The sequence below is a fragment of the Nyctibius grandis genome, chromosome 7, assembly GCF_013368605.1.
Source record: "Nyctibius grandis isolate bNycGra1 chromosome 7, bNycGra1.pri, whole genome shotgun sequence".
Classification (NCBI taxonomy): Eukaryota; Metazoa; Chordata; class Aves; order Nyctibiiformes; family Nyctibiidae; genus Nyctibius; species Nyctibius grandis.
Genome location: NC_090664.1, coordinates 28662526 through 28734614, shown reverse-complemented (window position 1 = coordinate 28734614; position 72089 = coordinate 28662526).

Sequence of the window (72089 nt, the reverse complement as noted above, 5' to 3'; positions counted from 1 at the left end):
TGTTGCTCTACAAGTCTGTATGCAGTTTGCTTTTAAATGCTTTCAATTAAAGCACCTTGACAGGTATTTGAAAACTTGGTGCAAAAAACCCCAGAAAGTAAATTGCAAAGATTACTGTTGATGAAAAAAAAAAAAAAAAAGCAGCAGGTTTTACCTCTGTTTTCTCTCTTCTGTCAGTCCATTTTCACTCCTGCTCTCCTGCTCATTAATATTTTGGTATTTAGCATGTTGGTTACAGTAACTAAGTGTTAATTTGTTCTTTGGCATGTTACACAGAGATGAACCCGATTAATTAAAACAGGAAGCACCATCCCTGAAGCACCACGACTGGCGCATTGGTGTTGATGCCTCGGGTTCAGTATATAATGAGACTCCTAGCTGCAGGCAAAGGGAGCCTGCATGCTTTCCCAGCTCCGGCGTGGAACAGAATTAAGCATTAACTCTGTAGCAGAGCCCTGCTTATCAGCAACCTTGCTATTACTACATCGACCCTGATGTGCATAAGCAATATTTTCATCCACTTCCCAAGAGATTTATCTAGCTGTTGAAGTAGAAAATGAATATTTTACAGTTCACTTGTCTGATCAATTACCTACAAGCTGCTGCAGTATTTTATAGCCAGTGGGAGAGCTGGGTAGGTGATGATAGAGAAATCTGGAGGGAATCTGTTAGCCAGCTACAAAAGGGGGACTAAAACTGTGAATGAGCCATCAGTAACAGTCCTTTTGTTCATAAGGGTCTAGCCAGAAATTACAGTGTAACCAATTGAAGTACATAAATGATAATCAGCAGAATGTGAATTCCAGAGGTGAAGAAATTTGTTTTCTTGATTGGAGGATAATGAAGTGCAGAGATGATTCAAAGCCAACCCCTTCTCAGTGAAACATCTCTCTCAGTACTTTATTTGCCATTTTTTTCTTTTAGATAATTGGAAGAAACTCTTTCCTAGAGACACTTTGGCAATTAAATGAACTCAAAGTTAAATTGTGTACACTTTCTAGACAAGGCATTAGTGATCATAATACAGAAAGTTTCAACAACCTAAGTTCCCAGAGGTTTATTTTAATAGAAAATTTTGTGTTGGCAATTCATCTTAAGAACGTTATGCATGATATCTTGAACAAGTTAGTGAAATCTCTCCTAACTGTTTGCATATGAATTATTTTTTCTCTCTAAAAAACTGTAAGGAATGTTATTCTGTTATTTACAGAATGAACAGTGACAAGTTCAAATTCTTATTTAAAAATGGTGAAAGCATAAAGAAGCAACCTGGAAGATTCACAAGGTAGTTTGTGTTTGCTTGTTTAAAATTTCTCCAGTTTGGCCCAAGAGCTTTAAACATATCTTCATTCTTTAATTTACAAACAACCCTGTGAGAGAGATAAGATTGTATTTGTAATGGGAAAATCAAATCTGATTTGTTTAGTGACAACAACAAATATCACTTAGATTAAAATGAGTTTCAGACCTTCAAATCTAAAGCAGAAATAAATCTGAGTTCAGTTAAAATTCAGATATAGCATTGAATGTCTGGCCTTTTTTTACTTATTGTACAACATCATCAAGAAGTAAACACTGTAAATATATGTTGCTGCCTGCGTACAGAATATTGGCCTCTTATTACACACTTGATTAACTGCAGCTACTTTAGGTTATACTGTGCTTTTGTGTTTTAGGAGAATGTGTCTTCCCCATTGAAAGCTTTTGATAAAGCTCTTCTTTATTGAGCCTTTATCAGTATTTATCAAATATGGAAAACCAGACTGAGGAATGAATTTGATTTTTCTATAATAAGTTCCTTTTTTAACAACCTTTGAACTGGAAGTATTCAAAATAAAGAAAAATAATAACTTTTTATATATATTAAATAATTTAATGTATGAAGAGATAAATTTGTTAATACTATCTTTCACTATTTTTTATTCCCAAAAATGTACTTATATTACTTCAATAACACAGATTTTATTCAAAGGGAAGCACAAAATCATCTTCTACTTCTATTATATGTCCATTATTAAAATGTCTTATAACCATTTTATCAAGTCTCCAAAGCCTCATGCTTCAAAGATGAATGTTACTATGTTGGCCCAAGCACACATGATAATCCACCACAGCAGAAGTTTAAAACCTCTTTCGAAGGCACATCATTACCTCTATTTATGAAGCAGAGCATCTGAGACAGGACAGGACATTCTCCATGCACTACTTATGTTTTCTGGCAGAACAACTAATCCCTTAATATTTTACTTGCATTAAGTGTTTTAGTATATCTAAATACCAACAACAATCCAAGAGTAGCAATTATTTAAACAATTGTTAAAAACTTGTCTTGATACTCAATTTTAATGCAAGTTATTTGAATCTTTAATTGCATTAGTGGTATAACCATTAGTTATCTAGATAGAGGCTTGCAATAGTCAACAGAAATGCAGTTGCCTTGTTAAATTTATAGTGCTCCTTAACTGATTTAACATTGAATTCTTATTCCACAGCTCTGTTTTGTGACTGTCTTTCTTGAAAGACTGTGACATTGTATAAATTAACTTCCCTGTGGGATTTAGTCTACCTAAGTCCACCTTCAGCTGCAAGGTGTGCACCAAAACTTAGTAGTGTCACAGATGACTCTTCCAGTCTGTCTGCTTTCCAGAACTGTTCAGCTCTGAGTTGTGTAAATTCATTGGGCTTCAATCATATCTTGAAAATTCTCTTGCTCCTTTAAATATGTTTTCTTGTGTATGTTCTGAAAATGTGGAGTTTGAGCAGCTATACTTATGCCTCCTGCCCAAACCTCCCCATATTTATGAAAAAAATCTGCTTAAAGATCTTGGAAGAGTTAGTCGCAGTCACTGGAAAAACGGCGCTCATCTGACATGATAGACAAGGTTTTTGTAATGGCCATAGAGCTGAGTAAACTCCATGCTGGTGTAATGGAACATGACCAAGAGGCATGGTCCCAAACAACAGTGAATGCATAGTAGGGAAATATATCCCCAAACTCCTCCTCCAGCTGACCCAGGAAGCAGCCAGGAGCTCAGGGCTGGGCAGGCCAGGCAGGCTGTGGGAAGGAGGGACCATTGATCCATCTTGCTGCTTGGAGCAGACCGTTAGAAGGTTGATAGCAGGAGGTCTAAATTTATGACTCCTCTCACCAGGCCTGTTTCTGCTTTTTTTGCAGCAAGATCTGAATGTGAAATGCACAGAAAGTCCAACAAGGAGCACAAGGCCAGGCCTGCCTAGACGACCAGTTCTAGATGAAATAGACATCTAAATTTGGGGTGGGGATTCTAGTCTCAGGTTTCAGCTTTTATCATCCAGCCATAGTGTTTTAGGAAGCTACTATGCTAGCCAAAAAATAGTTAACACTATCCTATTTGGCCAAAACCAGAGAAATCTCATATCTGGGAAAAAACAAGATGAAAGGACATACTGTTATGTGGGGTACTCAGCATCATAGAGGAAGTCAGTGGAATAGGACAATGAAATAAATTTTAAAAGACAGAGAGAGAGAGATATTTCTTAGAACCAACCAACAATATTTCTTACCTGATAAGCAAAATAAAATAGGGGAAAAAATAATGTCTTTCAGGATTGGATGAAGATTGAAAGTTATAACCTTTACATAGGTTTTAAGAATGCTTTGCTTATTTTAATGTTTCAGTCCAATAAATATCTGAAGCCATATTTTGGTCTTGGAAAATGTTTCAGTTAAAGGTACAGCACAATATAGAACTTGACTGTGTTATTGTGCTGCTAATGTGATATTGCTACTTTCTGTTCATTTTTCAGACTAGCAGTAGTCTAGACTAGCAGTTAAACTACACCATGAAACTGCGTGGTTCTACAGACAGGCCACACACTGCAATTTGAGATGATTCTGTCATTCTCAGGGTCCACTTGCCTGATTCCTTTGTGTGTAATCTTCCAAAGCAGCTGCTTCTGGACTGCATATTACAAATGGAAACAATGGCAAAAGCCCTGAACTTTGCAGTTTCTCCCACTTTTGAGAGAACGTGGGGCTCAGGATTTCACAGAATATGACTTTTCCTGGTGACAAATCCATGTCCACACAAACAGTGAAGGAAAAGTCTGTTTACCTTCTTTACCAGAAGAAAAACTTACCACACACAGATCTGCAAATGATTTAGGAAAAAAATGAAGTAGGCAACTGTACAGAGATCTATGAGCACATAAACAGCATAACTGAACATTGTTTATCCACTATTATAATAAAGGAACAAGGAGAACACAGTGGAACAAGCAGCAATTTAAAAAGAACAAATATAAACACCTTTTTCTCATGACACCTAATGAAATTGTGGAACTTATCGCTACAGGCTGTTTAGAGGCCAAAAGATTAAAGACAAATTAGACAAATTCATGCAGGATAGATGGTATTAATAGCTATTAAACACAATGACCAGAATGCAAGTAATGGCCCAGGAAATCCTTAAACTACAAATATATTGAATAATATCCTGTGGAAAGGATCCTTCTCTACCCCTATCCTGCTTCTTTAGCATCCCCTATTGGCCACCACTAAAGATGAGATGCTGGGAAAGAGGCCTTTGATGTAACTCATTCTAGCAGTTCTTAAAAATAAGTGATATGTAATGATAAAAATCTATTTGTTCTTTAGGCTATTGCCAGAACTGCTGCTCTGAGCACACCTTTTTTTCAGTATAGCTCTGCACCTGTAGTAGCAGAGCCAGTTTTAAAATTAATCCAATACGTGTTCCTTTTGAGACTAAAAAAATGCTTATATAATATTTGCTTGACCTATAAAACAGAAAATAGAAATACTCTGCAGTTGTGATGCAGTAAAAATGTATTTCCAGGCAGTTTTTTCTATTTCACTGTAGATAGTCTTTGGACCAAAGATATTACATACTGATATTTTCCAGAGATATTCCAGCTATAGCTAAAGCACTATTATGGGAAATTGGGTTCCAATTTTATGCTTGTTGGACTCCCCACCTCCTGCCTTTCTCCACCTGCACCATTCTCAGGACTTCCAGGGTTCTTATTTCTGCAGTAGAAAGCTTAATATTATGATAATAAGAATAATATTTGTTTTGCAACTGGCATTAAGACAGTGGCAGATGAGGTATAATTACTTTATCTAGGGAAATTGTTGTTACAGCAATTGCCATTGTTGTGTGCATTCACCATACAAGATCCACTCTGGTTAATTCATACAAAGAAACCTCCAGAATTCCTTTACCTATCCTAGCATCCAAAGAATCACAAGAAGAGGAGTGCCAAGGTTAGTCCTGCATCCTGTCCAGAACAATACCAAATGCTTAAGAAATAAGCAAAAAAATAGTAATGGGAACTCATTTATTCTAATTTCTGATAATTCATTATTTTGCTTATACTGTAACAGAGGAAAATTACTAAAAATAAAATAATATATAAAATAAAGACAGTAAACCTGTATTTTTCTGTGTCTTTGTGGATTCATCGGATGGTGGGCTTTTGTCATACTTACAGATACATCTACACTGCAATCTTACTTGAAAGCAGTGGTGCAGTTTGGAAGCAAGTGCCCTCAGCATGCCTACTGTTTAGGCTTTTGTTTGACAAGTGGTTTTAGTGAGCACGAAGATTTCTGTTGGTGGAAACTTAACAGGAAACTCAAGTCTAGATTTATACCAAGAGCACATCAAACACTGCCCAAAACATAGAAGAGGTGTAAAGGTGGAAAAAGTGATTGGCCATTTGAATAGCTTCAAACCAGGAGTGTGGTCCAGTAAATCAGGCAAAAATTTAGTACAAATTAACCTTTTTTCACCATACTGCATGTAATGTAGGGGTCTGTGCAGCCACTGGTGTACTGATTTGCTTCTAATAACCAGCTATTGTAGTGTAATTATTTGGGATAATTTGATTAAAACTTAACACCATACATTCTTATGCTTTCATTATCACTATCATTTTTACAAATACAATATAAAAATGTTTTTGCAATCAACATAGTATTATTACTGAAAGCTTTACACCAGAATATTGAACAGTACACTGCAGGAGAGATGATAGTGTTGACTCTCAGCTCAGCTCATCTCCAGTCATACTCTCACTGAAGCTTTGTCTGAGTTCAGTATCACAGAATTTAACAGTGCTGCCTCCAAGTCTAAGGGCTGAATCCAGCTGCTGAGATGCAAGTGCCCGGTGAAACTTCGGACTCCCTGACATATCTTTCTTAGTTTCCAGCTCCCATTCAGAAGGCCAGTTCCATGCCATGTCTGATTGCACATATCTACTGGGTGCATGCAGCTGGTTTAGATACCTCAAAGCATCTCAGAGTGCCCTTAGATACTAACCTTTTAAGGCAATTCAATTAATGTTACACTTCCATGAGGCAGTCAACGTGGATTTAGAGTAACTAAATGCTGTGTGCCGTAAGTATATGACATGCAGCAGTAACTGAGTTCAACTCTCTCTGCCATTTCATAGTCACTCAAGAAAAAAATGTACAGAGGTCCTAGCACACTCTACTTCAGATCAGATATGATCCAGTCACTACAGATTTATGCCAAAACAGATATTACCTGTCTTCTCATAAACACAAATCTTGCATAAATATTACTGTGTCTATTCTGGCTAATTTAACAGCAGTGAGATCACATGCTCATACCTGTTCTGGATTAGCTGGGCATGGATTTTTATTTTGTAGTCCACACAGTCAGCATTAAAAATGATGGAACGTCGTGTTCAGTTTCACCATCACAGAACCTTATTTTCAAGCAAAATAAATCCATTTTGACCATACTTGTTTCAATAAAAAGATAACATTCCTCATTGACTCAAACTATCCTGGTATAGTTGCAATTTTGACAAGATATCAGTCATTAATTTCTGCACTGCTGCCAAAGAAGGAGGCAAAGGCTGATACGGCACAGCCCTCCCTGGTCTGGTAGCTACAACAAATCTTTTTACAACCTTTTTTTCACTCTAAATTCATACATACAACACTCTCTCCCACATTTGATAAGTATTAATGCCAAAAGTTTCCCACCTGTGCGTCCCAGATATATGCAGCAATATCTCCTCAGAAGCAATCATGTTTCAAGTATCACATGCAAATCTTCTGAGAAGAATTTCAGCTCCCAGAGAGGTATGAAACCAGTGATGTTGCTTTCATTCACCAAGAGTTACATCACATAGAACAAGTATTTTTAAGCATTGACTTTTCAACCTGTTAGATGCTCCTTGGAATATACTCAGAACAACCTTCCTACAGCTCAACATTACCCAAAAAATATCTTTTATTAAGTGAATTCAGATGCTTTCTCTAATTGTGAAATATCTGTAAATAGGCTGCTATATTATCCAAATTATTGGAAAGGGGAATGCTCTGGGGTTTGCTTGTTTGTTATTTTTTTATAATAACATGTATAAATATTTTAGCTCAGTAGTTTGACCTGTATATTTGCCTAGATACTGCCACGTTATTTGCAATTATTTGCGGAAGACAAATGTTATACAGCTAAGCTTACCTGAGATGCTGAAAGTATGGAAGCTTTCAATGGAAGAACACCCACAGCAATTTACAATCAAATTTTCAGATATATTTTCACACAACAAAAATCTACTGCTACAAGCCTATCTGTGAAAATTCATGTAAAATGAGCCAAAAAAGGTATTGATATGGCAGCATCCAGTTTATTTGGAAAACCAAAGTCATATGCAGTGTAAAGTGATCCAAGAAGCAAGTTATTAACCTTAGAATAAGTCAGGGTAGATTCTGGCACTGTTTCTAAGAAGACTGCCTATTGAACCTGACAGCTATGTAAAGTTTGTCTTATTGCTTGATTTTTCTCTTTCTTATTCTACTCTCTGTCTATCTTTTCTACTTAAACTGTAAGCAATTCATAGCTGGTACTTTCTTCCACAATACATTTTGCACATTTCCTTTCACAGTGAGGCCTTCATCTCTGTAGGCACTCTGTGAGATAGTCTAACATATCTAAGAAGACTAGAGAAGCCCAAAATTTTTTGTCAGACAAATATATCTCTAGAACCCCAATGTTTAACCAAACCGAGTTCTTTCACAGCTTCTGAAGCTCACAATAGTCAGGAAAAAGTCTTGAACCTTTGAAGGATTAAATATAGGCACAGTTCCATGCATACATTTTCTTCATTACAGAAAATATGATTTTTTTTATTGTCTGGCTCTGTCCACACTCCAAAATTGCACCTAATACAAGAATTCATAAAGTTTCACCTTGCTCATTACTTCCAGAACTGTTTTTTTCTTCTCAAAAGTCTTTTGCATTATGAATGAATGTCCTTTGGACTGAATTCATCCCCTGGTTTCTGTCTGGAATTATTACCTCCATCCTGGCTGTTATCCCAGGTGCAGTGCTTGACCACATTGCTGTTCATGCCTTCTCTATCAGTCTGAGCTTTTGCTCTCACAGTTGTTTCAACAACTTTTATGGCAATCGCTGCAACAATCAGTTAAAGCTGTTGAGACACCTCCCACCCCCAATGGACTCTGACGGTTTCAGTGTCTTAGGGCAAAGCCTCTGCACTATAATTTCCACTGACGTCTGATCTTTGAGACACCATTAACTACTTATTTTCTAAAGAGGAAAGGATACATCAGAACTTCGTCTTACAATTTGGTATGGATCATAATCTCCCGTTTGTGATGATGCACCTATGCATGGTGTTTCAGGGCACACCTTAGTTGTCTTCAAGTCCAAAGCTTAGATGGTACCAGAGAAAAGAGGTTAGACAAGCAGATGTCTTGTTGAGCTGAGGCATTCTGGCTCTGAGTGTGTCCCTAGGCTCGGACAGCGTGACACAGAAGGGTGAAGCAGACTAGCATCTTCCTGAAAGGAAAAAAAATAACGGGGAATGTTATCACAGAATCACAGAATGTTAGGGATTGGAAGGGACCTCGAAAGATCATCTAGTCCAATCCCCCTGCCGGGGCAGGATTGCCTAGACCATATCACACAGGAACGCGTCCAGGCGGGTTTTGAATGTCTCCAGAGAAGGAGACTCCACAACCTCTCTGGGCAGCCTGTTCCAGTGTTCAGTCACCCTTACAGTAAAGAAGTTTTTCCTCAAATTTAAGTGGAACCTCCTGTGCTCCAGCTTGCACCCATTGCCCCTTGTCCTGTCAAGGGATGTCACTGAGAAGAGCCTGGCTCCATCCTCTTGACACTTGCCCTTTACATATTTATAAACATTAATGAGGTCACCCCTCAGTCTCCTCTTCTCCAAGCTAAAGAGACCCAGCTCCCTCAGCCTCTCCTCATAAGGGAGATGTTCCACTCCCTTAATCATCTTCGTGGCTCTGCGCTGGACTCTCTCTAGCAGTTCCCTGTCCTTCTTGAACTGAGGGGCCCAGAACTGGACACAATACTCCAGATGCGGCCTCACCAGGGCAGAGTAGAGGGGGAGGAGAACCTCTCTCGACCTGCTGACCACACCCCTTCTAATACAGCCCAGGATGCCATTGGCCTTCTTGGCCACAAGGGCACACTGCTGGCTCATGGTCATCCTGCTGTCCACTAGGACCCCCAGGTCCCTTTCTCCTACGCTGGTCTCCAACAGCTCTGTCCCCAACTTGTACTGGTACATGGGGTTGTTCTTGCCCAGATGCAGGACTCTACACTTGCCCTTGTTATATTTCATTAAATTTCTCCCCGCCCAACTCTCCAGCCTGTCCAGGTCTCTCTGAATGGCTGCGCAGCCTTCCGGCATCTCAGCCACTCCTCCCAGTTTTGTGTCATCAGCGAACTTGCTGACAGCACACTCTAATCCCTCATCCAAGTCATTAATGAATATATTGAATAGAACTGGTCCCAGAACCGACCCTTGTGGAACTCCGCTAGACACAGACCTCCAACTGGACTCTGTCCCATTGACCACTACTCTCTGGCTTCTTTCCTTCAGCCAGTTTACAATCCACCTCACTACCCGATCATCCAGACCACACTTCCCCAGTTTAGCTGCGAGGATGCTGTGGGAGACCGTGTCAAACGCTTTACTGAAATCGAGATAGACCACATCCACAGCTTTACCATCATCTATCCACCGCGTAACATCCTCATAAAAGGCTATCAAGTTGGTTGAGCAAGACTTCCATGACAGAAGTCTATAAAATCACAGCAGTTATAGGAAGGGGAAAGAAGGAATGATTGTTCAATATTTCAAGAACTAGACAGCATAAAATGGTAAAGGTGGCAAGTTCAAAAGAAAAAGAAGGAAGCTTTTCACGGAAGAAAAGCTTTTCACAGCTTCGCAATTAGGCTTTGAAATTTTTTTCTACAGAACAATATTAGTGTTAACGTAAACAAAATGTGTTCTGAAAGCAACCAAATTCATGCAATAAAAATCACTAAAAAAGTTATGAAAAATCCCCCAACACTTCCGCAAGATTGTGGAGGCTGGGAATTTCATGGTAAAGCATACTTACTCTGCTGTACACCTTTTCTAAAATGTTCTTTCTGGGTCCCTCTTGGAGATATAATTCTTGACTAGATAGACCTTTGACGTACAGGAGCGTATCCACTTTTAGGTAGAGAGTGATAGCTTTTAGGAACCTCACAAAGCTGACCTTCCATCACTCAGCGCCTGTAGAGCAAGAACTCCATTTTTGCCATTAGTGCAAAGTACATTATGGTTTGTGACAGATCGGGTGGAAAGATAATGACTCAGGACTGGAGTGCTAATACATCCTATAACCCCTCCACTGTGCTCCTGATATTCACCCTCTATTATCACAGACTGTCAGATAGATCAGTACTAGATGATTTCCTCAGTCTTTTTCTTTTTGCAGTGTAATCAGTTTGATTATAGAAAATCAGTGGAGGAATCTCCAACAGTTTGGCTCACCCCAAGAAGTGATATGTAGGCCAATCATCTATTGACCCACAAATGAAATACCTTGAAAGACTGATTGTAGCAATGGAAGCTGGGACATTCTTGGCCGTATCTGTTCATCAGGACTAAAAACAGCTAGAAAGAAAGGGGAAAGAGAGCAATAAGATGGCGAAATAATCATGAAAGAAATCATACAGGCTATGTAACCGCATTTACTGCAGGGTCAGGTTTCAAAATTATTAACAATGCCCCATGATAGGTGAACCTATGATATTCAGAGAATAATATAATCATAGAAGGTTATCAGGTTGGTCAACCATGACTTCCCCTCAGTGAATCCATGCTGACTACTCCCATTCACCACCTTGTCTTTCATGTGCCTGGAAATGGTTTCCAGGATTAGTTGTTCCATCAGCTTCGCAGGGACTGAGGTGAGACTGAGCCGCTCATGGTTCTCTGGGTCCTCCTTCTTGCACTTTTTAAAGATGGGAGTGACATTTGCTTTCTTCCAGTCCTGAGGCACCTATCCCAGTCACCAAGATTGTTCAAAGATTATTGAGAGTGGCCACAAAATGACCTCAGCCAGCTCCCTCAGTACTCATGAATTACCTTTGTTCCTGCTTTTCCATGAAGGACATGCAAACCACCTTACCTCACAGTAACTTGTTCATGCAGCCTGTCAGGAAGCCATCTTCTACGCTCTTGAAAATTATAAAAATCACTCTGCATCCTTCGTTACCCTAACAACATATAGTGATGTTGTAACTGGAGCTATACATGTTCTGAAACTGCATAAACTAATTCACTCTGACTTAGGAGCTCATTGAAAAGCTTGAGATTCTTGATCAATATTTGCTGGTGGGTTTTGGGAAGGATGACATTTACTTAGCAGCAGTAGAGTCTTTATACTGTATACTTTACCTATTGAAAGTACTTGTAACTGTATAATGGTGTTTGCCCTTACAATAATTTTAATATAATGTTGACCATAGAAAATGAGAAAAGCAAGTAGAGAAGATAGTCATACAGTCATAATTCCAGTGCATCACACTCACAGTATGAGAGTGAAAACAGACTATTTCTGTAGCACCCTTATTTAACTTCGCAGTCTATTCCCTGTGTTTGTACTGCTTCATTTCTTTTGTAGTCTGATGACTTATGAATTTTATTTAAAAATGTAAAAGAACACAGGTTTAAAAAGACAAATTTCTGGAGTACATGGTCTTAAAAATGCATATGTTGCTTGTAACTTCCATTATCATTAATGGGAATTACAGGACAGAGTGTAAAATACATAAACCCCTTTCTCTATAAAATTTGTGATACATACGAATGTAATTCTGAATTTTCTACCCAGCTTTGAAATGCTTCTCAAATATCCAGTTATTAAAACCTGCTGCACTTAATTGTGAATGAGAATAAAAATGGAGTTTTATCTCAGTTATTCCTCTTTTCTTTAACAAAGTTTGTGAACCAGAAATTTAATAATCTTAGCACTACTATAGCAGCAATATTCTTGAAGGAGGACTGCCTTACCTATGAAAACTTCTTATGTGACCATATTCCTCCCATAGGGTTGTGAACACTTTGAAGAAGAGACATTCTCCTTGAAGTGTATCAAGGCATAACTCGTATGTCTGTTGGTGGCCCTTGTTTGGTCCATCATAGATAACCTTTTTCAAAAGCTTATTGCTCTTTAATATATTTGTCTTTACAAGAAGAATTTGTGGGTTAGAGAGGTGATATCATCCCATATTGTCAGGGATATTCAACTGCAGAGAAATGAAATTCCTGACCCAGAAAAGGGATTGAGCCATACTTAGATTAGTTAGGCACTGTAAGACCCAACAATTCCAAGTCTACATTTAAGGCTTGTGAGTGAAATGCCTAGTTTTCTTACAGACAACAGAGAAAAATTCGCATCTCTGTACCTGAAGGAAAACTCTGAGTGTTCTCTAGAGATGCCTTGCTCTCTGTCTTCAATATGTTATTGAGTAGTGTGTTTAAGCATGTGTCTAACTTAAAGTTTCACCCCAGCAGTCACTTGCTGAGTACCAAACTCTGTTCCGAAAGGCAACGCTGAAGAGAGGACAAGGACCATGTTTTGCACACTAATCTTGCGGTTCAGGTATTCACTCAAGACAAGAGAGTCCTGAACTAACTTCTTTTTCTTTGGGATTTTTCAAACATATTGCTCTTCATCCCAGAAGCTAGTCCTCATCAAGCATCATTATAACTTATTTTAGAGTTTAAAGGCATAGCACAGAGCAGCCCAGGTTCGAAGGGACCTCAACAGATCATCTGGTCCAAACTTTTGTGGGAAAGGGAGCCTAGATGAGATTATCTAGCACCCTGTCCAAGTCCACATCTTGAAAACCTCCAGTAATGAGGACTCCACCATGTCACTGGGAAAGGTTGTTCCAGTGCTTGATTATTCTTAACGTAAAAAATGTCTTTGTTATATCAAGATAAAACCTTTCCCAGTGCAACTTGCACCTGTTGCCCCTTGTCCTCTCCATTTGGCTCCTTGTGAAGAGACACCCTCTGTACTCTTTGTAGCTGGACTGTAAGTCCTGGAAAACTGTGATGGGGTACCCCCTGAGCTTTCTCTTCCCCAGGGTAAAATGACCTAACTCCTTCAGTCTTTCCTTATAGGGCAGGTTCTGCGCACTTTGATCATCTTTGTACAACTTTCTCTGGACCCTTTCCAGTCTGTCCATGTCTTTTACGAATTGTGGAGACTAGAACTGGACACAGTACTCTGGGTGCAGCCTGATATTCCCATCTCCATCTGTTCAAATAATTGATTTTCACAAAGAACTAAATATTAACTCTCCAGCCAAGTGGTTAGGTCTCCCATTTGAAAGACAGAGATGGGAAACAGCTGTCCCTGTTCCCTAGTGAAGGCTCTGATCAGTAGACCATGTTCTTACTTAGCAGAAGGCCAAGGAATATTTTTCTTGGTTTTTTTTTTTTTTTTGATGCAACAGCATCAAGAGAAGTTAAAAGCCTTCTTTCTTTTCTTACACACCCTTTCACAAGAATGGGATACATGGGTAGGAGTGCCTTAAGCAAATGAAGACCCTGAACTAGAATCTCCTCTTCTTTGTACAAAGTGCAAAGTGGAAAGGGTGGAGGAAGTAACCTTTTAACAGAAAGGAGAAACCTTTTCATCCTTTGATAGAAATATTCAAGAAAAAGGCGAGGACAGCACATCTCAAGCACAGATCAAGGCCACTTTCCAAGTAAGCTGGGCACCTTTTTGCCTGGAAGACATGGTATTTGAAATCAGTCCGTTTCTTCCCTGATGTGCCCTTCAGTTGATCCACATGCAGCCGTGACGCTCATTTTGGAGTGATAAATTTGCCCGTAGCATTACAATGGGGCGCAGGATGTTCATTCTACTCTCTGGGCTGCAGACCTTAAAGATAAGTGTTGGAAAATGCACTGCAACTATTAAATCCCTTCATGAATTTGTCTCAGGAGACAAAAAAAAGAGTTGTCAGAATGCTTGTATTCCATTGTGAATCCAACAGAGTGATATGCTTGCACTAACTTTGGAGTAAGAAACTGAACTGAGATTCCTATTATCTAAAACCATTGATCTAGCCAAAATATTTTTCCACAGAATTGATTTTGTTCTCCTGCATTCTCAAGTCTCATTTTGAAAATTTGAAAAGAAAGAAAACCAAACTTTTTAGGAGGATTATATTTACAACATTATGTTTTGAACATCAAGGCACTCAGTTCTGAGAGTTGATAGTTTCTTACAACCTCCCAGAACAAATTGGGTTCACTCATCCTTGATACACACCTACACACAAAGTACACTTACAAAATATGCCTTTTATCTTATCTATAATCAAGCCACTGTTATTACAGATAGTTACATCGATATTGTCTTGAGGAATGAATAAGTTTATGATCATTCACCAACACTTTTCAAACTGTACTTCCACCAGCTCCAAATTATCTTCACTGATGGACTTCTTTTTACACTGATGTTTTTTCCTGTCTACCATTAGTCACTGAAAATTGTCCTTTTCTATGCCTGGAAAATGTTTTATACTCCAGCCGTACTTCTTTTTCCTTGCTAGAGAAAATCCTTCAACTTGATGAAATCTTAGTAACCTAATGAAACAGAAGCCCATTCAGGATCATCCATGACGACTATTCCTCTTAAAAAAAAAAACAACTATAATTGAGGCACACCAGCCAAATTTTTTTTTTTCTTTTATGCGCAAAGGCATCTTCAAAAGCAAGGAATAGCCAGCAAGTTGAAAAATGTGTGCTCATGCAATTTTACTAACAACTCAGTTGTCATAAATAGAATGCAATAATTTATTTTAATAAGTATTTCTAGCTCATATGCAGTTGTAAAACTAACAAACTACAAAGCATGATAAAATCAAAGATAACCATCTGAAAAACGTTTACAGTCACATTGCTGCTCATTTCTGGCAGCTGGTCCAGTTAATCTGTTAATGTTTGGTCTTTCAAACTTAAGAGAAAATGCTGAGTCAGTTTTACATAATTTCAAAGGATAGCAGAATTTATTTTACTTATGTGAAGCCATAAAACGGCTAGATGTAAAAGCCATAAAACCAAAATTGTTCAAATCATCTTCTCATCTTTGATTTTTGTTTTTTCTTGTGACTTCTTAGAAGTTGTCTAGCACAGGCTGGACTTTGTCAATACTGTCAACTCTCACTGAACTTGAGAGGCCACAGTAGACCCATATTTTGTTTCTCTTTCCTGAAGAGCTTTGCAGGAAGGCCATAGCACAGAAAACAGTGGCAAAGCTGATGAAGAAGAGTAAGTTGCACAAGGTGATACACTGTACAATGGGAGAGAGAAGAAAAAAATCACATCATCCAGTGCTTTATTCACAGATATCTATATGTATTTTTTCCTGATGTTCATTCTTTACATTTGCTTACTAGAAATTTGATTTTACTCATATTATTCCTCTAATACTTTATAAAAAAAAGCTGAATATTTAGCAAGTAAAGAAAGTAATCTCTTAATTTAAGCATAAATATATATCAAGAAGAATGTTTAAGTGACCCATATTTTGACTTTTTCTGTTACCACCTTGTTAAAATTCAGAACTACAATTTTACTTGGAAATCAAAAAACAAGGAGAATGGAATCCTAAGCTCTCAAGAGCTTCCTCAATAATTGTCTTGTAAATATTTTATGGATAGCCTTTATTGTAATGGTTTACAGGACAGTTTACAAAAGGCTTTATGGGTCAGAAGCCATCTAGGCAAAGGCTGGTAAAATGAGTGATAAAAAAGGTGGTTACATTTGACTTGAAACTGTGCATTTGCTCACATCACTAAACAGCTACTTACAAAAATAAGAAAAGAAAATAAAATTCAAAAGATCAGGGAAGATAGAGCTGGATTTTATTCTTGAAGTTATAAACTGAACCTTAATTTTACAAAGTTAGTAGAAAACCTAGGTAAGCTGGGGTGGCTACATGACACAGCACAGTGGAGCAGCAGTTCCGGTTCCAATGGCCATGTGACTTCAGTAACTGAGAAGCGTGTTATACCAAGCTGCACTATTTCTAGTTCTCAACCCAGCTCACTAAGAGCGAGTTCAGCTGTGTTCATCCAGCTCTTTTCGAGCCTGATTTCTCTGATGGACAGTTCTCAGAAGTTAAGGTAATTAACTGGGGACATAGATTGTGCCAGTGCAGGCATATCAGGAGTCATCAAATATTACTTTTAGCAAATCAGTTTATACCTTTTCAGCCTCTCACTTTGAGGGTCACAGACAAAGTATGTCCTTTAAAAACAAAGCTGGAGAAGAGACAAGAAATACAGGGAGAATGAAATAAATTTCCCAGAGTAATTTATTATTGTCCAGGATCAGTATGATGTGCTTTCCTAGTGCTAACAACCCAACCTCTACCATTACAGGAATGAATCCAAACAGCCCTGTAACAGGGACCCAGAGGCATTTCTCTATATAAAGACTGTAAGAAATGAAGTGACAATTCTAGACAGCCAGCTTCTCATCTAAGTACCTTCTCAGGACTCAAACCTCCCAGGCACTTGAATTGTATCAGTTTAAATGCTTTAAAGTTTTATTGCCATATTGGTTAATTATTGTTGTTTATAGTAGCAAGGACAAAAGAAAACAGAACTTATCACATGAATTCAGCTGAGTCAGACACTTAACATGGAAATTTAAGGCCAGATGTTTGTTTCACAAAACAGAAGGAGAAACCTGGGCAAGAGTCACCTTGATGTATCTTTAGCTGCATTTTACATGCCAGTTTGCTAAGTGCTTTAATTGCATGAACGTTTGAAAAGATGCGGGCAACAGCCTATTGGCTTATGTGTTTTGGGGAGTAAGTCTGCTATGTTGAAAGGACAAATGTAGCAACAGTAGAGATATGCAGAGATTGCATCATGAGTGATGCAGAATGGTTAAATAATGAAGCAGCTCTCGATAAAAACAAAGACAAAGCTAGGAAGAATGCTGAGAGAGCACGGCAAACACACAAAAGCTGCTAAAACTATCCTGACTAATCTAAAAGAAGTGGCAGAGTGGCACTTGTGTTTACAGGAGGAACCGTGGAGCAGAGAGAAGCTGACTTGGCTGACCAGAAAGAACATCTTCACATAGCCTGTGTCAGAGTTGCTCACCTTCAGCACCAGAATGGCAAAGAAAGTGTAGTTCAATGTCATATCTGCAAAGGCAAGGTCTATTTGCAAGACTTCATATGCCTCCTGTTGTGTTTCCCCACTGCTGCTGTGCTTCATTCAAATATTCAGAGCTTATACAGAATGGGTAAAAATCCTACTGCAGACACCATCATTATTATGTACCACGGGACTCAGCAAATCCATATACCAATCTACTTAAAACATTGTTTTTAAATTCAGCTTTTAGAAAAACCTTCACTACTTCCTATCCCATGCCAGTTTTGCAAAAGTAGCTATGTTGCTGCTGATTTTTCTTGATAATGTGCTATTTCTTCTTTTCTTGACAAGAATACAAATGCAGTTAATTCACTATTCCATATAAGAAAAATAACAAGTTTTAAAAAGCAAAAGATTCTGTTCTTCAAGTTTAGTTTCCAGTGGCAAAACACAGGCTTCTCCGACAATAAATATGGCTTACCGGTAAACTTATTAGTACATATGGCATTTTTTACGTTGAGTTTGGTAAGTTGGCACGGGGTTGCACAGAATTTATGACACATTTTGTCTGTGCCAAGACATCTTTTTGGTGAGGATATATATTAAATGGTCAGACATGGCCCAGTAGCTAATAAGGTACAAAACCAACTTCACTCCCATTGACTTCACTGACATCAACAAGGACAAATACACTTTTTTCTTGCAGAGAATGAGGTCATTACAACAATCCATTTCTAACTAAGTTAAGCAAATAGTTTATAAATGGTTATGGGAGGAGTAAAAATGGGGTAATTTTTGAGCAACCAAACAGTACCTGTGGCCTATGCAAAGGTAACTCCCTTGATGCAAACAGATCTGTGCCTTCTTGCTGTTTTATTGAGTTTGACAATTTTGCCACCTATGTAACCAATTGAAAATATATGGCAAATCATGTAGTACTCCTGTAGAGTATTTGGCAGTGAAACTCATAGGGCTTTCAATCTCAAATGTATTTTTCAATTTTATGAAATATTCCTAAGCTGATCTTGGGTTTCAGACTACTGAAGGAAAGAAATGAAGGAAGAATAGAACTTAATTTTCCAGGTATGGCAGGAGTGAGGGATTTTTGCCTTTTCTAACAGACATGACATACACTGAGTCATGTTACCATGCTGCTTTATTTAGAGCAAGACTAATTAAAGCAAGACCCATAACTATCTCATCAAGTCAATAGAGTTGGCTTGTTCTTTCACTAAAACAACATGCCATTACTTACAAAGGGCACTACAGTTGCAACAGAAAAAAACTGTCTCAGTCCCAGTATAAGCATGAATAACAAAGTATAATCATTAATAACCTGTGGTCTGTTCTGCAGCAGGCATCTCACACTATTTTTGACCAGAAATTCTACCCTAAAGTGTAAATGTGTAAGAAAAGTAGCAGTGAAGATCTGACAAATCAGTATTATCTGATGAAAAATATTCTGTTGAAGTTCTCTTTGTGCTCTTGTCCTGGGAATAAGTAAACCTTATACTGCCTCAGACATTTAAATACTTTGTCAAGACGCATCAAGAAGATGTTTGTGTAAGTCTTTACCGTCTTTGGTTTTAGTTCTATTAACTGATCCTTTTTGAGGGAACTCAAGAGGGAAAACAACCTAAACAAAGAAATATAATTTATTTTCTCACAAAAGGAATCATTCCTTACTGATGCTGAAAAATCAAGGCTTTCTTTTTTCTTTTTTTTTCCTCATTTCTATTTTTCTTGTGAAATATCTTGTGATTTGAAATGGAGCAGCAAGGAAGCAGAGCCTCCCACAGGTTATTTAAAACATTATTTGGAAGAAGATAGCAAGAAGTTCAGTGAACAGTGAATGTCAATATGTATTTTGGATGCAATCAGAAAATGTTCTGAGTGTTCTGGCTCTGTCTGATCTCATCAATGTGTGTGTATGTAAAACCACACATAGAATAGCAATCATGTTTGCTATGCATGGTGGAATCAAGGAAGGATTTCTCATTTTCTTTTGCGTGCAAGGTTTTAAATCTCCTGCATCCATCCCAACCACTCAACCCCTATCCTGAAGGTAGAAAAGTAAATGCAAAATTTTAAAGTAGTTATTTTAAAGTTTGTTAATGGCACTTTGGTTCTGTCACAGATTTTATTTCATCTCCAAATTGCCCTGATATAGCAATTTACTTGATCTAACAATGTAAAACCAGAATGAATAAGTAAGTTTTAATCACAGTTTGTTCAACCATTCTTAGGACACTAGTTTACTTGGAACACAGCTTATGCTTAATTGTAAATTCAGATCTCAGCTACTTGATTAAGAGAAAACTGTGTTTTGGAGTTTAGACAGGAAAAATAAATATTATCACAAACATAGAGCTACATCTGTGAGGTTTTATGCACTTTAGGTTCCATTGTTAATGTCTCATAACAACAAGCCCCTCATATACAATGATTAAGGGAAACAAACATGACTTCTTGTGGTTCTGAGGTGTCTCTGGCATCGTACCTGCTCAGCTAGCTGTCACATCCCACAGATGCTGTGCCATTGGAGAACTGCAGGAGCTAGCAGGAAGATGAGCTCTCCAAAATCCTGAAGCTGTTTCCCTGAAGCTGAAGAGACAGACGTTTCTGTTCAGAAAGCAATTTAGAGGTGATGTTACACAACCATTAATTAGAATACCCTTCAGACACCCTAGAGAACAGACACGGACCTGTTAATCATCTAGCAATTACCTTCCTCCTACTTGTAAACTAAGAATCAGGTTGTCAGCTGAATGTCAAAAGATTATCTTCAGTCTTTTTCATCTTTTAATCCTATTTTGAATGATACCTGTTGCCTCACTAAACACTAATTCCTATCTCTCCTCTAGAGGCTATTAATCTGCCTCTGTATTACTTTGCTCCACCCAGTCCATAGCCTGATCTGTAACTTCCCTTCTCAGAAATGTCAAATAGATTATAAAGTGGCATTTAAACAATGATATTCCTTTGCTGTTCAGGAACGTCTAGATTTGGGATAAAATGTCAAGCTTACATGCATAAAAATATATACTTTGTCATTTTCTGTAGTTACTAATCTCTAGAAAACCAACACATACTCTATAAAAGAAATGGTTACCCCCGACTGAAATAATGAGAGAATATGCCTCTTAAGCCACTTAGGGTTGCTTTCTTGACAGTGAAAATTTAAGTCTGATGTAACAGGAGAATTTGGACACTGAGTGACATGATTTCCTATTGATTTCTTATTTTTGTATTTGTGTCTTTTAATCCATTCTGAACCGTAAAGGTCAGAATAAAAAAGCTGGTGCGCAGGTTTGAAAGTATGTATGGGCTTCATTTCATATGTGATTGATTTCCTATTAGTACACGATTTTCACATTGTTAGGTAGTTCCTGACCTACAAATTGTATTGAGACTGACTAGCTCTGCGTCTGCTGGAGTGGCATTTTGAATCTCATTTGGGAGACAGCTTGCTCGTTTCCACTGTTTTATATCATGCTCTTACAATGTGCATTTGGGGTTTTTAGTAACTGCTGTTTTCTGAAGAGCTATGAAATTATCCCTCAGTTTTAAATTATGCACCTGTTACTATCGTATAAAATTTTTTCTGCAAGAAGACCTAGCAAGGCCAGAAAGCTGTGCTCCTACTATCTCTTGCTCATAAAATATTCAGATTCAATTAAAAGACAACAGTGATCAAGGTGGAAAGGAGGACATGTGTGTTACTACAGCTCAAGGGTAGTCATAATTGTCACCTATTAAGTTACACAGCATAACACAGTGATATTTCATTTTAAAAATAATGGGATTTCTACAGCAGTTGTCATGAGATTTGAGTTCACTTCTGTTTTTTTTTGTTTTCTTCCACTGAAATGCAGAACATCTGGTCTAAAAAGCTCACACCAATATGTCACATGAAGATTTACAGAATTACAGGGATTAAAAAGGAAAAGTGTTTTACAATAAACTGACACATCTGCCAAGTGTCAATATTTACTTACAGGCAGCTTTTGATGTCTTATAGAAAAACAGATTATTCTTCTTCCCCTGCCTTCTTTTTGACTGAAATCAATCTTGGAAAAATAAAAAGGAGAGAACTTTCATTTGGCTGTTCTCTTTCAAGACATTGCTGCACTGGTTCTAGGTAGTGATAAAGGAAAATGATGACCTTTTATTATTTATTTCAATATTGATCTATCTGCGTTTCATCTGTTCTTTGTATGGTCAGTTTTTATCTGTCAATAAGGTGTTGTCCCCATAACTGCATTTGATTTCTGTGTGTATACAGCTGTGCTTGTTTAAACCATGTTGACATGCACTACATATCTATAGAAATTAGATTTTGCCTTTAAATTAACCAGAAAATCTGTTCCGCCCCTCATTCTATAATCTATGTTTTCAATGGATATAACCACTTACTTTGGCACAAGTATAGAATCTTCCTTCAACACAAATTGCATGAGCAATCTCATTACATCAGATTTTAGGAAGGAAGAAAAATCAGTCGTGAATCTCAATTTTTATTTTGTCTTCTTCCTTTTCTTCAGATAGTGTGCCAGGTTAAAATAAAAACAGACTGAACAATGATAATAGTATTCTTTGGAAGAACATATGTAAATATTCTACTTATTAAAGAGGGGGTTTTTGGTTCCTTTTCCTTTCTCAGAATGGGATATATTCTTAGGTAAAAAAAATGCATATGTTATTGAGTATCTAATTTTAAAGAATTTAATAGATTGGATACTTAAGGTTTCCTAAATTATCTTAAAGTCTACGGTGATCTCTGTTCAAGGTGTGCCTACTGGGGAGCTCCCAGATGATGTGTTAGCAAATAGAATGATACAAATTGCTTGAAAAGCAGGATTGCTGTTTGGTTCTCTTCTAGTTAGACCTTAAGAGAACATTTTATTTTAAAAAAAAAAAAAAAGATAAATTCTAGGGGAAACATTTAATAACTTCAATAGGAAGTACAAAACTTCGATAGGAAGTATAAAAATACATTTACCTATTTACTTGGAATAAATGTGCATAAGACTTGCTAAAGATCATAATATGTGAGCCAGGTTTCGAAGGTGTCACGATTTTGTGTGCCACATCATAAGCCTATCAAACTTCCCTAAAATTCCTGGCAACTTCGAAATCTTCTGTCTCTCTCAGGAGATATGGACATATCTCTCCCCTGTATGCAGTCTCCTATTTTTCATAAAACTTGTAGTAAAATAATCTGGGGGATTTTTACATCTCTTCTTCAGCTGAGGAAGCTGGCCAATAGGTTAAAGGCAAGAGAACAGACAGACCAGCAGACTGACTGACACACAGACAAACAGTGTGATTGGACATTCTTTCTTTCTGCATGAAATCAGGTAAAGGATGCAGTTTCTTTACCAAGAATGTAATTAAGATACTCTGGAGAGAAAACAGTGCTAGAAGACTTTTGGTTCTGAAAACCTCAGAGAAGAATTTATGTGTAAACTTACAAATACGGTCTGGAGAAAAGTGTAGGTAGCACACGGAGAAGAAAAAGCAGAAGAAAAATGCACACAGTTTAACGTAGTGATTGTACTTTTAAAGTTTCCAGGCAGTGATTTGCTGTAGATCCCATTTTAAAAGATTAAATATATTGGCTTACTTAAGAACATCCAATTTAGCCTAAAGAAAAAAAGGTCATAGATTACTGCTTTTCCAGGGATGACTTTGAGAAATATTAATGTAATAGCAGACAGGAGAGGACAGAGTAGCCATCATACAACACTGTTAAATTTTGAACTTGCTGGAAAGATCAGGTAGTTAGTATAGGAAAATCCTAGCAACTTTAATGTACTGAGTACTGTTGCTGCAATAAAAAAGGGCAAGGAGAACATTGGATTGTATTGCTAGAGGGCATATAGTATAAATCAAAGTAGCTGATATTGTATCCATGCAAGCTATAAATTGAACATTACTTAGAATGGTGTATATAGTTCCGTTGCCATATTTTAGCAAGGGTATAACTGTGCCTGACGAGAGACTGTATATTATATTAACATGTAGACTGAAGTAATGTGTTAAAGATTTATGTAATATTTAGAATTGCAGAAATCAACTTTACTAAGCTTCTTTAATTAAAGACTATTCTTTTATAGGCTACTCTTGCAAACGAGCTGTTGGCAGCAACTGTGAAACCTACTGCAAGTTAAATTTGCACTTCTGTTAAATATGAGGACTCCAAGTCTACTATTTACCAGACCATATTAAAAGACAGACTTCAGAGTCTCTGCAGTCTTCAGTTTTATGACTCAGGTCTTGGAGAAGGTAGCCCAGCTCGATAAAAAATAGCACAGTAATCCAGGCAGTGGGTGTGATCAGAGGTCCAAAACAACATCCAAACCCAACCGACAGCAGAGACCTATGCCAAGATTCCTCACAGGATATCTCTGGATAGGATACAATTGATGGAATGGGATATTTAAAATAATTTTACAATATATGCATCTATCCTTCCTAGGGAAATAGAATTAGATTAGATTTGTTATACCTTGAAGGCAAAAAACATTGTTAGTCTTGCTTTCTATATATGAGAAAAAAGAAAAAAAAAAAAAAGAACTGTCTTTTTTACTCTCCCTTGACAATGAACGTCAAACTGTTTTGATGTCTTCTGTTTATTATGTTTTTGCTCTGGGAATTTGAAACTGAAATCCACTTCAATATTATCTTATTTTGTGAAATAAATTGTTTCATTCCCCCATCCATCAAGTAAAGCACACAGCACTGGATTAATTTAGATTAAGGGAAACAACAAGGAAAAAAAAAGACAAAGAGAAAACTTCAATGAGACAATGCTCTGAGTGCCTTTTCTATAGAGGTGATAGCAATTTTTCCATTCAAAATAGTCTGAGAACTCTATCTGGAAGGGAAGCTCTGAAATTTAAGGGTGTAATAGATAAGCAAATGAGTGTCATTTTATAACATGAACTGCACATTTACACTTACCATTTTATTCTTGTTGGCTTGAGTAACAGTGAGCAAACTGCTCCCCATTATCCATGTTTATATTTTTCTTTTCTCTTGAAAATACTTAGATTTGTAGAATTTGTAAGGAGATACAGAAAAAAGGATGGTAGCTTATGTTGCATCCCAATAACATTGACAATGACCTTTTTTCCCTTAAGTCTGTCTCTATCTCAATCTGTTTGTTGTTAGCAGCTTAACATATTACTTTCTTAGTGTGGATCTTCTAATTTTAAGTACGAGACCATTCTGAAGTATCTCACGTCTTCCTTTAGTCTTGGCAACAGGGAAAATAATTGTTTCTATAAGTCATTTGAGCCATATATAAAAATCTAACTGATATGAGAGAAAGTGATAAAGTTAACATTAGAATCATGAGAAACAGTTAAGCATGCACTGTAGAGCTATTTTTTTCCTTTTCTATAGGTTCTTTTACCAGGATATAGTTCTATTAAGCTCCTACAGTATTGCTACTCTCAACTGACATAAAATCTATACTCATAGGAACTTGGCAAATACTATCTCAAAAGACAAGTTCTAATGGCACAGGTATCTTAAAACATGTGTACAAAATGATGACTTTACATAAAGGGCTTCCTGCAGCCTTCCAAAGGACATTAATCTAACATGCTGTTTTCAGTGTGATATTTTAGATGATTGAAATATTCATGTAAGCCATTATAAAGGGTCCCACAACTGGGAGTACCATGATTTTCTGATCCGCATCTTGAATACATTCATTTCTATTTTGTATGAGACTGATGTTGCAGGGTAGATATTTTTCCCAGCATAAGTTAATGCTTAAGAGAAATAAAATTGACAGCAGATATATAGAAAATACATTGTTTTACCAGCTGCAAAATTCATGTACTACAATGATGAGGAAAATAGTCTAATACTAAAGCAGAAACCCTGAATAACTGACTAATAATTACTTCACACAGTTTGCCATGTTAGGTGCTTTTGATTTTCCCTTTTCATTGATGATTTTGAATTGATAGCATATAACACTAATACTTGCACTTTTCTATGGGTTCTTGGTAAATTTTTAGTGGCCTTAAAAAAAAGCATGCTTTTGTGCAATACAATACAGATAGTGTGTGAAAAATGCATAAATGTACTGTTAAGTGTCTGTTTTTTCCACAAGTCTCTCTTTCTTTTAACAACTAAGCTGTTTGCAAAGCTTCAGTGAAGGTCATTGCGACTCTGTTTATCATACCTTTGGTGTACTTGGTGCTCTATTTCTAACTAAGAATTTACAAAGGTATATATTCTGTATCAAAATCCTTCTGTAATCTTCTATATCAAAGAAACAAAGCAAACAACGGAAAAAGGAATGCTCATTGCACTATCCAGAAAAGCAAGACTTGCATCTAAGGAAGGAAAGGAAATGATCATGTGCAACGATCAGTTCCATTTAAGAATGAATATGTCTACCTTATAATAACTATTTGAAAAGCAGCTATCTTTTAACTTACTAGGGAAACTTTAAGAGAAAAATCCTAATCTAAATATCTGAACTTTCATTGTGTCACATTTGAATCCAAAAGAGAAGGAAGATAGGTCTGGGTAAGGAAAAGGTATTTGTCCTTTCTGTGATGAATTTTTCCTTGGCTGTTGGTGTGGTTATTCAAATATTACTATCCTTCATTTTCCACATCTGGAGGTGAAAGGAGTTTCACAGATATAAGTAGGAAAGCTTAGGCAGCCATTCTTGAGTTTTCTGTTATCCAAGAGTTAAGTTTCATTCACAATCAGGCAGAACTGGGAAGGAAAAACTAAACTTAGAAAGTCCTAGTCATGACGACAGAATATAAGTCAGTGAATCACAGAACTAGACAATATTTAACTACCGGGTGTATACAGTTTGAGCCCTCTCCCTTGAAAGTTGTAGCATATAAACCATTTGTGATGCTGTGATATACACTGCATAAATTGGCATTAACCATTAAGCAGCAGCATCTATTATTAAATATTTTTTTCTAATATTATTTTTTTTAAAAGTAAAGGAATTTAATTTTCACGGAAGAACAAACACACATTAAAATTAGAATTTCGAAACTTTATCAGTTACTGTAGCTCTAAGAAACTACAATGAAATATATCTTATCCTTATTTTTTTTAGAAAAAAAACTATAGATATCATGCTTTCACTTTAAGGAAAAATGATGAAACTTGAAACTGAGATGAAGCATGAGTAGCTTCATTTCCACTGTGATCTACTAAAAATAATCAAAATGCCACGTCCACTGTAAGCTTACCTTAATTTAACATTATAATCACCACATCAAAGTTATTGTAAAGCCCAAAATGTTCTATGCACTATGTCGGATAAAAAGGTTTTTGTAGCCAAGATGAGCCATGATTCCTTGTTGCTCTAGGAGATTCTATGGCTTGTATCACGTAGGAGTTTAGATTAGATTATTTTAATGACTCCTTATAGAACACAACTGACAAAATTACCATACAGTCTTCTTTGTCTCAGAAATTTTCTTTTGAATTTACCTTCAGAAAACACCTTTTTGTAAAATCAGCTGATAGCAGAGGTATAATACCTTACTGTCAAACAGCAAAATACCGTACAATAACTTGTGAATATTCACATGCCATTTCCCAGAAAGCACGTAATCCAAAGCACAGAAGTATTATACTATGATTCAATTTTATACTTCATGAGGTTTTTCTGTATTTCTTCTGTGAATGCTTGATGTCACTTCTTTATTGCCTCTTTTTTAAAAGACTCCCTTTATGGCTTTTTTGAATGCATGTGTGGTCTTCAATCCTTAAATCTTATTACCACATTCATTGAAAGAAATCAAATCCAAACAAACTATTAGAAATAGAAGGCAACTGATAGGTTCCTGCCGTATCTGTAGATTTCAGTTCCCCAAACTGTCCTCATTCAAACTTGTAAGATTTTCTTGGATCCGAATTCTACCAACTGGCCCCTTCAAGTCTAACAACACATTTGGGACAAATTAATTTTTATGAAAGCTTCTTTTTCTTTCTTATAAAAAGCATCTGAGACACATAAAAGGCATCTGAGAGCATCTATACACATGATTACCCAAGAGAGCCAGGTACTTTTAGCATATATATCATGAAATATCTGTCTCTCTTGGGTAATTATGTGTATACCAAAATGTTCTCTGGTAATTGGGAAATCTGACCCACCATCTACTTCAAGTGTTGAGTTTTTGTTTGGTACACAAGGAAATTACCTAGAAAAAAATAATTATTGCCAAGGGTTACACAGAATGTTCTTTCATCATCATTCATTGCAGAAGCAGGATGGAGGCAAAACACAGAAATGTAAGAGATGAGATGAAAGGAGGATTGCAAAGGAAGCCAGACTTCTAAACGGAGCTCTGTGATCTCTCTGTCTTTCTCTCTAATGGGTGTCATTCCTGACTAGCCCTATGTTATGTTAAGTAACAGGAATGTGGCATTTTCCGCAGCCAGAACGCAGAGAAAAGCAAAAAAGCACTGTATTATCCATTAGGATAAATCAGCTCATTAAATAAAAATCAAGTCCAACTTTCATCTACATCTTGAAGCAAACCAAACTTTTTTGAGGGCTGTATATATCTACACGCACATGTGTGCATGTTGATATATATATATACACAAATATATTCTCTAGCCCTTACTAATGCTTCTTAAAAACCTGTGGAGGCTAAAGTCACAGTTTTTTATGCTTACCTCGTCAGGTGTCCATTTTCTGTGGATCTGACTAGTTTTAGGACATTTATCACATTTGACAAATGTAACAGCAGTTTTCATGGGAACATTTGAGTTATAAAAGGATGTCTTCAAGCACTCTAGATTCCTTCTGGGATATTTTCACAAAAACACTCATCAGTATTAATGTAGCATTAAGTATGAATGTCTTTACCAGATAACAGCAATGAAAAATTGCCTGAAGGTTTGCCTCTACTCTTCCAGTTGCCTGCCTCCCTTACTCCCTCTGGGCACATCAGACAGAGGTGGATTTAGGCTGGTCACCTTAGAGCCCAAGTGTGAGGGACCTCACCCTTCCCGGACGAGGACAAGGCTGTGGCACAGTGCGGTGACTTTTCTACCTTCCTTGTGACATCCGACATGAGTTGCATGTAGCTACTTATCCTCAGGCCCCACCCCTACCCGTACCAGACAAAGCAAGGTAGTAATAGCCACCATTGCTCAGTTTTCTCAGGGTGCAATATTCGTATTCCTATGAATCTGAAGTGTCTCTTGTATAACTAAATTTTTTGTCTGACATTTTAGTAGCCTGTCTGCTGGTGTGTTAGTTGTGACCGTCAGTATTGCCTAGGACACCCATTTGATGATGGTGAGAATTTTTTTGCCTTTCATGGAGTGATACTTGGCAGGGATTTTAAATATAAGTCCTCCTATAATGTGGCAGTCCACTGAGATCAAAGAGGATAACAGAGAGAAAACTGCCTGGTGGCTAATGATGAAGAATTAAAGTGTCTCTGACCCATCCCACTGCATCTGGCAATGTGAGATATGTCTGAGCTTACCACACTTTCCATTTTACTTCTCTGTGGTTTTATATTGCTGCACATCAGGGTAGTGCCCAGGTGCTTTCCAGATAAAATAAACTGTTGTAGCACAGTCCCAAGGACACTCTTTCTCTTATGTTTTTGCTGTAATCTACAGAGGGCTGGAGTATGGCCTTGAGAAATACTATGTGATTATTAATACTGTCTAATTGTGAACAGACTACCAAGCTCCATGTCAGTCTTGCTAACTTACACTCTGCAGACACTATTTGGACCCATTTCAAGGACTACATAGACCAAAGACTGTTGCAAATAGGCAGCCACCCTCTTTTGGAGAGGAAGGAAGTTTTCCTGTATATCAGGAAGCTGTTCCATTTCACACTTTCCTTCAGAACCAAAGAATGGACTGTTGCCCTTTTCCTTCAGTCCACTCGGCTTCTGAAGTCTCAGGTATTACTTTTTAAATATGCAAGGCAACACAAGTATAAGGCTCATCACCCAAAATATAAGTGGAAAATCTCCATCGCTATTCAAGTGCCAAGGGTTGAGACTGTTGAGCTCAGAGACCTTTGAGCTTTTTAATTAGGTCAGCTTCTGTCTGTGCCTCAGTTTCTGTCTGTGATCATGCACAATGCACTACGTATAAGTTACTCTGAGTCTTTTCTTCATTCTCCAGGCCTGAAAGGAGAAGGACCCAACTCTTTCTAGCACATACGCTTCTTCTCAATACTAAGACATTCAAAATTCTGTGGTGGGTTGAATTGTCTCCACATATTTTCACTGCAAAATTATACATGTACCTTAGTAAAAAATTCCTGGCTCATGGCCATGAACAAAAGTCTATCTTTCTCTAGCCGGACACTGATGCATAAATCCAACTATCTTTCATTCAGTCCTTCACTTAACTTTTCCTCATGTCATTTCTAAAGATCCCAGCTGTGCTAGTTTATTGTATAGGCATTCAGCATCAGAACTAGTGAGCACTATACAAACTGCTGGAGCACCTAGGAATTTACTGCTGTGTTAACCTTAAATGATTGACCAGTGTTGACAAAAACTTTTTAAATTTAATTTTCTCGAAGAGTATTCACAAAGGAAGAAAGGTGAAAAGTAAGAACAGAAGAAACTCCAGTAATCACAAGCCAACACAAACACCCCAAATTTTTTTTTCTTGAATATTTTTTCCTTTTCTAAGGGTGCATATATAAAACAGGAAAAGCAGATATAAATCGAGGCCTCAGAATCTCTCAACTTGTAACTACAGAAGCACAATGGGCATGATTTTTATTTAATTTTTTAAAAAATTCTGTTAGAGGGAAACTCAGAGCCTGATTTTCCAAGATATATCTAGTCGCAATGTGTCTTGCACCTATCAGAAGGCAGAATCAACTCTGTCGGCTTTATTGACTTTAATTTGAGCTTCTTTTTTTTACAACTGAGATAATCTCGCTATCTCTTCCCCATAGACCTGGAAGTAATTTCTTGTTACTTAGTGAATAAAATCGGTGCTTTGATGAAATGAGTATTTCTTATTCTTGCAGTCTCATCAGTGCTGCCTTTATAGTTACAGGAATAATAAATCTTTCAGACCATCAGCAGGAGCATTAGGTTGTACTAATTTTAAATACAGTTAAAGCAAATCTCTCATCTTTGTAACTTCAAGTCCAATTTTTAAGTGTTTGCCAGGAAAATGTATAAGCTATTTTCATAAAGCATCAGGATAAGTTGCAAAATTGAACTAGTTGAAATAAACAGCTTGGAAAAATACTACCAGCTACTTATTATGTAGATGTACTGTGCTGTCATATTCTGAAGTACAGTTTGAGAATTGCTGTACTTGATTCACTGATGGAAAACAATGAAACATATTGTCATAGCTCCATCGATAAAAAAGAGCTGGATTTATGACACTTAGGCACCACTGTGATGAGAACTTTAGCAAAATTTTGATGGATAATAGGAAATAGTTGGAAGGAATATGGATGAGTACAAGACATTTCTTTTTCAAGTCCGTGTTTTCTTTTCAGTGCATGTGTTTCTTGTGGTTTTGGTTGGGGTTTGTTTTTTTTGGGGGAAGGGGCATTCAGGGACATCTATTTAAGGCAAATTATGCAAAAAACCTGCTTCTTCAGAAAGTCAGCAATCAGCTGTATTCAGAGGGAGAGTAGCCAACAGTTCTGTAACACTGTCCCCAGGGCGTTTAAATAAAGGTGGCATGGCTTATAATATTTGTTAGCGAGATATCAAAATATTTATGTGCACAGTATTTCTTTGCTATACTTCTCAAAAGGCTGAGGTTAATAAAAAGGATCCTGTTCCTTGTCTTAAACAAAATCATGTCCCAAGACGCCTGCTCTTTAATCCCCAGAAAGCAATATTGTATTTCCTTACTGGTTGCTTCTCAGCTAATTGATTCAATACCAGAGGCAGTGTTACGCTGCATTAGGATATCTCAGGGTGGGAGAATTCATCCTCGACCATACCTCTTCTGGGCTCTAGTTCTGCAAGGTTTTGAGCATGTGTTCAACCATCTGCACTGGAGTAATTCCTCAGGCCTTAGCAGGATCGTTCATGTGCATCGTAATGCATCAGTTCTTCCACTGAATGAAAGAATTGAGGAGGTAGAGATGAGAAAAGGCTGTGCAGCCACAAACACTTTCTTGTGTTTAACAATAATATTGGGAGCATTCTACGCTTATAATGACTAGTAGCATAATCCTTCAGTGGAAAAATTAAGTATTACTGACAAGGCACAGCCTCATGAAGGACCATCAGCACTGAGAGAGGAGACATTGCTTCCTATAGAAAACAGTTCCTGGGGTTTGGATCCATTTCCTTGTGGTGCTGTGGTATGTTGGTGAGACTGATGGAAAATCAGTGTGGGCCAGAAATCCCTAAGGGTGAAGGCATCAAGCATGGTAATACTCTGACAGCACAATCAGAGAACAAAGGTGCTAACATAGGGAAAAAGCAAAGAGGCTGTGGATCTATGCAAGATGAAAACTTGACACCGTAGCTCTTAAGCAGATTGTTTTCAAAACAATCTTTCCTGGCTATAGACCATGTGAGATTTTGGTTAATAGATATTCCTCCTTTCTCCTTGATAGGTCATGTTTCAGAGTCATTTTAACAACAGGTCCAATTTTCCTAAAAATTCAGTGTGCCAGTCTCTGCAAGCAGCTTGGAGCATGTGAATATTATTACTGATTGCAACACACCCCAACTGAAGATTTAAGGTTCCATGGGTTCATCTCTCACTGAAGGGTCCCAAAGTAAGAATAATTTACCTCAGAAATAGACAGGCAGGTGTAATGAGAGAAATCGTGTTTCACAAATGTGACTGCTTTGGGGATTTTTTAAGTTAACTACTTTTGCAAGCGGACATGCTCATTCACGGAAACATTTTCTCCAGAATAAAATTTATTATCAAAATATATAAAGACAAAAGATAAAGTCACAGAAGTTCAGGTGTCATCTCTGAACAAGTATCAGTAGGATCCTGAACGTGTGTTTCCCGGGATGTATATCATTTTCTATATCACTTTAAATGTAACAGTTTCATTCCAATCCAGACCAAAAATAACTTTCAAAACATCAAAAACTCCCACAAAATGGCAATCTTATTTTCTTGCTATGTCTATTCACAACAGTGTTTATTTTTTTTCACTTCTAAGTTCTTTTTTTAATTAATTCAAAGCATGTAACTAAAATAATCCCCCATAAAATATTGAAATTGCATCTTACTTGCCAAAAAGGCATTTCCTTATCCTCATAGATTATTGTCAATGAATATTTATCACTTTATCTAGAGCCACTAAATTCCTCATATATCATTTTCATACCATGCTTTATCTCAGAGAAGATGTAAAGTCCACACTTTTTCATTCAGTATATAATAAATAATTTTCTTTCCTGACTGCAGTCCAACAATTTTTCTGTCCTGAATTTCCATGAGTGCAACCAGCCCCCTGAGGTGTACACAGTGTGTGCAAAATTGAGTGAGTCCAACATCTGTAAATAAAACTTTTAATGGCATCCACTAAATTCCCCTTAGAGAAACTGCTACATTAGTGGATGTTCCTCATCAAAGGCATATAAAAGATGAGATTTTATGCTCCCCTTTACTCAAGTAATTTGGATATCACTACCTGTTTCTGCTTCTATTTCTGCCTACGTGTTAGTAATCTCCATAATCTAATGAACTCACTATAATTTAGTTGTAGGAAGTGGAAAGGTCACAGAATGATCTTTGTTGAAAATAAATGATTTGTGTAGGCACAACTCATGAATCTATGTTTGTAGAATATCAGACTTAATAAGCCATGTGGAACTGAGTTCTGGGTTTCTTGCTTGAAAAGAAAAAACTGTTGAAGTGATGATAAAATAAAGCAGATTAACTTTTACTTCTTATTGCCTTTTCTGGAGTCAGAATTTTGTCTTGCAACCTAACATCTTTTATCTGATCTGCAAATTGCTGAGTGCTTCAGGTACACTGATGTTCTGTAGATGATCAAGCACTTAGGATTTCACTGGACTGGGGGTTGATATGTGTAAACCAGTGTCCAATTCCATATCTGCAATTGACTTTGGACCCCAAAATACATACATTTAACTACTGCTGTAAAACAACTGGGGAAAAATATAGAAGTTGTCATTTTCATTTGTAATTAATCACACTGACCCTTCTCACTTAAAATTCACACTATGCACTAAACTACAGATAAAATAGATTTATTTTTTAAGTTTTATTTTTTAATTATTCTAACCTGTGTCTTCTGGGCATACACTCTAGAATAGGAAGACAAGATTTAAGTTTTATCATATTTTCTAATAGTGTATATCATTAAAATATAATAAGAAAACAGAGTGCTCACAGTACTTTGGAGAAATTCAGATGATCCAGGCTTTAGGATAATGTTATTTAAATGTTATATCTTAAGCACTGAAACAGCAGTATGTAAATTTCAAGTGATAATGAGAATATGGATGATGGCTTTTTATACTCCTTTTGTATCAAAGAAACTAACCTAGATGTGTTCTTTTCTGCTACACAATCTTAGATTGCCCAAATATTTCATATTACTACTGACCATTGACTGATTTCTTTTAAAATTATTCTGTATGTATCTGATTCTGATATTGAAACATATTCTGCTGTTGAAACTTATCACTTCAGTTATTTCTACATATTTAGAAACTGCACACAGAACTGTAATCTGAAAGAACTTACATTATTTTTAGGGGTTTTGGGTATCTTTATGCCAGTCAGTTTTTTTAAAAACTTGAGACAACCCCTTTATTTTGCAAGTAACTCATTTCATGCAGTCCTGTGTGTGAAATATTAAGTGAAGGAAGCTTGCTTAATATTGGCAGTCTAAAATTAATCTTTTGGCCTTGCTAGGTGTCTGCATTTTCTTGCAGAGTCAAACATCTCCAGATGGTGAATCATTCTCAGTATCTCAGACACATATTTTAGAATGAAACTAATTGCTTTCTGAAATCCATAGCCTTAATGGTATTCAGATGCCTAACACCCAAATAAATCAATGAGAGCTGGGCACTTAGATAACTTCAGGATCTAGATCTGAAGAGCCTTTGACCCTGAAGAAGCTGATAAGATCTAAATATTTTATTTAGGTGCTTTGAGAATTTATTCATATATCGTGATAATAAAGCATACAGACTTCTGAACAATAACTGAAATAGCTAGAAATACATTTATATAGAAAAAAATTCACATAGAGCTAACCTAGAATGTCTGTTTCCTTCATGTTCTGTACAATTTTAAAAGAATCAGCAAGCTTGAACACCTATATATGTTTTTAGAGATATAATAGCCCCCTAAAATCTTTACATAAAAAGCCATCACTTTAAAACACTTACTCTTAATTATTATTTTTTAAAGCATTTGGAGTATGAATTTTTACACTGAAACAGACTTGGGGAACAGAATGTTTGCCAAACTTCACATAGGAAAATTACAGATGCAAAGAATAACACTTTTTAAGAAGTAACTTACAGCAACTGCTGGGAAAATTACTTAAGTAGCTTTTAAGCGGTGGGAAAGTATATATAGGCCTAGTGCATACATGCATGCATATTCATTGTTTGAGTACTCTTGGGTGTAGAGTCTTTTCAAAGGATACACTGGAGCAAATGTCTATATGCAGCCAACCTTTCTCCATGTTTTGGTCACTTTGGACACCTGCCAAATCAGACCTTATCTAACAATTTGCTTTGTAGGGGCAATTCAGTCTGTAAAAGAAAGACAAACTGAACAGGGGTAATTCCTCACCTAAAGAGAAAAGGGTCACTTTTTTAAATGTTAATTTAGATGGCTCATTTATCACAGCTCTATCATCCTTAATAAAATTAGATATAAAGGAAAGCATCTCCAGGGCAAACAGGTTTAAAAGGACTCTCATGTAGGCAAAGAATTACTGTACCCATGAAACTAATGTCATGAACAATGCAAAAACCAATCTAATTTGGTTTTGACTATTTCATCTTTTTTCTAACATAATTATGTGTCTTGTACACAGTTTGTAGATATATTCACCACAAAGACATGTAACTTTTTGGGTTCTTTTGGCCTAAGTCTGCTGTATATCATTAGTAACGACTTTTAGAAGAGAGATGAATTAAGTAAATACTGATTGCAGTGTTTTGTATTTTCTTTTTAAACTATGAAAACGTTATACCAACTTTTTGTAAAACTTCTAGGGCTCATATTCATGTCAATGGTAGTTCTGAATGCATAAAAAAATGGAAGAATAAGCTTCAATTGGATACATGAATAACCTGAAAATACTGACGTCTCATATATTTTAAAGTCTTTCTTGTGAGAGAGCTTTTATCGAATTTGGCCACAGCCTTTTATCCTTAGGCATCTTTTGGGCAGTAGAAAACGGATCTAGATATTTAAAAAAACCCCACTAAATTAAAGACATTAAATATTCATTGAAAAACACATTAAGCGTTCATGAAATAACAATAGAAAGGAAAAGATTTTTTTCTGTGGCTGTTATTGGAAATATTTTCTCATCCATATGTTCACATTTATGGCAATATCAGTCTATGTATTTGTATCATTCTCTGCCACTGTGATACAGTAGAAATGCAGAAGCATTTGGACACTCGTCCAAAATCTGCCTTGTGGTATGCCATGGAAATGCATGAATGACAAATTGTTTAAACCTCCTTTCAGAAGGCACTGCAAAACAGCTGATAAAAAAAGAAGGACGCTGTCTTTCTCTAAAAAAGTGATTTGTAGTCCCTCTAACATTGGGAAAAGTTGTAAACCTGCCTCTCAGCCCAAGGATTTTACCTGAAACACCAGCTTTCCTTGTCTTAATATTACCAGAGTAGAAAGGCAGGGAACTGGGATTTAATTTCAGGAGTTAAAACTAGAAATTTAATCTGTGTCTAATTTTGCTAGCGCTTGGGAACGACTGAACACAGGCATAAAAGATAACCCATTGTACATGACAACTGTGCCTGCCTATGCCTGTGCCATGACAGCCAGGATGTTCACGGACAGATGAACCGTGTTTGTAGCTGCCAGCCTGTTCAGGCACAGGCTTGAGCCTGTGCTACACCCTCAACTGAGCACCAGTTTCTGGGTTCAGGTTCTTGCTTTTAGTTCAGGCCTATCTGTTAACAACATGGGGAGAGGACAGCTCTTTCTTTTAAGCAAGCTTTCATGCATACCCTGAGAGTGCAGATCACAGGAGGGGGCAACAGTTTAAATACACACACCCACACACAGCACACAAAGAAAGAAAACTTCCTTTCAACATTACTAGCTCTGGTAGACCTGAAGGGTTTTCTCAGGTCCTGGATGGCAGCTAATTGCAGGAAAGAAAGATTTAGGATGCTCTTAATTCCAAATGGCGGAAAATCTGTTTGTTATACAACTTGTCTGAAATATGAGAGCACCACACTAAGCCCCTATTTTAGTTTAGGCTGAACATGAATGGAGTGTGAATTAGTGTCCCACTTGAGTGTCTGATCGTTCTGCTATTGACTGTTTATGTCATAGATTTTTTCCTTATTACACTCTTCCTGAATTTTCTGATGAAACTCAGTTCATCTTTCCCTGAGGAACACTGAGTTATAGCCTTCAAAAAGATCTTCTAGGCACACCACAACTCTTGCCTGGAGTAAGTTTTAGACAGATCCTTTTCATTTAGGTATTAAACCTGCTGAAGAGCACACAGAGCTGGATGAGGTTGCTGTCTGCAGATAGTGAAAAATAAAGCTGGGTGTTATCTTCATAGAGCTGAAACTGGAGTCCATGTCAATTTTTTAATCTTCCCAATTTTAATATACATAGGACTCTACAGGTAAGTAATATCAAGGTAAAGGATTAACTGCCTAGTGGGTCTTTTGCGATTCGTTTGAAGAGAGATGCCAGTATTTATTCAAATCTTCCACTCTGGAAACGTATTTAACAGTACTTTTTTGTTAAGCATGCATATTTAGGGTATTCTATATACATGCAGTCTCAGATTTGGTACACCTAGAGAGCTTTCTATTGATGTGAAATATTATAGCATTGCCTGAAATATAAAGAAAAGGATCTATCTCCAGTCCCTATGTCCAGTATTTCAATTACTTGAGAAATATCAAAGCAGAGCAGTGCAGACATTTGTCCATTGACAACAGAATAAAGGAAAAATGTTCATAAATCAAACAATTTTTATTTCAAAGATAAAATTGCCTTATTAGGACAGCTTAATACCATTACTACCATCCATTCACAGGGTCAGGTTTATTTTGGTCTGCTTTTCTGTACTGATGTGAACATTTTCCCCTACAGTGCTATAAAACACTCATTTCGCCTCTCCCATCAGGAACTTCAGCAGACACTAATTAACCCTCTGGAGAAAATTTTTATAAAAGTAACAAGGAATTATTAGCAATGAAGCAGAGATTTCCCCCCCGTCCCCTTCAAGAAAAAGTCAAATTGAGAGAGCTAACGTATTATTGCTAAATTGTGAAGTTGGTCTTGTGAAGTTGAACTCATTGGTCAAAAATTTTAATGAGCTGACACACTTCACTAGAAAGCTTTTTTGGAAGAGGCAGTGTATCTGTGTGTGTGTGTTCCCACGTGGGAATCTCTCACTTATGCCTAGCAATGTCAGACCATTAGAGAACAGTTTCAGAAATGTACACATTTGCTAAGAAATTTTGAACTTTGGCATTTATGAAGAATAATGTGATTCCTAGAAGGGGCAAGTCTTTTCACTTTTTATTCCTGAAAATATTGCTAGAAATGGACCAATCTTATCTGGGATACTTTTGTAACATGGGGAACTATAGAGTTTTGGCTGTACAGAGACACCACCATCCCAGCAATAGTTCTGACTCAACAGAGTTTTATGATAGCTTATGTGCTTTTGAAAAACCTTTGCCCTAATTTTCTTGTCAGAAAGTAGTACTTATATCTAGATTTTTCTCCTTAATTTCTGTTTTTTCCTTACCTAATAATGGTTTTATATATAAACTATTTACAACACCTCTATAAATGAAAATTTTTCATATGTAAAGTTAGAGTCTTTTTCAAGACTGGGGCTTTATAAAAGCTTTTGTCTATAACATGGCAAATATTTAGACTGTAAAGCTTTTCAGATTTGTTCTGTGCTACCCTCACACCAAATGGATTGGCTTTTAAGTTTCCTCTTATTAGTTCTCAATTTCCTGATCTCTTCTTTTAGTACTTCCTTTTTTCTCTTGTCTCTCTCCTTATAAGAAAAAAGAAATAACTGAATAACATAGCATCTCTGACTTAGAGAAATTAAAAATTGGAAGACATGGTTTTTGAAAGCTATGTGAATTAAACATGTTTTAGCATTTCAATCCATCACAGATTATAAGTATTCTTTTACCTGAAGTGATAAAATTTCATCTTGTGTTTGGTTTTTAGCACTAAATAACAAGAAATCAATCCACACAACCCTTAGATCTTTTGCAGTATTAAAAAAATCCAGCAACACTTAGCTCTAGTGTTTACTTTGGTTCACTTTAACAGATAATGACCATCTGCAAATTGGGTTCCTGTGCTTTTGAACTTTGTGAGAGCTTGGTTCTTAGAATATGATGGATAGTTTACTCTATGTAAGACGGATATTTCATCCCACTACACAGAAGAAGATACACAAACAATGAGGAATATACAAATAACTTATGAATGTTTAGGAGATTGCAAACATGAATTGCTGCTTCTTACAGCCCTTGCCTTCTGTTTCTTTTCAGATGAAGTATTTCCTTGAAATTATTACAGAAGCTTTGTAACATCTTAGCTTTTTAGTCAAATTAGTACCTTTTCTGGAAGCCAATGGAAAAACATGAGTTATACAATGTCCAAGTATATTTTATGTCTTCAAAGAGAAGAACTCACTGGTGATTCAGTACTATATATCTGTACTACGTGCTAACGTTTTTTCTAAGACTATGTTGAAAAGGGTTGACTGAAATAAAGAAAAAGCTTTCTTTGAAACATTTTTTGTAAATAAAATCAAACATATTCACAGAAAATTGTGAGCAAAACAATGTACACTATTTCTTTGAGAATTGCATTTTTGTTTGACCAGCTCTCTTGAACATTCTTTAAATGTTACTTTATTTCTCATACAATGTACCAAGATCACAGGGTTTAGGAAAGGAACTCTCTTGCTTCTATTCTATCCTGCATCCAATGACAGAGTAACATGCAGAGCCTTAACTCCCTCATTCCCAAAACTCTAGTCAACTTAGTTGAACTATAATGGAATAAATATTGTGCTTCTCCTGACTGGTGAAAATTACTTGTTACTTTCCTCCTTTCATAAGAAACAATATGTGATTGAGATTCAACTCTTGTAGCTGTAGGTATCTAAAAGTTAAGTGTTATAGATCCTACACTCTCAATGCAGTCAAAAAGGCATCAAGGCAGATAGCTGCTCATCCTAAGACAGTTTGAACAGCCTTAGATATTGATGTGACAGCTTTGCATCTAGCTGGTCATCCCAGTTCCACACTTAAAAGGGCTGCATAGGCATTCGATATAACTGTAAAATACATATATCAGCTCAGCCTCATTGCGCAGGAAAAGGAAACCAGATATAATCTGCACCTGGGAACCACTGCATATCCCACCCGGTTCCCAGCATGTACATTTGAGAGACCAGAATACAAAGGAGTTAATTCCATACCCAGCCTAAATTGTTAGGAATTAACCTAATTCTAGAAAAGCTTATTCCTCCATGTGAAACAACAAAGAAGACAACAGAAGACTTAAAAATATGAATTTCATATGTCCACATGTGATATGAATCTCAAATTCTAAGGATAACATCTCATCTCTAACTGTTAGATTGCTTCCTGTTTGTTAGGAAACAGTAGACTTCACAGAGTGTAAAAGTCATGAGGACCACCTCCGATATCATTTGTATGTTAGAAACTATTACATTTTACTGCTCTTTCTCTACATTGAGCTGGTAACTTATATTTGAGTAAATCATAACATCTACAAAGATACCTAAACTAGAAATTAAGACAACACAGGATGAAGAGTCCATAACTTGACACTTACTCTTACAGCTAAATGAGTGCCTAATTTCCCTCTGCTGCCCAGGTTAAATGGATACCCAGTGGCTCTATGTACACTGAAGTTTCTACATTAGGACTAATGAGCACTTTGGAATGCTCTGTCCATTACTAAAACCTCAAGAAATAGGCAATTACTGTTTCTTTAAGGTAGATAGATAAATTCAGCACTCACTCGCTCTGTCACTGAAAGACATTTTCCAAGATATTATTATGATTTTCACCCAAACATTCAAACTCTTTTAAATGGCATGGGACACCATGCAAGTTTCCACTGTCAGTTCTCACCAACAATGTATATAGAGAGAAATCGTCACTAGTTGCTTGTTCACACATTGAAGGCCTTAGCATGACATCTGGTGCATCAATGTTTGTCACACTCAAGCTCTGTCTTTTAGGATCCGGGGGAAAGTAGTCAGTTTGGGAGCCTTTCTTGAAGATCCTTTTAAAATTCCCTTGTGAAGCTCCTGGATTTACTCACCTACTTGAGCAGAGGTATACCAGAAAATGAACTTGGGTCACCTGAACTAGAAGTTCTAATTGACCAGCTCTATGTTGCTGCCAGATTTAAGTTGTTGTGCCATTTCTTGTCTCCTTTGGCACAACAAGAGAAAAATAGCAAGTTAATGGAGTCAACTAACTCACTAAATCCCACCGGAGAGAATCCTCCCTGCCTGAGATCACCTTGCTTGTTAGGGACAATTCTTTGTGCCTCATTTCACAAGTTAGTGGACAGTGTCCTTACATTTACGCACATTTCACTCACAGATCTTCATGTATTTCCCCGTTTTCTCCTGATTTTTTCCCATGCTTTCTTTTTCATTTTTTCATGACTCTACTACTCCTCTGGAAACTTTTCTGCTCTTGCCAATTTGCGGCTCTCCAGTTTCATTGCCAAAAATATTGCAACATATAAGATAAGAACGACATGGACATGTTGGATTGAGTCCAGAGGAGTGCCACAAAGAAGATCAGAGGGCTGGAGCACCTCTGCTATGAAGACAGGCTGAGAGAGTTGAGGTTGTTCAGCCTGGAGACAAGAAGGCTCCGGGGAGACCACATAGCAGCCTTCCAGTACCTGAAGGAAGCTGGAGAGGGACTTTTTACAAGGTCATATAGTGATAGGACGAGTGGAATGGTTTTAAACTGAAAGAGGGTAGATTTAGACTAGATATTAGGAAGCAAGTCTTAACTGTGAGGGTGGTGAGACACTGGAATAGGTTGCCCAGAGAAGTTGTGGATGCCCCCTCCCTGGAAGTGTTCAAGGCCGGGTTGGATGGGGCTTTGAGCAACTTGGTCTAGAGGACGGTGTCCCTGCCCATGGCAGGGGGTTTGGCACTACGTGATCTTTAAGATTCCTTCCAACCCAAACCATTCTGTGACGGTTTTATGATATGCATATCCGGTGCCCTGAATGTCTCCACCAAAGCCAATACTGAAGTCAATAGCTACAATAGTAGTATGAAGTAATGTACAGCTATGACTAAAATCAAATAATGGAAGGATTTTTAGAGTGTCTACAGAGCACCACATGGAACAAAAAATCTCAGATCTTTGACTATGAATTGGCAAGGTGTCACACCTGAAACAGCCACAAGAAAAATTATGACTTCTGCAGAGTGATATTCTCTAGTAAGTTTATCAGGATTTCTTTCAAGCTTGTCAGCAATATGCACCTCAGAGCCATGCATAAATTAAAGTAATTTTTCTCCTTTCTATGAGATATTATCAAGTAAGAGTGGTGTAGACTCAACCAGTGAGTCAGATATTTGAATAAAAATACGTATTCTTTCAATGACTGATTTTTCTCCATGTTGAAAACTATAAAGGTCTCACTATATACAACTCTCTATTTCTAAAATTACCCTTGAAAATACAGTTTTATAATGGATTTTTTTTTTTTTTCCCATTGTAATCTATACCTGCAGAAACTATGCTTTAAATTTAGTCTTGGGGTAATAAAAAATCATGTAGTTTTTACTTAGTGTAACTAGTGAAAGAAAATTTCATTAATAACTACAGTATAAAATTTGGAGGTCATTTTAATGCAGTAACATGTGATGCAGTTTTTCTTTAACTTTTGATATGAAAGAGTTTATTTTTTTGCTCCTATGAAGTATTTTCTTCAGTTCGACCACACTCCAACTTGGAACATTGTTCCAGTCAGTGTCAAAGAGAAACCAGCAGCCTGCATATATCCCCGGGAAGTACTCAGCGGCGGCTGTTACAGTGGGTCTTCACTCAACAGCCCTCACAAATTAATTATCTGTGCCTCTCACCCTGACGTCTTCTGTAGGTAGTTGCTGCTGCCTGAATTATCATTCTAACTCATTTCATTCATGTTTGATATAGAGGTCTTCCATGAATTTCTCAGCATTTGTTACAGTGTTTTATTAAACAGCAACTTACTCTCAGTCTATCAATTTGAGGAAAATCACCAAATGAACAACAGGTGAAATAGTTGTTCTGCAAAAACAGAGCAAAAGGAAACATAATTATTATGTTTTACCAATGCCCTTTGCTAATCACTTTCTTCTTTAAAAAAATGGAGATCTTATTTTGATTGAAAAAAATACTAGATGTTAAATGCTTCGGGTATACTGAATACAAATGAAAATATTTTTCCTTTTTTTTAAAAAAATATGTTCTGTCAAATACCCCTCTGTAGAGACAACTTACTTCAGTAATTCATAATTCATAACTTGCAACCAACTCTACTTATGGCCTTTGATTTCAAAGTTATTCAGGAATAAGCTTCCTGCAGTCAGCTAATTAAAATAAAATAAAGCTAAAGTTATTGAGATCATATCAGAGTCCAGCAACTCTTTATTCTAGTTAAAGCATAGTAACACCATATGACTACATTTTCATCTTTATTCCTGCTACATACTTCAGGTTCAGATGGACATTTTTTAAGAAGTACTTAGTCAGTAAGATGGAAATTCTTTAATTATTAAAGCTTGTCAGTATATTGATTACTTTTTTTAAACCTAACCCAAAATATATCAACAGAAATAACAGTGGCAAGAAAACACTTTATGATTTGAAGAAAGAACAAATATTTTTTTTAGCCTTCAATGCTGAATCTGATGGTGTTATTGTAGAACGAAAACATAAGGTCCCAGTACATTATATACAGCTGAATTCTCTTGTATGAAACACCAGTAACTTGAACAAGACTGAATGGGAACCCAGGAGAGAGGAAAGAATAAAAGAAAGCAGGTATTGACCACCTGCAGTACAAAATCAGGTGACCAACAGAGGTGGGCTCTGATAAAATTTTGTAGGGGGGTAAAGCTGTATCAAGTCTCTCAACTTTCATTTTCCCTCACTTCCTGTGATCTCAGAGTTTATTGATTTGTTATGAATACGATTTTATATGATCAACTAAACTGGTATGAAAGTTCATTATTCCTTGATGTTAAAAAAGAGACACGCCTTTGGATAGGTAATTACAGTGCAGTTCCACCAAACTCAGGAAAGCTGTAGGAATTCAGGAAACATGGTAGCTCCTTGAAATACTATTTCAAGTGTGTTACAGTAACTTCACTCAGCAAGTATGAACAGTCTTAAGAATGCGAAACTGTATGAAGTTCTTTCACCCCCACACCTTTCTCAAATGTAGTGTACAATATGATTAGTCTTTGACAATCCTATACCATTCAAACTTATCATCTGGACAGTTGTTACATGTGTCCCTTCATGCCACTTCTTTTCCCAGGAATTAACTGGTCCATCTTTCATTAGTCTCTTGATGTGTCTTCTTAAGCTTCTTAAATGCAACACAGCAAAAATTTGAGTTCTTTATCATTCCTTTCTGCCCTTCTCAGTGCCTTGATTCCCTGTTACATTTGGCCATACTATTATCTTCTTTTCCTATCAAACCTTTAATCTTGGCATAATCCTTAGTTTTATGACAGCAAGCATATTTTGAGCCACTTTTCTTTCTGTCAAAAGCCTTAGATTCAAGATCAGACCACTTCATTAGACTGGATTCACAATCTAACCACTTGACCACTCCTTTTTACCTTCCACTTGATATACTATAACTTCTTTTTCTCATTATTTTTCACTATTCTTTTTTGTGCCTTCTAGCTCTTCCAAAGTTATGTTATCTTTTGTATGATCTCATTTCACTGTATACAACACTCACATTTCTTGTATTTTCAAGGCCGTATATATATACCTTGTCCTGTCTTAGTATCTGAACATAATATATTTTATGTTTCCCCAGTCTTGATTTTCTATTATTTTCCTTTCAAAATATTTGAAATGCCCTTACAAGTTTTGAAGTAGCAATATATGCCTTTCCTTACAACATTAAGTTCCCTTAAAGCTCACCATTTCTGTGAATGAAACAAATACCAAAGGGAGGAAAAGAGTCTAAGTAACACAATAATCATGTTCATAATACAATTTCTTTGAGGCTACACACTATCTTAAATATGTTCCTTTCTTTTTACCTAATTATATATACGTTATATATTTTCCTTACATGTCTAATAGTTTCCTAAAATATTTGGAAAGAACACTATCCTAAAAGCCATAAAAATTATTATTCACAATCTGTGATTTCATAGACTCACTGTAATGCATGAGTTTTAAGTAGATGTTGCAAAGAGCATTCAGATATACAAAATTAGACTATTTAATGTGTCTTGAAGAACGACTGGCAGTAGATTTGGATGCTAACATAGAGATCTAAGTTATTATTTAATAATCTCATTTTTTAAAGGCCCTATATATTTGTATGTGAACGAGTGAATAAATTAACAGGAACTAGATAGAAAAAAACCTAATATTAAAAACTCTAAAAGAAATGGAACTGAACTAAGGGAGAAGGATTAAATACCCATTTTTTCATTCCATCAATAGTTATTAAAAGAGTGGGATTTGGCACTAAGGAAGTCCTAAAATTCACGTTAGGACTTAATTTTTTTGGGGGGGTGTCTCTAAGAGGGACTCAAAACTAAAGCAAAGAGTACAATTTTCCAGTATATTCCTTCTTGAGGAACAATCTTGCATCTGACTGAGCAAGGAATATTACTGGCAGGTTTTTGACTGAACCAAGGTCTATCTTTTCATAATGTTCTTACATAAGAAAATAATATGGCTGTGCTTCATGCTCCTTCTATATCTCAGGGGCAAAAATGACATCATACTGTACCCATGTAGACATTGATCCTTGTAAAGTTATTCTCATAAACAGAGTGCTGGAGGCATCATTCACCATGGAATCCATAGGGAGGGCAGGTATATCTCATAAACTGGAATATCCTCTCACAATATCAAAGAGTTGAAAGAAACTTGAAAAATATTACCAGCCACCAAATACTCACTTGTAAAGATATATTTCTATTGGACATAATGTCAGAATTTTTTCTATTACTTTTAATAATGGATAGTATGGATTACTTCAAAATTTTGGGCAAACAGCATATAATAAAATTGCATAATATTTTTGTGATGAAAGGTCCATGTCATATATTACAAAAAAAACCCCTGTAATGTATTTTTTAGTGTAAAAAATTACACATTTCAGGACAAAAACTCTTTTTTCATAATATTCCATCTCACTTTCCCGTCACTCAGAGTACATGTAAGTATGTTTTTACAGCACTGGTAATGGAAAGTAGAAAACTTATCAGATTTCCCAAGTACAGTCTCATCTGATCTTTGAAATGCATTTCAGGAGTATTTAGAAAACTACTGGTATCTGAGGCTATATTAATAATTTGGATACATGCATTTCTTGACCAGTGTTAAAATTACTAATCTCTGTTACAATGAGAATAGATTGTAATACAAAACTACATCTCAAATAAGTCAATGACAGACTACAATGTGTGTCATCATGAAGTCTTTAATTTTAAGACAAAGTCCTGTAAATTTAAGGCTTCTGCTCTAAGATTTAAGCTATTTTGCTAACAAGCAGGAGAAAGTTACAGAGTTATCAAAGAAAAATATTTGTACCAAACCAACAGTATTACTGCATAAATACCAGTTTCACTGCTTTGTGTACATTAGATATATTTTGTGGTGAAGGTCATAGTTAAAACCAGTAAGAATAATTATTTCATGAGGTGACTGATCCCCCTTCTCTCACATTTGAAACAAACAGTTACAATTTTCTTTTAAACTATATTTGAAATGGGCAGAAATACATTTCCCACCCCATTAATGTTATTTAGATTCTATTTCTCTGCTCCTGAAATTTCTTCATGACAAAACATGAGGTTAAAGGGGATTAGATGTAAAAGTCATATACCTGCCATTACAAAGAAACATTTCAGCTGATCACATTTCTAATTCTGAGTGAATACTGTTTCAGAGACACTCTGTAGTCCACTAAACATTTGTTTATATGAAATGAAACAGCTCCAAATGAAGAGCATTTGAGAAGAACCATTCCAAAAGTGTTTAATGCATTTCAATCAAAACTGACACATTTCCAATAAAATACTTTTTGATTTTTAGTTTGCTTAAATAGGAGGAGATTGGTGGAGAGGGATATTTTGTTTTGGTTTGGTTTTGTTGACATCATTCTGAAATAAAACTGTTTAAGAAATTACCTACCAGTTCTAGTTTTCGGCCTTTTCCTGTCCAGTCTAGATCTTTGGACACACACCTTCATAAAATATGTTTTTTGTTATCACAGAATCACAGAATGGTTGGGGTTGGAAGGGACCTCTGGAGATCATCTAGTCCAACCCCCTGACAAAGCAGGTTCACCTAGATCATGTTGCACAGGGTCGCGTCCAGGTGGGTTTTGAATATCTCTGGAGAAGGAAACTCCACAGACTCCCTGGGCAGCCTGTTCCAGTGCTCTGTCACCCTCAAAGTAAAGAGGTTTTACCTCATATTGAGATGGAACTTCCCATGTTTCAGTTTGTGCCCATTGCCCCTTGTCCTGTCACTGGGCACCGCTGAGAAGAGTCTGGCCTCATCCTCTTGACACGTGCCCCTAAGGTATTTGAAAGTAAGATCCCCCCTCAGTCTTCTCTTCTCCAGGCTAAACAGACCCAGCTCCCTCAGTCTTTCCTTGTAATATTGTCATATTTCCAAAAGAGGAAAAAATATTGTGGAGTAATACAACATTTGTTGTGATCCTACAAGCAATGGAAGTTATATAAAAGCATTGTGCTCTAGAGGATTGAGGGATAAATTAGTAGGATTTACTAAGTACATTTATTCATTGCTGTTCCTGCTATTTGTGTGATATCCCTGGCCAATTTACAACCCCTTGTAACTTCTCAGTTATTAAGCAATCTCTGGAGCCCAAAGCTCTGATCATAACAATTTTAATACAGTCAGTCTTTTTTGCTCCTATAATTTTGCTGAGTAACTGAAATACAAACCTACAACCACATCTGAAATTTTCTGGAACAGCAATAAATTTGAAAGTACTAACAAACTCAAAAAAGAAAAGAATATACTACTTACTATTGTAAGATTGCTACCTTTACAATCTTAGTCCCTTATCTTCGGAAGAGAGCAAAAATGAGGAGAATGTATAAAGTCAAATGAAACCACTCGAAGTGTCTTTACTGATATGGGAGGTTCTAGATCAGAAATATCTAGGACTTGACACAGTATGCTAAAAGGATGATCCAATACGTATGTTTATATGATAGTTGAGAAGGTTATAAAGCAGAAGTGGGTGAAAATCAAAATCCTTCATTTCATTTTTGTGGTAGTGTGGAAAATCTGTGTGAAGAAATGTCTATGGTGAGATCAAAAGGGAAAGTCAAATGTCACAGCTCATGTCACAGAGAGATGTTTCCTTTGATAAAATGCTGCCTACAACAACGGAAATGTGTTATGAAGGTAAAACTGGAAAAGGAGGTGAGGAGCTACAGAAATTAATATTCAAAGAAGAAAATGAATTAGATACGCATATTAAGCAAGTTAATGTCTCTAGTTATTTTTCTACCAGTTCTATTGACTCTCCTGAAATATCCTTAAGCAGTAATGATTGAGTGCTTGGCATTTCTGAAAACATTTTTTGAAATACATCACTACAGAGCTGTGTAATAGGCAGAACTGCATTGGTGTTTTACCTACTAAAAGGTCAGCACTTCTTTTTCAAGCTTGTAATCTATTTTATGTCATATTCAATTGGTGATGTGGAGTGATTGCTTAATGATATCCAGTTCTTCAGTAGTTTTACTAGTGTACAGTGCTTCTGTCAGCTCAGAAGTTCATAGTTGCTGGGAATCTTGTCCTCTCTAGTAACCCTGAAGGGACAAATTGATTTAATTTGAGAACTGTGGCCAAAGACAAAGTAGTATGCAATCTATGAACAAATTCAAGATGAAACACAAGAAATTAATATCAGACAAACAACTCTTGAATAAAAAATCTATACCACAGTGCAGTAAGAAAGAACAAGCTCAGAAATCTTCAATTCATGTTTCTATTTGTTTATTCTGAATAATAGAGATGGCACAAAGGAAACTAAGGAGATGCTAACACAAGCAGATTACAAATGCAACATAGAAAGCTTCTCTACCTCTCTAATTGAATTGTATACAACAATTTCTGTTTATGTATTCATTCATTCATTATCACAGATTAAGAGATTATACCAGTTATTTAAATAACTGTTGACTCCACCAAACCAACTGCAGTAAAGATCTACCAAAAGGATTTACTTGTATGAAATATTAATTGGAATACATTTTCTTGAATTTATAGGTTCTGTTTGCAGAGAGTAGCAGAGGGCTGTAGAGACATAAAGAGACATAGCTTTTTAAGAGCGTACATGCAGGCTGGCAGCATAAAAGCAGATTTTCTTTTCAAGGATATAACCCACATTTACAAAAGTTCTGTATTGTAAATGATTGTCTGAAAAAATACAGGGCCAGGATTACATGATAGATAGATGGAAGAGGAAGAAATAAAAATGGGACTAAGGTAAAAAGCTTTAGGATTTGGGGGTTCATGGTCTTGACTATGAAAGGAGTAGAAACAGTTCAGTTCTACTGATTACGTTCATGTGTAAAGGTAAATTCTTATTCACGTCCACTTTTGAATATCTACAAATGTCATTGCAGGTATATGACCTTACTCTGTCACACTGTAGTAAGGTATCTGCTGAAAATCTAAGAGATATACAGATATAAAAACAGAAGAATCTAATATTTTCTTCAGACACATTTGCCTGCTCTCCCCTAACTCCCTTCAATGGCCCAATAAAATATATATTAAATAAACTAATTTATTAATTTTTTAACAATCATTTCTGTGCTACTAAATAAGCCTTTCTGAAGCAATTGTGGTAGTATTGCTTTAGCAGAGGGCGGATATTAGTCCAATACTATTTTGAGAATATTTTTCTAAAATGTGCTTTGAATGTATGATTACCACCTCTCTATTCTTATTTAGGAAATGATCTACTGAGATGCTTCTGTTTTGTGAAGATACTTTGATCCTTGATTTTCAGGAAAGCCTATTATACATAGGTCTGGAACTGAGGTTCTTTCATTGTCCCTTGTTCCTTTTATTATTATTGTCCTTGAGGATTTTATAAGCACCTCTAATATCTTGCATAGATTGGACATTTCTCTATACTTACTGATTTTGTACTGTAAGCACAATATCCAGATTTATACACGTATTCTATAATAAGCATGGATAATATTTACATAAATATTTAAATCTATTTCAGGAAAACAAATTTGGAAATAATTAAAGATGATCATTGTACTACAAATAAATTCCCCTACAAAGACAACCCCTAAAATGAGATCTAACATAGAAGATGGATTGGAGTAGGACTAAATCTGGATGGTCAATCTCTACTGCTTTGGATAAGATCACCAAGCAGGACTCAAATGTTTCACAAAAGATACTGATACTGACTTAAATGTGCAAATAGTTATTTGTGGGTCCATATCTGATGACATACATCAACTCTAAACGTAAAGAAAAAAGAAAAAAAAAGAAAATGAAGAAGAAAAAGGATGAAGTGGAAAACACTCTCCAGTGGCCAGTTGGGAAAAGGAGGAATAGGGGTATTTCCACAGCTTACACCTCTGGACAACCTCTCCAGTGCAGCAGGCTATTCCCTGAATACTTCTTAGCAATGACCATGATGTTTCATCAGGATCTGCTCAGTTGCCATATGGGTAACATGCTCATTACATGAGTATCACTGACTGGAGCACACAGATCAGGTGCAGATGATACACATAATTGGCTATTAAGCTTTGCAAATGTCTACTCTTTGGTAATGCTTATTGTTTTTTTAAATGAATATTGTTGGCAAACTGTCTACTAAATTCCCGTTTTCCCTAGCATAAAGTTATATCTACAAAGCAAAGGATGAAAAGTGGGGAGGTGTTGGGGAAGAAAGAGCAATTCTCACATCAGTGGCAATTGTTCCCCACAAGAAAATCCACATAACAGACATGACAATGATCCATACAGTCTCAAAGTTTGCCTATGAGAAGTCACAAAGGTACGAGTGTTTTGGATTACAAATATGAGATAACCTGTGGAGAGAATGCAAACAGGAAAAGCATGTACATACTACTCTAACGTTGCAAACCAGTATCTGAGACAAATTGGGCGTAAATGGGAAGCAAAATCCAGGCATGCTACAGAAGTAGTCTGTGCATATGTTGCAAACCTGGTTTCGCAAGAGAGCATAAAGCTTTTCCTTTCTGCTTCATGGCTCATCTGTCTAGAAAAGTCCTGTTGCAGAAGACTTTCCTGCCCATTTTGTCTTTGCCTCTACTTGTTCTTTCTTCCTCTATCTTTATTTCTGTTATAGTTTATCTTATTTCAAACTATTTCTTCACCCCCCCCTTTCCTCTGCTTCAACTACTTCAGTGTTCCAACTCTTCCCCCTTCTCTCCTCATTTCCTTTGAATTCTTCCCTTTTCCTCACACAATGTATGTCTCCACATTTTGATCTTCACATCTTTGTCCTGTGCTTTGAGTCTTTCCTCTGAAATGCCAAATATTCATTTTCTCTTTGCCATTACAAAATCCTGCCGCCTTCTATTCCTGCCTCCCTGTATGCTCTTTGGCCCCTCAACAATTTTTTTCTTCATTCCTCTTGAGCAACCCTGTCCTCAGGCATCCCAGCCTTCTTTCCTTCTAGCCATTCCCTTCTCAGATATACCCCAGTATCTAGGGATAAGGTAACTCAGTTTTTGAAGTAAATTGCAGATGTTCATGTTAGAGGAGTAAAAGTCAAGTAAGTTTAGACTTTGATGAGGTGAAAAAGCATGTAACATAGAAAGGTTGTGAATGTTTCTGAAGGGATAACATTTTACTTTTTCAGTCTCCTTCATAGACAGTACAGGAGTACAGTAAAAATCTTCAGCTAAATTTTATTTTAAAGAGGGAGAGGTAATATAGATAGTGGATATGTTTGCTGATTTAATAAATCAGATTTTGAAGGTTGAATGTTTTTAAAACCTAGTGTGTCTCAATGGCCAACCCCCTGGGCCTTTGATTGCATTATTAGGTGAAGATGGAGACAAAAAGCTGGAGGAATATATGAAAGATGTAGTAAGGATGGTCTCTCAAGCATTTGGCTTAGCTGGACTAGAGGTATCACTCTGCAGTATGGGTTACAAAAAACCAGACTTGCCAGGATGAAAGCTGAAAATGCAGTTATACAGGGACACATCACTCTACTTAAAGTGATTCATTAGTGCCCCTGGTATTTAGGCAAGTGTTAGGAAATGGCTGTATTATCCACACAGCCTTTTATGCTCTTCCCTTCTGCACTCAGAGCCACAGAGCCAGGAGAGGTAGCACACAGGAGATGTGCTGCTTCACAGTGTTGCTGATTTTCTCTAATGCTGTACCTCTCAGAAAAAAAAAGATATAGGACAGCTGCTTTTTTTTTTTTTTTTTTAATTTCCCTTTCAAGAACCCTAGTAACCTACTATCCCACTGCAATTTCACCAGGTGTAGAATCCATCTCTCTGTAGAATTATGTGTGCAGCTCCATTAAGTCCACTCATCATTATGCACATAACACAGGAGGCACATTTTTTTCCTGTAGGTTTGTGAAAACAAGTATCAGGATGATTCTCATTCAGATGCAAATATGAAATCAATCAAAATGGACTGAAAAGTCTTTAGGCTGTCATTGTCAAACAGAGAAGGAGGTGAAAAGCAGCCTCTTGTTGCCAGCTGTACAGCAAGGGAAACAGTTAAAATATGGTGAGGCAGACGGTGTTGTGGTATTTCTCATTATGAAAGGTTACCGCTCTCCTACTTCATCACCATTTTTTAGAGAGAACTGCAGAAGGTTGTGTCAGGGAAAGAAAAGTATTACAGAGGAGATAAGAAATACTGCAAAGCATTAGGGAGACAAAGAAAGCACTTAGTGACTTCAGAGGAGTTGCATGGATATAACCTGGGGCAGAGTTTGGCTCTGACTGCTTCTATCTGCATCTCACTTAACCACATCCAGTGCTCTAAGTAGTGGTCTTACTTACGTGGTTGTAAATTCAGAATATCTCTACTGAAGACAACTGTCCTGAAACCAATGGAGGTAATCCAGACTGATGCTGGTGTAAATGAAGTCACACTATGACCTTAAGCACTTGCTCTGTCTCAGGTAATACTTTTTTTAAAGTCTTCCTGGTAGTTAACCTTTCTTCACAAAATCCAGCTTCACTGATTTGGTGGACTCACAGTGGTATGCTCTGACATTATTCTTTTTCTTTTGGACTCTCCATTTTAAAAGAAAAAGACAGTCAAAGTTGCTTTATCCATTTGCATAGAACCAAGGTGTCATGCCAAAAAGAGGCAAATTTATCTTCTCTTTCTGTGCATTTCATCGGGGAATCATTCATCTTTTGCTGGTGCTTTCACATATTTAAAACCTTTTTTGATATGCAGTTGTCTTTAAAAGGCTGACCCATTTCTCACACTTCTCTCTCAAAATGACCCCCCAGACAACCTTCCTGGAATTCATCTCATTGCAATGGATACTCTCTCTGACAATCACAATTACATTGCTTGTTGGTCAAGCAAGACAATGAAGGAAGCAGAGGCAGCACTGCAAGAATATACTGCTGCTGTCAATAGCACTCAGAGAGCTGAGCAGACAAAAAGCAAAATAAAATGTAACCTTTTACTCCTTAAATACAATTTTTGAAACTAAGTTTCAGATCACTTAAATTCTGTCACTCTGAACAAAAATTATTGACCTATTTGCCAAAGATGGTGGCAAGTTAGAGCAACAGCATCTCTTATTTTGGCAGGAGTAGTAACAGGTAGATCTGTCAAGTCACTCCAGAAAACAAGTCAGTGGCAAGGATAGCTCCACACCTGCTACTTCCATTACTAATGCTCTCAAAATAGTTTCACCAGCTTTCAGTGCTGTCACAGATGCTGCTTCATGTGCTGAATGTTTTACCTCTTTGGCAGCAAGAAGCCAGATGATGCTACTTATGCAATTTATATTGCTTGTGACATATACAATAAATGACAGGCCTTCTCTCCTCCCCATTACTTTCGTTGCTCTGAAGGACTACTCCAAATCTGAAAGACCTGTTTCATGTTTATTGTTATTAATCTGAACTTCAGTTGCTTCCAGACAGGTCAGTCAGAATCCTGTTGTAGTAAGTGTCCCACATAAACAATTTGACCCTTTCAGAGATTAAACATGATCCTTGGGTTTTGAGTCTTTTTTAAATGTAACTCTCATTCTTATATACAGATTCTTTCAGCTTTGTCTAGGCGCCAGTCATCAACTTCACCACTGCTTAGCTGCATTCACTGAATTGCCTTTAGTGGAAAAGCTGCTAGATTACATACCCTTTGGAAGAGCAGACTTGTTTTTCCTCTCTGTTTATAAAGCACCATGCATATGTGGTGTTTGAGGCTATACCAATTACCATTGTGAAACACAGTTATATGCTGCCGTATAATTAGCTGATGAATACACTTCATTACTCTACTGTTGACACCATAGCTCCTCTCCACTTCTCTGCTTTGCAAACACATGGATGGAAAATGAGACAAAGTTTTTTTGGTGTGGTCCCTATCACACAGGTGCAAATATTTTTGCTTTGTTATGATTATGTGTTTTTCTGTACCATATAAATATATATTTTCTTCACAAACACGGTGTTTCTAATTCCGTTTTGTTACACTCCAGTAAATTTGAAGTCCAGTCCATTAAATCCAGTGAAGTTAATCCTGAATCACCAGGAGAGCACATTGAGTGGTCCATCCTAAGTCCCCTTTTAGTGGTACCCTTAATTACTTATCATTTAAGAAAAATTTCATTCCTCTCTGGATACAAAATTCATTTACTGACAACTAGAAACACTTTATGACCATAGGGAAGGCAGATAGTTTCCAGGTGAGACACAGTCCTTTCCAAAGACTAGCTAGGATCTTTAAGTGTCTGGGAAGTATTTTCATTTCTGAATTAACAAACCTGCAGCAGACCATTTCAGTGGCTGATGCACAGGCAAAGTGTGTATATACTAGAGAGCTTTGAGGAAAGACACAATTCCAAAGAACTATATCCCCATTTTCCTAGTGGGTAAAGAAAACACACTAAGTATTATCTGAGGCATGTAAAAAAATTAAGCTAAAATTCAAAGGTTATTTACATAAAAAGTTTACAACCCAAAATCATAGCATGTTTTTCAACTATCAGCTAGATACTTTATATCAAAAAAGTTGGATAATAGGACTGGTAACATCAGATATTCATGAAGTCAAATCCTTGTTTATGATATGATTTGACTAGAAAAATTGGCCTATAAACACAGACTCTGCCACAGAAAATACAAAACCTGAAGTACTGAGATACACTGCACCATTGGGAATCTCACTAATCTTAGAATAAACAAGAATATAAAATGCTATACTATGTATTTCGTTAAAAATTACATTTGTATTAAATCAGCTTGACCCTTGCAATATGAATCTTATCTATGCAAATGAAAATGGTTTCCCTTGTGTTCATTATACCAATGTGCAGTATTCTTTCTTGGTACGTTTTATGTGTTAAACATTAAAACTCAAATATTGAGGGTCTGAAAATTAAATCAGATAAGATCTTTACTGTTTTTATGTTTCTCCCATCCACACCATTAGAGCAATGTATTAAACATCCTTGAGTTAACTTACTTTTTTATACAGTTAAGCTGTATTTTGTATGATCTTAGCAATCTTCTGATTGGTACAGTCACTGGCAGCAAGACAGGTACTTTCTTATAATCTTTTTTTCAACAAAATGCACATCAAGACTATTTCACTATGTAGCAGCTGATATAAACTGCAAATAGGCATCCTACTTTTATTGTAATTATATCCCTGCAAAAACAAATTTATTGAAAAATATATCAATTTTTAATTTCTTTTTTTCGGTGGTCTATGAAGTCTATTTCCTTACTATTCAGATTGCCTAACACACTACCTCAGTATCTGATCCAAGTCTGTGTACAACTTCAAAGTAGAATTTAATCTTTCTGTAATTTCAATATGATAAACAGGAAATATAAATAATTTTTTGATCAATCAGATTACTCAGCACAACTTCAGAAGTTCAGTTGAACATACAAAATATTTTTCAAGTTTTCCACGATTTTATTTATTAGTGAGTGGTAGTGGGAAGTGAGGCTTACTAAACAGGACAATGAAATTGTAATTTACTAACCAAGACTTAACAATCTGGACACTACAAAAGATAATTATAAGTAAATAGGAAATTTTCATTTGAAATTGTATTCATCTCTGTACAAGCAGTTAGACAGCTAAGACGAAGCTTGCTCAGCACAATGCAGGTTTAGTTTACAGGTGGTAAGTGGTTTGCAGTACAGTTTCCACCTTCCACCACAGCTAAATTGCTAAAATTGGGAGTGACTTTTTCCCCATATTTCCATTAATCTATCCTTTGAAAATCATTTCACTGATCACTTCCTCGTATTACAGGGTTTATACATACAGGGTATACTTAGAAGCCTTAAGAAGAGAAGGCTAAAGGAAGATTTTGTTGCAGTCTTTAAGAACATATGGGAGAGTACAGACAAGACAGAACCAGACTTTACTAGAGGTGCACAGTGACATGAAAAGAGGTAACAGATGCAAGTTGCAACAAGGAAAATTACAGTTAGGTATAAGGACAAATTTTTAATTATAGACATACTTAAATATTGGAACAGGTGCCCAGAAGGCAGTGAGTTTCCATCCTTGGAAGTCCTTGGACCTGGTTTGAGTGGAGAAGTTGAACTGGATGGCCTCCAGGGCCCCTTCCAACATACTTGATTCTCTGATTCTGCTTATACTCTTAACACGGAAAATATCTTCCAATCATTATCTTAGTATTTGTATGAATGAATACCGCTTTTTAATTGGACCTGTGACATAAACTCTGAATCTGTATTCCTACTTGCTATTAGACATTGTTTTGGCAAAATCTCCATAGTCTCACATCCCTCACATATATACCAAAGACTTTTCACAGAAGTTTAGCAAGGTCTTTTCCCTTTCTCCTGAATCTTAACTCTGGGTCAAAACTGAATGAGGTTTGTAAGTGGACTGGTCCACTGCCCACTTTGTGATATACATTAGGGATCTAGAAAAGCAAATTCTTCAGTTCAATCTTATTTTTTTAAAAAATAAGAAAACACCATTTTTTCTTTACTTAAAATTAGTGGGTAAAATTAGTGATTTAGTGGGTAAAAGAAATGTTTTAGTTCCACAATTATTCATTATCACAGAACCTTCACCTTACCACAATATCACAAATCTTAACATGTGCCAAATGACACAGACACAAATGAAACTTCTCAGTTAACCTGACAGCTCAGAGCTTGACATTCACTATGCAATGGAGACATACTCGACATTTGAAATGATTATCCAACGAACTGCACAGAATCCCCAGAGTGATAGGGATTCCTCTTTTTCTTTGCATGCCTCTCGTTTTACATATGGGCTGAGTTCCAAGCACTCCCATTATGGGAAATAATGAAGATTGCCTTTATATAGACTTGAACAGAAGTGAAGTTTGTAATTATCTTTGCCTTTATGATGTTCAAGCTTTCTGGCCACAGAAAAATATTGCTGAAGGACAACTGAGTATTTTCTGAAAAGATCAAAGAGAGGCATGAGGTAACAGCACAAGTTCAATATCAGCTGCTTAGTTCAGGATCAACAAACTAAATCACTTAATCTAAAGAAATATCGTATTGACCAAAGTTAGATTTACTTATAAGTAGAAATGTCAGATGAAACTTGACCAATAACTTGAAAGAGACCTTGTAGGCCAATTTCCCTTTCTTAATGCAAGATTAACAATACATAAACAATTCCAGACATGTGTAAGTCGACCCAATTTCTGAAAATGCCAGTGGATTTCCAGTCTATTCTAGTCTAGTCTTATACTTAACTAATCTTATACTCAGAAGTTGTCCAAATCTCTTATGTGATTATTTCACATCCTACACTCAGCAAACATGGAGAAGAATATATTACCTTCCTTTTGCCCAGTTCATATTTCAGGGCTTACTAGAAAAAATCCTGGAAGCTACCAGTGTCACTTCCTGGCTTTCTACAGTGCCTAAACTAACATTTCATGGGTGAATGATATAATTCAAAATGCTTTGGTGACCAGCCTTGAAGACAGCATAGATTACGTTAGGCATGCATCTCATCACACTGTTGCCAGAATAAGTACAGAATGTAAAAGATAAGGCTTTCTTTTGCATCACATACTATGCTATGGCATATCAAACAGTCAAGAATGCCAGGCACTCCCTGAAACTCCAGACATTCTTCTGATTTTCTTTTTTAGCCATTCCAGTTGGAGTGATAAGACAAGGTAAAACACAAACACTTTTTAGCCATTCCAGTTGGAGTGATAAGACAAGGTAACACAAACACAACTTTTCTTTTAGCTTTGGAAATTTATTCTGTGATTTTCCCAAAAGACACCATAGTTTCCTTTCTTTTTTTTTTAACTTCTGTTCTTTCTAGTTCTTTATGTTCTGTAATATATGTCGCATAAAAATCTGCACAATTACATTTGATCACAAAACCAACATTGCCCCTTGAAATCTGATAGTAATGTCTGCTTATGGATAAGATTTTTAGACATTTGACTATATGTATCAGACTATAACTTCTGCTCTCATAGTTACAACGCTAGCTCAATGGCTATAACTTTTGTCTATGTTCTGCAGTTTATTTAAAATCTGACTTTCCATTACTTTTTTAATCTAAGTTCTTCATAACTGAATCTTGAAGACTAAAAATACATCTTTCTTTATAATAGAGCATTTTCCCCATCCACAACTTTCTTGTCAAAGATGTCTGTTGATGACTTTAACACAACTGGCCAGTGCCCTACAAACGCTAGAGAAGCAGACCCTTGTAGCAACAGCAGATGTGTGGAGGCCCTACACTGTTGGGCAGGGTTTCCAGATCCTAGTCCAGTAATCAGCTGCTTTTTTAAGATTTAATGTGCTTTGCATTAAGTGCTGGATTTTGATCAGCACAACCAGTTTGCACAATATCAAAGCCCATGTATTCATTTATTAGCATCTTCCTGATGCTGACCTTTCCACACCTCCTCTCCCGAAACAGCAACGGTATCAGCACCTACTTTCTTACAGCTAGATTGTCTGCAGCCTAGGTTGTGTTTATTAGGGATGGTGTATACCTTGCTAGTTCTCAAATGAGAATTCTAATTTCAGTATGAGTGTCCAGAGGCTTGAAATAGAGCATGAAAACTGAACACCAGTAAGGGGAATTTTTATGATAAAAATATCCATTTACCCCCTTAAGCAAACCTGATAATTTTTACTCCATTGGAATCCCACTTTCATATTTGCCTACATATATTTGAGATTTTTTAATAAGTGCTAAGTTGCCAAGACAGATATGGAACTTAAAAGTGTAAAAACAAATTTGGGAAGAAAAAGGGTTGTTTTTTAATTGGTAAAACTTTAGATAATTCAAATACTAATTTGTGAGTCATACAAATACATAGTCTTGTTTCAGAGGAGTCCATGTGGGATGATGTGAGGTTATGTGCTTAATTTTTAAGCCCGAAACATGCAATAATCCTAAAGCATTTAAAACTTCATTGGGGAAATCCTTAAAGGTTGAGGACAAACAACAGAAATTATTAAAATACATCCAAGCCACAGCAATGTCCAAGATAAGACATTCATACTCTCTGAATATGCTGCATCTTGTTGAAAATCAGTTTACTATAACTTTGGGAACAGATACACAAATAACCTTTACAACACATCTCTGACAACTTGTGTCCTGTTTGTACAACTAACCTGAGGGTTATTTCAGCATGAAGCAAGCAGTGATGTTTATACATTCACACTACAAAACTTTCTGATACAGGTACATGTGAGGGTCAAATTTGTAAAATTACTTGAGCCACCATTTTTTTTCAACATTTATTGTAATTGCAAATGACCACACAAAACAAGCTTTTTCTTATGGTTGAAGTTCACATGACCTCAGCCTTCCCCAAATTGTGAAATCTACAAATGATCAAGGACCAGCCCTTCAGTGCGCAGTTTGTGGGCTTCAGAGTACACGTCTGGCTATTCCAGAACTGTCCTTAGAAAGGTTTCTTGCATCTTTGCATCAAATGTAATTGGTGATAACCAAAATTTAGGTGCTGACAGAGATGAATCACAAGGCTCATAGCTCCTGTCAAATGCAGATGGCTATTTGTTCTGAGGGTCTGCAAGCTAGTGCAGATGTAAAATAAAAGAGGAAAAAAAAACAGAACAGTATCAATCAGATTTTAATTGCTTCCACTGAGAACTGTGTTAGATAGGAGCTAAAAATTTTAGTTTTCCTGTAGTGATTTGCTTTAAAAAATACTACTAGATTTTACTCTGTTCCCTCTCCAGGTATATGAACTAGTACATATTGAAATAATTAACATGCCCGGACCTGTGTTTCTTTTTGCCACCTCAGCATAGACTTAAGTTCTCGCTCAGATCATTTAATAAAAGATAATAAACATATATTCAGTATTATTGAACAAAAGGACTGCATCCTAAGGTTCACTGTAATGAAAGGTCTACCAAAAAAAAGGAAGAAAAAATAAGATACAGCTCTGGAATGGAAAAATAAAAACAAACAATCCAACTAAGCAAACAACAAGTTTGAAAGGTATTAAGTTATGTAAAGTACCTGACTGATCTTGACTTTTGATTCTCCCCCTCAAAAAGAAGACTACAATAAGTCATGAGTGTCATACCCAAAATTAGACTGCTAAAAGCACAAAGTCATTGACTTTAAAAAGCACTGCAATTATCTGAGCTTCTAAAGAAGCCAAGACATTTCCCCTTCCAGAGAGATTATTGGTGTGAATAGAAAAAACAATGAAGGAGACTTGAGGGGAGAAGAAGTGAAGGAATGAATAGGGAAAATGTCTGTGGGAAAAAGCATCTGTGGAAAAACATTTTACATCTATTGGGATATTGTTGGAAGCAGAGTTCAAGGGGCTGTGTGCAGGTAAGAAGGAGTAGATGAAAGCAAGGGAGAGATTTATACATAAAAGCATGTAATAGATATTACAGTGGCAAAATAAAATACTTACATGTACAAAATGAGAGAACTCAACAGTCTTTGCAGCCCTAGTTCTTTTCCCTTGAGGATATGCATTATGACACCAGCTTTTAATGCATAATCGCACACTGTATTTTTTCTGCACAGGACCCCTACCCCATTGAGTGAACAGAATGGATGGTGATCAATCAAAAAAGAACAGCAATTCAATGTTTTGTTTTACCCTCATTGTTCATTTTGTGGACTTAAGCCTTATCTACTGCACACTATTCAGAGGCTGAAATGAAGACAGAATTATTAATTTCCTTGTGGGCTTTTCTCTGGCACTCAGCACTGTGGTGCTCCACAAGCATTAATTTATCTTCACAAAGTGCAATGTGATGTGAGGGGTTACTGTTATCCCCACATCACAGATAGCAAGCTGAACCAGCGAGACAGAGGGAGTAAAAGTACCTGCTTGTTTACAGTATGCAATTTAGGACTCAGAAACCGATTTCTCAAATCACATAAAGTAGGACTTAACGTGTTCAAGACAACATTCTCATAGACTGGGAATGTCCAGAAAAACTCAAACCAGCCAAAATCAAAAAAGGCAGAGCAGCTATTAGCTGCTTCTACTATAACACCAAACTGGACCTCTGCAGCAGAGACAATTTCTTCCATTCACATCCCAAATTTGGCAGTGAAAAGGCAGGTCATATGAAAAGCACTGCAGATTCACATCCCCAGCAGGTCCACATAATGCTCTGAATAAAGCATGGGTTCCCATGGAAGGTGCACTAAGTGGCCATTCAAAGTGACTACGCATACACAAGAAAATGTGGAACTGAAGTTACAAGGTTGTATGTCATTCTGTGACTTTACAATGCTTGGCTTGCAACTACAGCAATGCTTTGTAAAGTAGGGCATGTGGCTGTTTCTACATTATTTCATTTCCTGCACTTTTAAAATTAAAAAGGAAACAAACAGAACTTTTTTTATGTGGCTCTATCACATTTTCCTTTGGCATGTCTTGGAGGTTTGCATGGTCTTTGGCCACTTCTGCTCATGGTATATGTACTAGCAACAGTAGGATATTGAAGAAGCCAGCATTAGGGGAATGAATCAGACTTACTCTGCTTGTCTCAACCCTAATGTCTGCCCATCTTACTGCCTCAGCCATCCCAATAACAACGAAGTGACCACATACCCTCATCATTTTATTGAATTGTCTTTGCATTGTATCAATGACTTCTTTCTTTGTGATGAGCCTAACAGGAGAATCCTGAAGACCGTACAAGAGGTCTTTGGTCAGCTTTAGCACAGGCTTCCTTAGAGAAGCTGTAAGCCTTTACTACAAAGTTCTGCTTCATCCCTTCAGTAATGGGCTGGAAAATGATAATTTTTACTGTGATTATCAGATGTTCTGAGGGGCCGGACTAAACTCATTAAGAACAGAATCTTCTTAGACTTAGCAGCTTCAATTTTCATATTTATTTGCACGTTGTTACCAGTGTGTAAACCAGTGTCCTGGCTTCTAAAAATTAATGGTCTTATCAAATTCTATGTAATTTGGAACCAATTAACAGGGAAAATTTCATTTAAATTATTAAAGTCTGATGAAAAATTACAGCTGAAAAGATCTTTTTATGAGAAATTGTAAAATTCTAACATTAGATAATGCTCCCCATTCTGATTTTAATACACGTTCAAGACTAAAAAGAGAAGAGATAGGTAGAAACATTGCAGGTCTTACTCAAAATTAACATATAATAAGCAAAATTAAGGTGATAGTTCTGGACAATTTCAAAAAGATATTGTTCAAATGCTGTCTGTCCCATAAACATACGTTATTCTAAATCAAGGAAGTATTTTAGTATAACCAGGATATTTTCTGTAATCAAATAATAGAAAAAAATATCAATGATGTAGTGGCAAATTTGTGTCCTCTTTGTCCTAATACCATGTTTAAAGGAAAGGTTTCTCTACTGATAACTACTTACCCTCTGCTGCTGAAATCCTAAGACATCCTCACAGCTCCCCTGTTTTTCCAGCTCTCTGTTGATCTCTTCATATTCTGTGATACTCGGAGGGACAAAGACTTAAACTAGCTGAGCAGATGAATGAATATACACTCCTTCTGTGAATTCAGACTCCACTTTGTGCACAGGAGATCACTTCAAATACATTGCACCATTTTGTCAGTTTTTGTTGAGATAATCTCCTGTTGAAGTCAAAGGTAAGAATGATTTAGGATGTCAAGATCTGTATTTCCTCACCAGGCAAGGAAGAGCCTCAGATTTCCTTTCTGTCTTCAGTTTTGTTTTAAATGGAGAGGATCAATGAAAAATACCTAAGCTTCTTTCTAAAACAATGGGTGAAGTACACAATATTTCCTTGTTGATGAAATAGCCTCTGTCTAAAGACAAAAGCATGTGAAGGCTTGGTAAGTCTTCTGGTTATTTATTACTACACAAGACCAGTGGTATGAATTTTAATTAAATTCATTCAGCTCATCTTTGGTGAACAAAACCTCATGTACAGGTTTGTCTGTGTACCGGCCGTGCTTTTCAAATTAGAGTAGAGTTTGTCTATCTTATTTTTCTCAAAATATGGAAGAATTACACTCTAGAGAAAAATCCACAGAGACTAATGGTTGAAGGTCCTCCCTATGTTTCTGTGATTTGAAGGACAACCAGTTCTGCAATTTGCATCATGGTAACATCTGTGAACTAAATCAAGATAAGACTCAGTTGCAACACAATATGTAATTCAATGTTAGTCTGAGTAAAGATTAACAAGATACTTGTTATTTTTTTACCACCTACTTATTATATTCCATGTTGAAACAATAACGATGATATACCTTGAGAAGAGACATTATCTAATGCAGTTACCCCGTGCTTCTCTGATGGCTAAAAGCACTAAGGAGACAGATTCAAATGTAATTTCAAAATTAAGAAAACCACTAAATGAGTCTCCCCTCTTCCACGTATCAGGAATTTGAGATTATCTTCTGTATATGGTTTTAATGAGCAGTATTCCCTCTCTTGTGAAGGGACTCTGCATAAACAGAACAGAAAAAAGAAACAGAATAAGGTGCTGTAGACTTCATTTATTACTCCATGAAGAATTGCTTTGACTGAACACTACTCCCTTTGTACCCCCCCCACATCCCTAGAGATGCTATTTGTGGAAAGGTGTAAAACTTCACAGCAGTTTGAATGTATCAGAAAAAGGCTTTAGGGTTTTTATCAAGAACAAATTTTGTTGTAATATCTGGTATCTAAAATGCTTCACTCCTTGTTTATGTAGTTAGTAAGCCACCATCATTTTATTTCAGTTTTATTTGACATTTTAGTAGAGACCAGATCTAGTAAAGACCAGATCTCCTAAATTACCATTTTTTCCTCATCCCTAGAGTAGTTACTAAAGACATGTTTGCCTGTATAATTTCCTGACTTATAAATAACCTTAAAGAGTTAAAATAAATGGTTTTATTGTGGCTATTTGGCTATATAATTGCATGTTAGAGAGGGACAAGACAAGAACATTCCCAAGTTCTACAGTATCATTTTGGAAGTGTCTGCACTATACTCTTTAATAAGATGCACTAAGTTCAGCTTTCCCTGTTGATTCAGGTATACTGACCAAGATGACGAGGACTAAGGATACTGTTTTCCAGTTGTTCATTTAACCATGTTCTCACCCTAGAGGAATGAAGTACTGCTGCTACCAGTAAGTAATCTGAATCCTCATGACCTGAGAAATTTTGTATTCTCTTTCCCTCTCCAACATTCATGTGCATCCATCTGTGTTCACACACAGCCTGGGCAAGTTACGATTAATACTTTTGAGTGCCCTATAATGTTTTACAAAACTTTATCACGATTTTGAACAGAGAAGTGTGTATCTTTTCTTATTTTTAAGATAAAACTCATCACATTTTTTCACAACTCCTCTTACTTATTAACCTTTGCGTACCAAGTTGTGCCTTTTCTATGGAACGTCGAGTAGCAAGTATCTTGCTAATACGTGCTGTTCTCTGCACTATGTCAACATGCTGTTTCTAATAGAAAATACTGACAATCTTGTCGATCTTAAACATTCTACCTCTCTGCAGTACAAGATAATGCTCTATCCCTCAGCCATAGTTGACACAATACACCAAATCACTCCAAATTAACCTGCATTGCACCAGTACTTTATCACTGAATTGAAGTGACACAAGTGGCGATAGACATACACTGATGTACAACTAGAATAAAATATTGGGGAATTGTATCACATGCTTAAAGCAGTGATGCAGTTGTGGTTTAGTTTTTTGGGGTATGTTTTGGCTTTTTTTGCTGGGATAATTAAAACACTAACTTTTTTGTAAAACATTGTCTCAGTATCCTGCAACTTGTACTGGATTTTATTTTATTTCATCTCATAATCATATGTGAATCTTAACTGTTTCTTCTATCTTCCTGCCTTCAAAAGTCTAAGTTTTCTCTTTACTCATAAAAAAAAGAAACTTAACAGCAAGCAAGACTAAAGGAGGCCTAGTCTAAATCTCAGTGTTATGCTCTACACAAGATGTGGAGAAAGGTTGAAGTTGCAAAACTAAAGCAGACAGAGCAAGGATGTAGCTTAGAAACCTTCCCACTACTTAATGCAGTGACTTACAAAAGCATCAGCAGAAGCCCAAATCTATATCTTACACATACATACATCATCTTACTGGCTGCTTTCACCAAGATCTACATGGGTTTTTATTTTAACCAGAAATTCAATCTTGAATGTAATAAATGTTTTGCAAATAATATTTTGTTAAAACCAATTTATCAAATCTTATACTCAAGCAAAACTTTAGTATCAATAAATTAAACATCAGAATAAAACATGTCATCATGGATTTCTAAACCTGATGCTCTTTTGTGAGCATCTTTAAAGCACAGGAGGATCACATGAACTCATTCAGACATTCATGCTATGACACAGCTCTATATTTCCTTCCAAAAGGATTGTTTATGATTTGAGAAACCTTTTCCTTCACAGAATGAACAAGGACACAAGAAGTCTAATACATCTCTCATAGAAAAATAGCATTCCTACTAATGAGATAAGTGGTGTCATTTTTGAAAACGGATCCATATTTCTCTAGTGAAAAAATATTTAGTCCTTCAGAAGGAAGGAAAGAGCAGGTTTGCTGACAGACTTTGTCCTTCCTGTCTTCGGTTTTTGATACCCTTTTCTCTGCTGAGTTCTCAGCTGTTGTGAGTGTCTGTAGCTGATGCCAAGAGAGAGTAAGGCATGAGCTGTTCCAAAGTCAACAGGATATCTTAAAGCACCAGAAAAGGGGGAAATGTACATATAATAAGCATGTTGTTCTGTACTTCCCGTGACAAACATGTGCTGCTGCACAGATAAAGCAAGAGACTTGGCAGGGCTAATAAAGGTTGGTTTTATTTCCAAAGTCAGCTTGGAACGATTACAACTCAAAGTTAAATCATGCATAACAAAACCACTGCCAGATAGACAGATCTTTAAAAGTAAAGTAACTTCCCAAAATCTCAACTCAATTCTGATATTATTTTCTTTCTAAGAATTTCTTTGGTTTAAACGTGTTGCCGTGGTTCTTTTCTGTAAAGCCTTTAATAGAGACAATTTAGGAATAAGTATGTCCAGACATAAAGGGCACATGCATAACCAACACAAAAAGAATTAAAGAAAAAAAAAAATGTAATTCATTTATTATGCATTAGTGTTATGAGAGTGATATAACTGTGGCTCTGTTGCAAAATAAAACATGATACAAAATATTAATGAGTGTAACTGGAAACAGATGAGGTCACGATCTGTCCAGCAAAATTTCTGGCAAGTGTCACGGTTTAAAGCTGGGCCAGCTATTAACCAGGTGGCAGATGCTCTCTGTTAACCCTCTCCCCCCCCACCCCAAGGGAAAGGGAAAGGGAAAAGGGAGAGAGACTTATGGGTTGGAAAGTTAAAACAGTTTTAATAAACTATAATAATGAAAAAGAGTATAATAACAATAATAATAGAAATAATCAAATATATACAAATATATACAAAGCCAAGACTGAGAGCTTGGAAATCCTCCTCAGGCAGAGTTGCTCCCCCAGCACAGGCAGAGGGGAAAATGCAGTACCTTCCCCCCAGCACGGGCAGAGGGGAAAATGCAGTACCTTCCCCCCAGCACGGGCAGAGGGGAAAATGCAATAGCTCTCCCCAGCACGGGCAGAGGGGAAAATGCAATAGCTCTCCCTGCCATCACACCTGCAGGCTTTTAACTGGAAAATTGGCAAAGCTGGTACCAATCAGTGGGAGACAGGAGGGCCCCTCCCTCCTGGGCCCCACCTCCAGGAGGCAGTGGGTTAGTGATAAATAGGAAAGTGAGAATGACGTGTGTGGGATGGAATACCTTGTTGGTCAATCTTGGGTCACCTGCCCTGTCTGCTTCCCCCTGCAGCTGCGACCCCCCTTTGGCTCTTCACTTGTAAGCAGTGAGGAATTTAGCAGTGACCTTGGTTTCTCTAAGACTAATTGGCCTGGTTTGGGCCAAACCAGGACAGCAAGTCACTAAAATTATGCATTTATCATGAGATAGTCTTTTTTAGCACTTCGGTATTTCATTTGTCCTTCTTGCTCATACTATTTTCTGGTGAATATAGCCAATTATGGTCTTATCTTGTTTAGATTTATTCCTTTTCCTTGTTACAGATCAAACTGATTGTGTAGAATCAAATAAAAATCTTATTCCTGAAAATACACCTGCTGTTACTTGGATGATATCTTGATAAGAATCCAAGACTATTCCTTTATCTCATAGAAATAAAGACCATGTATTTTATGATATTCCCCTTGATTTCTTTCATGTGTATTTGAGCTGCAGAGCATTATTCATGACTGCTTTGGGCCTACCAACAAAAGAAAGTCCTAAAATGTGTATTTACCTTCAAATGTAAAGGGAACATCTCTTTTCCTATGTACAACATATGAATGTTCTCCTGCAGTCATCATAAGTCATATGTATGTAGTCTTGAGGTCTAAAGTACAGGCAATTCCCATGGCTCTACAGCAATTGTTTTCTGTCATTCTTTTGAAGCATCTCTGGACAGCTTGATCTCATTCAATTTGTGATGAATTGTTGATGTAAATACTTCAAATGCTGTAATCTCATTTTCTTCTTTTGCCATTCCTACTCCTTTTCTTTTAGGAAAATGTTTCTTAGACAAAAAGTCTAAACTACATGGCATGAATAGATATGGAAAGAGGGAAAATTTGGGATATGTGTGTCTTGGGACATGCAAGGAGCAGTGAACTAAAACCACGCCTTTCTGCGCATTCATTATGTACAAGTTTGTGCATAAATGTTTGTCTGTACCTAAGAATAGTCTGGAATTTATCTGAGCTTCTTCCACCATTAATGTGCTAGGCAGTAGCTAAGAAACAAATCAAGTGCTGGTAACTATTAGGAGAATATAGAAAACATAACATAACTAATATCTGTGCCACTGTGTAAATGTTGGCAGTGCACAATGTCATGTCCATTTTCCATTCCCTCATCCCAGCGGAAACAAAGTAGAAAAATTAAAAAAAGAAGGAAGTTAGAAGGAATCTCTGGAGATCATCTAGTTTAATGTCCATTTCAAAGTAAGGTCAGCTTCAATGTTAGACTAGGCTGTTCAAAGCTTTGTCCAGTCAAGTTTTACAAATCCCCAAGGACAGAGATAGACAAGTTCTCTCCAGTGCTTAACCACTCACACTGAGACTTTTTTTCCCCTATATATAAATGGAATTTTTCTTGTTGCAACATGTAACAGTAGCCTCTGCCCTTTCACAGTGTACGTTGGAAATGAGTCATCTCTATAAACCACCTAAGACACTGAAACACTGCAGTTAGATCCATCTTTGGCTTTCACTTCTCCTTCCAGTTCACTCAGCCTGTCCTCAGATGTCCTAGCTGTCTTCGTGGCTCTCCACTGGACTTATTCTAGTTTGCATATTTCTCTTTTGCACTAGGGGCTCCAAACTGGACACTTAATCTTCCAGATTAAGCCTTTTAAGTGCCAAGTAGAAGGGAATAATTGTTTTACTTTATTTGACACCATTTTCTTGCTAATGCAGCCCAATATGTGGTTAGCCTTCATCAAGATAAGATCAAACTAGGGACTCATTTTCAATTTATTGTCCACCATGACCCTCAGGACCTTTTCTGCAGAGATACATTCTACCCAGTCATCTGCACCTCTGTATTACTACAAGGGATTTATTTTATCCCAGGAGCTGGACTCTTTTGTATTTAACCTTGTTGAACCTTATAAGGCTCCTGCCAGCACATTCCTCGATCTTGTCAGGGTCATCTGGATAAGCAGCCCTTCCCTCCAGAGAATCAATGGCTCCCCACAGTGTGGTGTGTCTGCAGACATGCTGAATTCCCTCCCATGATCCAGATCATTACTGAAGGTGTTAAACATTAATGGCCCTGGTACTGTCCCCTGAGGAACACCACTTATAACCAGCTGTCAGCCAGACATTGAATCACTGATTGCTGTTTTCTGAGTCTGATAATGCAGGAAGTTTTTTAGGCACCTACCAGATCCATGGTACTACAACGGACTACATTAAAACCCTTGTCAAATGGGTAATTGTCTAAAGGGGTATAGGACTTTCTATGACATGCAGGAAGAAGAGCATTTTGAGATTGTGTAAAACTTACTATGACTTGTTTTAAGGAGACTGTGGGGATGTGCAAGGATCATTACGTGAGGTTTCCCGAAGGTCGGGAAAGGGAAGGATCAACGGGATTGAGGAGGAATAAACAAGGGAAAAAGGACTAAAGGGGACAGTCAAGTATGAACAGGCTGCTGGTCAGTATGCTTTTCTCTCTAAAAGCTGCACTTTAATCACTGCAGTCTGTCCTATGTTCTCATTTAATCCTGTTTCTAACTGTATTTTGTCTGATTATGCTCCCTGTTCTGAGTGAGTACGTATGAATGCTAGCAAACTTCTAGATGGATGGGCAGGACAATAAGATAAGAGGCCTGACTACCAGTAACTAAGAGCACCAACCTCAGGGTCTGGTAGATCCAAGTACCAGCAACTAGGGCAGACCAGGGATCTAGGAGCCACCCACTGGATAAACTGGGTATCTCAGATCGGCTACTGGAGAAATACAGATTGTGTAAATTTCTGTGAAACAATCTGACTTCTGAGTACCAGCACTTAGAGTGGGACTACAACCTTCAGGGGCTCATAAGTCCCAAAGCCAGCAGCCAGAGGAGACCAGGATACATGGGAATCAGTATACTTTCAGTGTTTAAGACCATTTACTGAAGTAATACATAGAGTATGTGTATATATTCCACTACTGACTTCAGTGCTAATCAGTCAGAGTGGAGGAGCTGCTTTCCATGATGTTCGTGTTTGCATGAGTGCTGTGTGCATTTAACATGAGTGCTGTTGAAGGTACTGTTTTCAGTCTGTGTTATTCTATATGACTGCTGTGTGCATAAAGTGTTTGTGTGTGTCGGTGCATATGTAAACGCTTTTGGAGGATATGTGCTCTGTCTTGCTACTAGTTGGACCTGGCGAAAGAACTGCAGCAGCCTCACATCTGTCAGGGTACAAAATTCAGCAACCTTCAACAGGACTGCGGTTAGGCTGGCCAGTCTGTAATCCCCTAGATCTTCCTCCTTGTCTTTCTAGAAAAATGACATGAAACTTGCCTTTTACCAATTATTTGGGACCCTTCCAAAATTCCATGACCCTTCAAAGATATTAGAGTGGCCTCACAGTGACATCAGCCAGCTCTACCAGTCCACTCAGATGCATGTTATTTGATGCCATGGACTTGTATATATACAACTGTAAGTCCCTGATTCCTTCCTCTTCTGCCATAAGTGGTATGTCTCCCTCAAACTCTACAACTAGATGCAGAGACATGGTAGGCACAGTATTTCAGACTTTTCTTCACCACTAGGTCACCCAACCCATACAGGAGCAGGTTCACATTTTCTTTGAACTTTCCCCTGGTGCACTGCAGATGAAAAGGTGCTTCTAGATACCCTTCACACCCCGCACCTCGGTTTTAACTCCAGCTGTGTGGCGATTTTCCTAATTTGACCCTTTGGAATTAGATTTCTAATGCTTGGAAATTTTCAGAGAAGAGCAATAAAAATGGTAAAAAATAATGATCTTCTTCCCTGAAAAGAATATTTAAGTAGGATGGGATTCCTCAGCATGGGGCAGAGGTAAGTTAGCCAGAGACGCAACAGAGAGTAAACCTGCAGAAATACTTGACAAGTGATGTTGTGGACAGATGTCTCTATGGTTCAAGGGGAGAAATGGATCAGTATTTGGAAGGCAGTATTTTAAAGGTTACTGAACACTCTAATGACTGTAGGCTCAGGAAAACCTGTGTGCTGAGGGCAGTTAGAGAGAATGTGTCATGTATGTTTGATCTGTTCTTATTTATCCCCAGCTTCTACTTATGACTACTGCTGGGGTACTGGGCTGGACAATTTATAGAATTATAGAATCATAGAATGGTTTGGGTTGCAAGGGACATCCTCAACTAGATCAAGTCACTCAGAGACCTGTCCATCCTGACCTTGAATGGTTCCAGGATGGGGCATATACCATCTCTCTGGGCAATCTATTCCAGTGTTTCACCACCATCATTGTCAAAAATTTATCCTTTACATCATCTAGTCTAAATCTACTCTTTTTTAGTTTAGATTCTGGATCTGGACCAGTATGCACTTTTGCATGTTCCAGTCCTATATAAACCATCCCTTGAATTTCTTTTGATTATTATGCCAACCAATAGGAAGCAACAATTAGTACCTTCAGAGCATTAACACAGTGATAAGTTACCCCATTCAACAATTCATTTCCATAGTTCTGATTTATGAACAGAATGCCATTCATCCTCTTTTAACCATCTTGACTCTATAGGACAGAATGTAAAAGATGAATGAAAGAA